This window comes from Pinus tabuliformis, chromosome 8 (genome assembly GCF_031772625.1).
Source record: "Pinus tabuliformis cultivar Carrire ecotype Pingquan chromosome 8, CPIR1, whole genome shotgun sequence".
Lineage (NCBI taxonomy): Eukaryota > Viridiplantae > Streptophyta > Pinopsida > Pinales > Pinaceae > Pinus > Pinus tabuliformis.
In genome coordinates, this window is record NC_142294.1 from 757,462,060 (window position 1) to 757,534,148 (window position 72,089).

The 72,089-nt window shown below is 37.2% G+C and overlaps 1 protein-coding gene across 1 annotated transcript; it reads right to left on the reverse strand.

Moving 5' to 3' along the window:
- Positions 1-16,085: 16,085 nt before the first annotated feature.
- On the reverse strand, positions 16,086-52,287 carry CBSX3 (Cystathionine beta-synthase (CBS) family protein). Its single transcript, XM_089372800.1, has 6 exons — positions 52,113-52,287; positions 32,674-32,936; positions 32,424-32,505; positions 16,730-16,803; positions 16,579-16,639; positions 16,086-16,481 (listed from the first exon to the last, which is right to left on the reverse strand). The coding sequence occupies exons 2-6, from the start codon at positions 32,929-32,931 to the stop codon at positions 16,339-16,341; spliced, it is 618 nt and encodes a 205-aa protein (XP_089228926.1). The 5' UTR covers positions 32,932-32,936; positions 52,113-52,287; the 3' UTR covers positions 16,086-16,338.
- Positions 52,288-72,089: the final 19,802 nt, after the last annotated feature.

Here is a 72,089-nt window from a genome sequence, read left to right on the forward strand (position 1 = left end):
CTCATGGTTATTTTCTATTGCTCTTTCATGTTTATTGGTTGATATTTTCTTCAATGTAACTGCTTAAAGATATTGAGTGAATTCTATATGGAATTAATGTTAATTGATCATTGGAAGTAGTTATCTTGAAGTAGCTAGCTCTAGCTTTCTTTCCCTAGAAAAAATCAACAATAAGAAGCAAGTGACATCTAAACAGACCACGCACTTATTCTTTCAGCTTCCATTATTGCCCACTTCCATTATTTCATAGTATGATTCTTGATTTTAGGGAGAATTTTGGTCGAGTTTGTGGAGATTGATGGACACCAAGTTGAAGAGAAGTATTACTTTTCATCCACAGACTGACGAACAAGAAAAGGTAGTCAACAGGACCGTGGTACATTTTCTCCAAGGATACTGCATTAGTCATCCTAAGCTTTGGAATGAACAACTACACTATGTGCAACATGCCTACAATTGAGCCTTACATTCTTCTACATAGAGCTCTCCATTCGAAACATGTTTTGGGTACCTATCAAAGTCTCCATTGGATTTGATTTTTGGGAAAGATGTTGATTCTAATGAGCGTAGATATTAATGTTGGAGAATGCAGTAAGGCAACTATTGATTCAAATTCTCCTTAACCTTAATAATTGCTTGTGGAATTTATCTTTTTTTTATTTCCTTATTTGATATTTTCATCAAACAATTATAAAGAGAAAAAACAATAAAGACAATGGACACAAGTATTAGGCTCCAAGCCAGGGAGAAACCCCTCTAAGGGGAAAACCCAGAAAGAATCTCTTCTCGTCTTATAGAATCTACTTCAAATGAGATAATTAGGACCCAACAACCTAGACCAAGTCCTCCTCCAAGCACCAAGTCAACCCTCCAAGAATCGATTTCAATTAGGTCAAAGATCAACCAAGACAACAAGAATCAATCATGCTTCAACTTTGGCCCCTAGCCTCGACCTGTGACTTCAGCTCTACAGTTACTGCAGAAACCCTAGCTTCGCACGTGTGAGAGAAAATAGCCCAAAAACATATTTTCTTTTTTCTCTTGGCTTCCTCTTGCTTCCTTGACCTTGGCTCTAATTTTCTTGATGTTTCCAGCTTCAGATCGAACTTCTTCTTGAGAGATCGAATTGGTGACTAAGTGAGGTCAAATCTGCTTCTATGTATAGGCTTTTCTTGAGAACGAATTCCTTTCTTTAGCCTAACTTGTCATTTCTAGGGTTGACTTGTGCTTAAAGGCTCATAAGGCTTTATAGACTCAAAATAAATATCTTTTACATTTTACAACTTGCCCAATAGAGTCTTATACAATTGACAAGGACTCTCTTCACTCAAGAACAATGTCATTTTGACATAACAAACCCTAGAAGCATGAAGAACATGCTTAACCTAGATGACCATCAAAATGGAGCATGAACCCCATGCTTAAAATAATATTTTTCTTTCTTTTTTTTCTTGTAACATAAAATATACATAATGACTCGAGTACAATGACAATTATGAAGATTGAAACTAGTTACATTTTCCAACAATGAAAACAAAGCACGAAAATACATTCAAAAGATCCAAATGGTGCATAAGACAGTACAGGAATAGTTGGAGAAGAGCCAAGCCCAATATAAGGCTAGGAATGATAAACATCGAATGAATCATCACTTCCAAGCTGGTCATTGAATTTGACTGCATATCAACAATGATAACTTAAAAGGGGATGGTAAAAAACACAAGCCAATCCATTATGGCCCATTTACTATTTTGGAGAAGATTGACACTAATGCTTTCTGCTTAGATTTACGACCTTACATGCAGATGTATTCAGTTGTAAATGTGGATAACTTGAAACTATATGAGCCACTAATGATCATAGATCAGGATGAGAGTATTCAAGTTCCCTTTGTCGATGATTTTTCTCCTGAGTATTCGAATGAGTTGCAAGATGTAATTATGGATAGGAAGTCTAAGACTTCACATCAAGGAAATGTGGAGTATCTTTCAGTGGGCCTTAAGGGAATGCATCCAAGCAAAGCACGTGGATAAAGATAGGGAAAGTGAGTGAGTAATACCCTCACATGTTTGTTGAGTAATTCAACTTTTGGTAGTCCAAAAGCTTCCCGTAGGGGAAGATTGATCTAGAAGGAACTAAATGCCTCAAAATTCAATAGTGTCAAATTGAGATGCAAAGGTCGTTATGATAGAGAGCTTTCTAATGCAACTCAAAAAAGCTCAAACGAATTTCATATGAGAAATTTCTTGCATTCTTAAGTTTTTCAAAAATAGGGACACGTGGCAATCCCACGGGATGACATGTGGTAAGTCATACGAAGGACTTGTGGCATTGTATATATGCTAACATGGTAGACCGTACGATGACATGATGATGATGTGGCCTCCAAGATGGAAGACAATTGGAAAACATGTGGCAAGTCTAGAGGAGCCACGTGGCATAGGAGTTGACTAGACAGCGAACATGGCGCTAACATGGCAGCTGACTATGTTTTTGACCAAGCTGTTGACTATGCACAATTGGCCCTGTTGACCACTACGTGTCAATGACCCATAGCAGTACACCCCCTTTTTCGCAAAAGGGATAGCGCCAGATCAATGTGTTCGTGCCGTACAACTATCATCATCAGCGTGACTTCCAAGATGTTATGTAAACCCTTTCTTCATGTGTATAATGTAAATAATCTCAGCAGATCCATGTCATGTATGTAACGACCTAGGTAAAACTACTTTTCTAGTGACGATCTCCATTCCGAGAGGTTTTTTGTCTCACTGATCCATTCTCGGATGGTCGGCAAAGTTTTCCTCCAGTTTTACCCCAAAGCTGGAATGGAATTTTTCGCTAGGATCTTAGGCGAATCCTAGTGTTCTAGATCGAGTCTACATAAAAGTAATTTGGGAATAATCCTAACTATTTGGTTAGGTTATTTTATTACAAATTGTTTGGTCCACTGGATTATGTTTGTGTCGCGGAAATGGGTAGTCTGTGAGGGTCTATTACAAATGGTTTCCCCCCTTATGATGTAAAAAATATGAAAATCATGATGTAAAGTGTCTTGAGGGATGGAAAAATAATTTATTCCCTCATACGTTAATTACTTAAATTTTTTGGCCAAAAATTAATTGAAATCCTAAGCCAGAAATTTAATTAATTCTAGTTCCTATGTAAATTTAAATTCTCCAAAGGCAAAATTCGTCGGTCCTTAATTAAATTTTAAGAGGTCTAGGGACTAAGGTAAATTAATTATTTTGATAAATTTTAAACCTTTGATCCCTGGGGTTAAGTCAAAGTCAAAGTCAATTTTTTTTGGAAATTAACTCAAAAAATAAATTTTTGAGTTAATTAAAATGCATTTAAATGAAAATTTCAAATTTCCCCAAATATTTAAATATTTTGATATATGAGATTAAAAAAAAATTAATCTTCATCAACGGTCGAGATTGCTTTGACGAGGATCACACGAATTAGTCGTTGGAGGATTTATCTTTAAATGGGAAGTCATTTGTCAGTCGATCTATCCGACCTTTGCGTCGTGTGCTTAGTAAGAAGCTCTTGTGTAATCTTTTTCTGGATAATAAAGAAAGAGTTTGGGGTTAAGTTTTGTTGGTTTTACTCTTCATGAGAATACTGTAAGATGTGTTGTTTTCATGCATATTTTTTTCTAAAGCCATTGATGATAGCTTCTAAAGAGTGATTTGAGTACAAGTATCTTTCTCAGCTGCTGAGGTTTGAATAATAATCTAAATTTTGAACGTAATAGCAGGTATCTCTATTTGTCTGAGTTTTATTATTATTTTCTCGCTCTATTTTTAATGGTGGATAGAGTTTTGCAGGGAAATATTGATTTTAGATCCTCGGGCATTAGGAGAAGTTTTCAGTTGGACCAGTCAACTCCTGATCTGTGTTTTCTGAGAAGATCGGTAAAATTAATCCTCGGCATATCATAAGATTTTTTGTTGGTGATGCACAAAGGGTTTCGAGTTAACTCCTCCTTAAAATTTAAAAATTTAATTTTTGTGTGGGAAATTGATAGATCTAGATGTTGAGAGCCTTAGATTATCAGATCTAGGAGCGAAGTTGGACTCATACTCCTCAGATCTGATAGATCTATCGTTCTTGTGCATAGGTCTCTAAATTTTGTAATTATTCTTCTAACGTGGGTTTTTCTGGGTTTTAGTCATTGTATATATCGTTTTGGTGTTTTCTTGTTGTCATGCAGCTACAGATCTAAGGAAGAAATTTGTGTAGAGTCCAGATCTAGGCCTTGGAGAGTAAGATCGGGATCTCTGGGGTTTATCAAAATAATTTTCCAGGGATATTATTCATATTTTTTGCAGTCCAAAATTTTAAAAGTTTTAAATCTGGAAATTTTCATAAGGGTTTCACAGATAAAACTGAGGCAGAAGCATATCATTTTAAAATAAGATTTTCTGGGAAATTTTATTGGGTTTTTGGCTACCATTTTTCTCCTGTCTGCTGCCATATTGAGCTTCCATTTTCTGTTGCGTTCTTCTCCTCCAGAAAATTTTGATTTTTTTTGTTATCTGCGTTTTGGGGTTTCTAGAAAATTTAAATTCCTTCTACGGCCCTAATATTATTTTCTGATGTCCCCCTTCTTCCTCATTACCTTTCTCTTTTGCCTGCGTTTTGTTTTCTTCCCAACACTGTCCATCTGCGCTTTCTTTTCCGCCTCCCTTCTCATCTACTCGTTGTTGCGATCGATCTGCAAATTTTCCTACCCTCGACATTCATCACCCTCTGTGGCCCTCTTTTCCTCCTTTCTACCTGCAAAAAAACCCTGTGCATTGATCCTTCTCCCATTAGCCCAGCGTTCCAACCTGCAAACAAACTTGCGTTTTTATCTTTGCGTGTTGCCTGTCTCCATCCCTCCGTCGAACCTACGTCCGTCTCCTGCATCATTCCTTCCTTCAACCCACATCCTCCTTCCCTCCTTGCGTTCGTGATATCCTCCCCACAAGCGCTCACTGTCTTCATGAGTCCCTCCTCCCCGCCATCAAGCCTACCTACACAACGAAAAACAAAGCACCCGACTCATTTTTTAATTTGTATATGCTTTAGGTTAGTGTGTTTTTCATTTCACTTTTTAATTTGTATATGTGTTAGGGTTAGTGTATTTTTCATTTTCATTTAAAATTCGAATTTTTGTCTTGATTGATATTTTTTGATTTGTTTTAATTTATTTTTTTTCACATTTTATTTTTTTATTTTTACTTATGATTTTTTTATTTTGATTTTGATTTCCTTTCATTTTTTTTATTTTTTATTTTTTATTTTGATTTCCTTTTATTTTTTATTTTTTATTATTTATTATTTATTTTTTATTTTTTATTTTTTATTTTGCTTTAAAAAATAATAATAATAATAATTTCATTTACATGACTTTAAAATTCCTAAAAGAATTAAATCAAAAAGTGATTTGCGCTTTCACATTAAAATTTTTATGTGGCCTATGGCCCATTAAAATTTCAATTTATTAACCCTTTTTTATTTGTTTTACTTTGGTCACATTAAAAATTTAATCTCTTCATTTTACCACATTAAATTATTTGCCTAAGGGATAATTAAAATTCAAATTTAAAGTTCATTGTGTCATTGGTGTTAAATGTAAAATTTTAATTTTTGTGGTATTGATTTCTCTATTGGCAAGTGCGATTAATGTTTTAAAAATTATATTGCTTATTGGAAAAAGATAATTAATTCTAGATCTGGGTTATTGAAGAAAATCATTTTTAATCTAGAATCATTGCTTAGCAGTTAATTTTCATAATTCTTCATGGGATTTAATTGCTAGAATATATTGCAGTTTTGGGCGTTTACATTTAATCATCATGATCGTCAATTTCGCCATATTTATAAATTGCTTGGGATAACTTGTTTCTGTTTAGTCTATGGTTAATTGAATATAAAGGCATTGGTCTATAGTTATTGTTATCTTGTGGTTGTGTCTTATTTTAATCTATCCATCTCAGTTGACCAAGATTTGTTCTACATTCATCAAGTTATCCATCTTTAAGTCCCCTAAAGCTTGTGTTTCACGAGCTATCCTCATTTATTCACCCCAGAGACTACCCCCCTTGACTTGTCTAGGAGAGAGTCTAAACGGAGTGAGTAAGGATTAGAGTGTCATTCCTTACTCTGAGCGTTGTCTCGGTGCCTAGACACTTTGTGTGACAACATGTTTTGGCGCCGTTGTCGAAGATAGAGTTTCTCTGTCCTTGGTCCTCATGAAATTTTTTATATCATTTAATCTTTCCCGCCATTCATTAGCCCGTCAAGCAGCATGACATATTTTTGGCGCCATTGTTGGGGATATTTTATTCTCGGCATTTCATTGACATTTCCTCATCATTCTTCTCATTTATCATCTCTCATTTGAGCCAACAAAGCCAACACTTCTTGGCATTGCCACCAAAGGCTTATTTATTGAACCTTGGCTTTACGGCATTTCATCTCATTTTTCTTGCGTCATTTCGTCTCTTCATCCTAACTCTTGTAATTTCTCTCATCTAATCCTTTCATTTTCACTTTCTGCACCTGGACATTCCAGTTGGTTCTCTGTTTGGGTGGTGACTCCACTTATTCATTCATTTAATCCTAGACAAGGAGCCCTCCCTGTATATCCATCTGCCTTCATCCACTAACTTTTCAATTTCACCTTTGGACACTTTGTGAGAGATTCATGCTCAAGTGGAGACTCCACTTCTTCCATTTCTTACAAAAATTTCTACTAGAAGCTTGCTTCTTACAGATATTTTGATTTTCTTGAGCAGAGAACTCTCTCTGATATCCATTTGGCCCATCTTTTTCCCGTTAAACAAGTCACCATGGATTATGACTTGTTTGCTCCTTGTGATTTTACTAATATTCAGGGAGCTCTGCATGGTTATCCTTCTTTTTTTGGTGACGCCATCGATGAATTTCCTCCTTTTCAAGGTAACAATGCTTTTACTACCGAAACTCACCTTCAGAATGCCAGCCTCTGTATAAGCAAGTGTCTCCCATATTCTAAATATGAAGATGTGAAGATGAAGATTTTCATTCTTACCTTATTTAGAAATGCTTTAGATTGGTTTGTTAATTTCTCTAATAGCACCTTTGATTCTTTGCAATCAATCATTAATGTCTTTGAATATAGATATGGAGATAAAGACAAATTCAAAGTGAAAGCTAAAGTAAAGGAAACTATAGAAATTGAAAATGATTTCAAGGAGTTAATTCAAATGGTTAAAGACATACAGTTAAATCAGGCTCAAGTAAGCAAAAATGAAGAAGTTAATCACGCCCAACTTATTAAAAATATGGAACTTAATCAAGCAAGATTAGCAGCTGATCATGCTAAGGAAATTAATTCTATGCAAAGCAAGTTATTATCCCTAGAGGAAAAGATGACGATCATGGAATTCAATCATTCAAATCAAGTGACTGCGATAAAAGCAAGTTATCAAGACGAAATAAGTTTGGTTCAGAACAGATTGTCAACTATGGATGAAGAAATGACCATCATGAGATTCTATTATAATAATCAGTGAGCTACCATGAAAGCAAATCATAAGAAAGAGATAAACTATATGCAAAACTGCTTCATGGGCATGAAAGCAAAGAATGATAAAATTATAAAGGACATGGAAGCTGGTCAGATATGTCTTCAAAATAGATTATTGGCCATAGAGGAAAAGCAGGTACCATGTGTCATAAATACAGAGGGAATAGATATCATCGAAAAAAGATTAAAAATAATGGAAGTTAATCATTCTAATCACATGTCCATTATTCAGAATCTAATAAAGACTATGCAAGCTAATCATGTCACTTTGCAAGAAATATTCGTGAACACTGAAGTTAATAGTAAGACATGTCAAATAAATGAGTTCATTACATAAGAGGTTGGAAGAGAGGAAATCACAGGTCCCGTCTTGTTGTGAATATCCCGAGAAAGAGGCTAACTCCATTAATGAATATTTAACTAAGAATGACATGATCAAAGAAAAACTTAAAAAAGGTCAAGTTATAACTCATGACGCCTGTGAGACTGATCCATCATTCGTGACAGAGCATATGCAGAATGAAGAAAGACATGTCACACATATCTTACATACTTCATTAGAGAGTTTTCAAGTAGAATGTTCCACATCTTATCAATGATATAGCCTACCGCAAAGAAAAAGCGCAAGAGAAAGAGAATGAAAAAGCGGTTTGATGCATCTGATGGCCGCGAGCAGCTTGATTTTTCGATAGGAAAAAGTCCTACCGTGTGCAGGATTGGACATGGTACATCCGAAAAACAACCGACAGATTTGCCTGAACGTAGGAAAATTCTTAGTATACACTATATTGAACGCATCTGATGCCATGGGGCATCTTTTTGTATTGTATTTCTAAACTTATACCCTGTTATTTCAATATTTCATTTTGTAATTAGATTTGTGTTTTTCATGTTATTAGGATAGTTAATAAGTGAAGAGCTTATATCTTTCCTGTGCGCGATGTTATATGATGATTTTTCGATGGACGCTACTTATGTTATATTTTGTGTTGCATGGATGCAGATTTTGGATTCTCACATTCCTCCGGTGTAGCAATGTGTCCCCAAGTAGAGCCAAATGTTGAACACTACGTGTCAATAACACATAGCAATACACCCCCTTTTTCGCAAAAGGGATAGAGCCAGATCGATGTGTTCGTGCCATACAACTATCATCATCAACGTGACTTCCAAGATGTTATGTAAACCCTTTCTTCATGTGTGTAATGTAAATAATCTCAGCATATTTGTGTCATGTATGTAACGACCTATGTCAACCTACTTTTCTAGTGACAATCTCCATTCTTGAAGGTTTTTTGTCTCACCGATCCATTCTCAGATGGTCAGCAAAGTTTTCCTCCAGTCTTACCCCAAAGCTGTAATGGTTTTGTCACTAGGATCTTAAGCGAATCCTAGTGTTCTAGATCGAGTCTACGTAAAATTAATTTGGGAATAATCCTAACTTTTTGGTTAGGTTATTTTATTATAAATTGTTTGGTCTGTTGGATTATATTTGTGTCGCAGAAATGGGTAGTTTGTGAGGGTCTATTACAAATGCGTTTTCCCCCTTATGATGCAAAGTGCCTTGAAGATTGGAAAAATAATTTATCACCTCATATGTTAATTAATTAAATTTTCTTGCCAAAAATTAATTAAAATCCTAAGCCATAAATTTAATTAATTCTAGATCTTAGGTAAATTTAAATTCTCCAAAGGCAAAATTCGTCAGTTCTTAAAAATTAAATTTTAAGAGGTCCAGGGACTAAGGTAAATTAATTATTTTAATAAATTTTAAACCTTTGATCCCTAAGGTTAAGTCAAAGTCAATTTTTGAGGAAATTAACTCAAAATTTTAATTTTTGAGTTAATTAAAATGCATTTAAATGAAAATTTAGAATTTCCCCAAATATTTAAATATTTCGACGGATGAAATTAAAAGAAATTTTAATCTTCATCAACGATTGAGATTGTTTTGACAAGGATCACACGAACTAGCCGTTGGAGGATTTATCTTTAAATGGGAAGTCATTTGTCAGTTGATCTATCCGACCTTCGAGTCATGTGCTTAGCAAAAAGCTCTTATGTAATCTTTTTTCTGGATAATAAAGAAAGACTTTGGGGTTAAGCTTTGCTGGTGTTACTCTTCATGGGAATACTGTAAGATGTGTTGTTTTCATGCATATTTTTTTCTAAATCCATTGATGATAGCTTCTACAGAGTAATTTGAATACAGGTATCTTGCTCAGTTGTTGGGTTTTGAATAATAATCTAAATTTTGAACGTAATAGCAGGCATCTCTATTTGTTTGAGTTTTATTATTATTTTCTCGCTCTATTTTTAATGGCTAGATCGTGTTTTGTAGGGAAATGTTGATTTTAGATCCTCGGGCATTACGGAAAGTTTTCTGTTGGACCAGCCAACTCCCAGTCCGTGTTCTCTGAGGAGCCCAGTAAAATTAATCTTGGGTTTATCATAAGATTTTTTATTGGTGATGCACGAAGAGTTTCAAGTTAGCACCTCCCTAAAATTAAAAATTTTAATTTTTGTGTGAGAAATTAATAGATCTAGCTGTTGAGAGCCGTAGATTATCGGATCTGGAAGCGGAGTTGGACTCATACTCAGATCTGATAAATCTACTTTTCTTGTGCATAGGTCTGTAAATTTTGTAATTATTTTTCTAGCATGGGTTATTCTAGGGTTTAGTTTTTATCATTGTATATATCGTTTAGGTGTTTTCTTGTTGTCGCGCAGCTACAGATCTGAAGAAGAAATGTGTGTAGAGTCCAGATCTAGGCCCTAAAGGGTAAGATCTGAATCTTTGGGATTTATCAACATAATTTTCGAGAGATATTATTCAGATTTTTTGCAATCCAAAGTTTTAAAAGTTTTAAATCTGAAAATTTTCATAAAGGTTTCATGGATAAATCTGAGGCAAAAAATATCATTTTAAAATAAGATTTTCTGAGAAATTTTCTTGGATTTTTGGCTACCATTTTTCTGTTCTCTGTTACCATATTAAGCTTCCATTTACTACTGCGTTTTTCAAATTTCGATTTTTTTTTGTTATCTGCATTTTGGGGTTTCTAAAAAATTCAAATTCCTTCTATGGCCCTAATCTTCTTTTCTGATGTCCCCCTTTTTCCTCATTACTTTGCTTGTTTGCCTGCATTTTGTTTTCTACCCAACAGTGTCCATCATCGTTTCTTTTTTTTCTTTTTTCTTTTTTTTTCTTTTTTTTTTTTTTCGCTTCCCTTCTCATTTGCTCGCTTTCGCCATCAATCTGCAGATTTTCCTACCCTCAACATTCATCACCCTCTCCGCGACCCTTTTTTCCTCCTTTCTGCCCGCAAAAAACCCCTGCACGCGGATCCTTCTCCCCTCAACCCATCTTGCCAACCTACAAACAAAACTGTGTTTTTATCTCTGCATTTTGTCGGTCTCTATCCCTCCGTCGAACATGTGTCCCTCTCCTGCACCATTCCTTCCCTCAACCCGCGGCCTCCTTCCCTCCTTGCGTTCGCGATATCCTCCTCACAAGCCCTCATTGTCTTCGTGAGTCCCTCCTCTTCGCTATCGAGCCTACCTGCACAGCAAAAAACAAAGCATTTGACTCATTTTTTAATTTGTATATGCATTAGGTTAGTGCATTTTTCATTTCATTTTTTAATTTGTATATGTGTTAGGGTTAGTGTATTTTTCATTTCATTTTTTAATTTGTATATGTGTTAGGGTTAGTATATTATATGTGTTAGGGTTAGTGTATTTTTTACTCCTCGATTTGTTTTAATTTGATTTTTTATTTTTATTTTTATTTTGCTTTGATTTCAAATTTTCTTTTTTTTTATTTTTACTTAGGGTTTTTTTATTTTGATTTTGATTTCCTTTTGTTTCTTTTATTTTTTATTTTGCTTTTAAAAAATTAAAAAACATTAAAAATCTAAAAAAACAAATCATTTATGTGACTTTAAAATTTCTAAAAGAATTGCATCAAAATAGGATTTGCGCTTTCACATTAAAATTTTTAATTGCCCTGTGACTCATTAAAATTTCAATTTATTAACCCTTTTTTATTTGTTTTACTTTGGTCACATTAAAAATTTAATCTCTTCATTTTACCACATTAAATTATTTGCCTAAGAGATAATTAAAATTCAAATTTAAAGTATCTTGGTGTCATTGGTGTTAAATGTAAAATTTTAATTTTTGTGGCATTGATTTCTCTATTGGAAAATGCGATTAATGTTTTAAAAATTATATTGCCTATTGGAAAAAGATAATTAATTCTAGATCTGAGTTATTGAAGAAAATCATTTTTAATCTAGAATCATTGTTTAGCAATTAATTTTCATAATTCTTCATGGGATTTAATTGCTAGAATATATTACAGTTTGGGCGTTTACATTTAATCATCATGATCATCAATTTCGCCATATTTATAAATTTCTTGGGATAACTCATTTATGTTTAGTCTATGGTTAATTGAATATAAATGCACTAGTCTATAATTATTGTTATTTTGTGGTTGTGTCTTATTTTAATCTATCCATCTCAGTTGACCAAGATTTGTTCTACATTCGTCAAATTGTCCATCTATAAGTCTCCTAGAATGTGTGTTTCACAGGGTATCCTCATTCATTCACCCCAAGGGCTACCCCCCTTGACTTCTCTAGGAGAGAGTCTAAACGGAGTAAGGATTAGAATGACAACCCTTACTTTGAGAGTTGTCGTAGTGCCTAAACACTTTGTGTGACAACAGGCCCAATGAGAAGCCGCCACATTGCAGCCACCGAAAGGCCAAGAAAGTTCAAGCATCAGCTACAAAAAGGTCGACAGACAGAATCAAACACGTGACCTCATGAAATCTCCATTACACTGATTTGTCGTTAAACCAACGATTGTCCATTGGAAAGGGATTGGCACATTCCATTTTAAAAGTTTTGTCTTAACAGTGTGCCAAATATAGGAGGGTCGTCAGTTTGACCCCGCAATCTCCTCGCACACAACGCCAAACAGACAGGACGCATACCAACGCGCCAATGGGTCAGGACATGTAATTAGCCTGACCACAACTGTTGATAAAGTTTGTGTCATGTATAATGGAACAATGTAATGATTATGGGTTAGACCGCCGATCGAGCATGCCCCAACATTTTATGACCAAGCCCGTCTTCTAACGCGACACAACATTGTTTGGGGTGTAGAGGGTCAAACACTTGTCTTTTAAGACCTAATTCAAACAATATGTATAATAGCAATCAATATGTTTCCCCTATTGGAGATTAGAAAGTGGTAAGAGGGTTTTGTTAGAGGTTCATAAGGTCATTGTACAACTATCACAACATTGTTTTGTGAATAGAAAGGTCAAACCCTTGGCTTATATTTGCAAGTTTATCAATGTATATGTGGTAAATACACTCATTCAGTGCCCTTTTGGAGATCAAAGAAAGGAGAGTGTTTTATAGGGTTCTTAAAGGCTATTGGGCTACTGCAAAGCAAAGAGTAAATGTGTCATTTTGCATCATAATTGAATAAGCCACTCCACTGGAAGCGAAACCGAAGACATAACCTACACTAGGTGAACTTAGCTATCAATCGCATTGTGTTCTTATTTCTTTGCAGTGATTTTTTTGTTTATAATCATTTCAAAAAAAACATCAAGTTTGGTATTTCACATTCTGTTTAATGAAGACAAATTATTAGCTCATAAACAAAAGATCCAAATCAACAACAAAATCCAGTGGAAACTTTGCAATCCCCTCGATCCTAAATAAGTCTGCTAGATTTGGAGTGGGATCTAAAGTTCTACTCTCCATATGAAATTCAATAAGATTGAAACCACTCTCAAACATCACGAGTCAATTAACGATAATGTTAAAAACTTAAGTGGAAAATCAAATTACCATTAATTACATAACATTGGTAAAGCACTAGAGTTGAATATTACACTTCCCCATCATAAATTATTATTTTCTTAAAAATAATGTATATTCAAACACACATACCACACAAACATGTTGTACCGCCATGCACATATCATATAGCCGTCTAGAAACCATACCATATAGCCGTCTAGACACCAAAAGCAATGTACAAATATTTAAACACAAAGTTTAATGCCTAAAACACATTTCGTAAACACTTCAAGGTTTTTTTTTTTTTTTTTTAAAACACAACACATACAAAGGGGTAGCCGTTATCTCATCAATATGGCTTCCACGATGTTGAAAAAACAATGACAAAATATGCAAATAGACTTGTATTTATTTTCTTGTCTTGCATTTTGTGTTCACAAATCCCCAATGAAATGCTATAGAAGTTTATGTTCCTAGCCTTGTAAGTATCAAACCAAAAATAAATCATTTGTATAATGAATAAAAAAAGCCAAAGGAGTAATGCTAGGAAAAAATGCATCTTTTTATATGTATGGATTAAAAAATTTCATACTAGTAATTCTAGACAAAAATAAAACAATAAAATATTAGGGGGAAAATAGCAATTATAGACAAAAATAATAGTAATAATAATAAGAACATATGGAAAATCTATGCTTCAACATTTTCTCTTTTTACACTTAAAAGTATTCTCCAATTCAATATGGTAGAGATGTTGTAATGTTGTGCAAACATTTTGATTCAATTAAATTACTAGCCGTTTTTGGATTCCAAGGTTTGACAACCCATTGTTTTTCCCATAGTATTCTTTTCTAACGTACCATATTTGAAGGCATAAAATTCCAATGTTTTTCTTTTTAAGATAATGATTTGGTAGAAAAAATAACATTTAAATATTAAATAATTTATTTTTAATATAGAAATATCAAACCAATCTAGATCCATTTTAACTCAAACCCTATCACGTGCCACGAAGGTGCAAACATTGAGATCAAGATTTGTAGTTAAAAAAGAGATTTGCACTTTAAAAATTTTGATCCCTCTCTATGCATGGCAAATCTAGAGTTAAAATGGCTCTAAGCTAGTGTATTAAATAGTTAAAAATATTAGTGCAACTATGTAAATTAAATAGTTGATAAGTATTCATCCATAATAAACATCAAAACACTTACTCCATTATACATCTCACATTAAGAAATTTAAAAAGAACCAACTAAAAAAGAAAGTTAACTAAATTATAATTTCATTATTATTATTGTTATTATAAAAAATTAATATATGATTTAAATATATACATTTTTAAAAAGATATAACAACCGCACTTTACCATGGAGATTTCTAACTGGTAAGCATCTTAACTATGAAGATTCTTAACTTTTAAACATTTTAACCAAGGGCATTCAATTCCACTTTCCCATGAAAATTCTTTACTTGTAAGCATCAATTCATGATAAGCATCAAAACATTTACCCCATTATACATCTCAGATTACCCATATTTAAAATAAAATAATAATAAAATTACCCATATTTATCAAAAAAAACAAACAAACAAACAGTGAACTAAATTATAGCTTTATTATTGTTATTAAAAAATTTAATATATGAGTTAAATATATACATTTAAAAAGCATGTAACAATATTCATAACTATAGAGATTCATCCTTACTATATTATGGAAATTTTTAATTTGTATATATTTTTCTTATAATATCATGGACCAATGGCTTATCACCACCACCTGTCGAATATGATATTTTCTTAATTAATAAATTTGAGATAAATTAAAATTAATTAAAAGAATGTAACTAACTTGGAGATAAATCTTAACCCTTAATCTATGAATACAACTATGAATATTCCAACATATTCCATAGAAATTAAATCTCTACCATCCATCCATCCATCCATCTAATATTTATTTGATAATTAAAATAAAATTGTGCAAGACCTATTCTGAAATAAACACACATAAATATGCCTAAAAGTAAGATTGTGCACCATTGCAAACAAATTGTAATAGTTAACCAGATTCAACAAATCCCTAGCATGGTATTTTGTTGTTCACTCACTGTTAAATTCCTTAAATTTTTTAATTAAGGACAAAGAATGTTAAAGAAAATATTGTTATGTACTTTGAACCTAGATGACTAAAATCTTTTTAGGTTCACTACAGCGTGGAGAGCCTCAGTGATGTAAGAGCGACGGACAGAGAGGACTGTGCCTGGTTTGAGTGTACAGTGGACTGAGAATTAAATCTCAGTATAGAGGAAACTGTCAGTGAGGTGCCCATTCTCAATGAATAGTGTCAGAGAAAAAAAATCCAAATCCAAGCCAGTGCAGTCAAAATAAGCAAATGAAACATTTTAGAGTAAGCCACCTGCTTATATGTTTGTCAAATGTTGGTTTTCTACTGGTGATATGGGCATGGAAATTTCCTGCAAAACTTTCTTAACCCTTTAAAAAACTGGATTGCATGCTTTACTGAACCAAAACTATTTTCTATGCATGGTAGGTGGTAAAGAAAACTAAATATCTAGCATGTAAAACAATTATATTTTTCAACAAGCTTAAGTTTTCAGAGTTGTAATGGTAGGGAAAACATATTGCAAGACTTGTTTCAACATCAAAAACACTTATATTACTACCACTTTCCATCAATATACAGACATTTATAATATATATACTTCTGCAAGTTTTAAAAAACTAGTTCAAGAGTTCTCACTTTATTGGCTTGTCTGCATTTGATGTGAAAAGATGTGATTAATAATTAGTTAAACACGCCAAACAACCGGAACTCACCAACTATACAACAAAAGCACCCCTGTTTTCACACTGCAAGGCTAAGCAGAAGACTCCGCCCAGTCACAGGTTGCAGCTGTCCTTCAAAGTTTTCATCATCATCTAATATCCACCCTGGATGAATGCATTCAAGCGCTTCAGTTCCTCTCGATGCTCATCCACCACTGCTCGAACGACATCTCCTATTGATACCATTCCTAGCATGGTTTTGCCCTCGACAACAGGGATATGCCTGATACGATTGTCTGGTTAAAGTGAAAAGACAACACCACCCTCACCATTAGAGACATGAAAAGCAAGATTTTATTCACTTATGAAGCATTCAGCAATATGTCAATATACCTGTCATAAGTTGCATTGCCTTCAATACCTTTGTATCAGAAGTTACTGTTATAAGCTTATTCTGCATTGTTAGAGACAAAAAAAAATGTCATTTTATCAAGTGGAACAATATTTCCATACCGAACAAAACACAACATAAAGAAGCACATACTTCCTCAGTCATGATATCCCCAACTTTAGTTGTTTTCGAAGATCTTCCCTGTACAATTATCTTTCTGAGATAATCTGCATACAATTTACCCAACAGGAAAACAATCTTAGAACCGAGAATCCCATAGACATATTGGTTCGTCAATCAAATTTATTGTTCTAAGACTTTCACTTGTTACTGAAGAACACACGAATAGAAAAGCAGACCAGCCAGAAGCATATCTAATAATGTTCAATTCATAGCAAAGAAATTTTTAGATTTGTGTGCTTGTGATTTCATATACTTCCTACCCAATATCTACAAGATTCAGGTTCACTTGTTCAAGTTATCTCTTAGTTGCTGCAATGAAATAATTTTTCCCTGATAGACTCTTTGGTTTCTCTATTTTCCAGGCCTGTTGTACTACATCATTCTGCCTTAATATGCACCATGCTAACATGAAGTACTCTGCATGGTCTCAGGTAATAACAACATAACATTAGCATGGTCTCAGGTAATAACAACATAACATTATTTCAGAAGGTTCAAATATTAGCACTCCGCCAATTTTACACTCTCATATGTAATCTAATGAACTATAGAATGTACAGCATGTATAGTTTGAACAAACAGTTTTCCTTTCTTATGTGCGACTATTTGCATACAGTATTGTTGTCTAACTGTGCACAATATTACACAGTACAGGTAAGGTTCAATGGAAAGACTATCGATCATATTATGCTTAGTGATGAAAGACGTCCTGACAAAACAATATTCTAATCTCTTCCAGAAATTAAAAGTCGCGGTGGTGTAGTGGAGATCGAATGTGGTACATTAGTTTTAATTATGGCTATTTATAATTTAGGCATCTGATTTTCTCAATGAGAGCTCAAGACCGAGGGCCCATTATGAGTATGCGCAATTTTCTACAAAGGAAAAAATTAAATAAACAGGGTTATCTATAAACGGGTGATGACCTAGATGTAGAAATGACTAATGCTTAATTGAATCTAATTACTTCCACACATGAAATGAGTTACGGGGGTTTTACAATTTGACAAGTGGCACTTCTGCCCTAATCCAAGAGTTGTACCCATATACATGAAAGAAATAATTCTTGAGCATCATTCATCGTCATCCCATAAAATCATCACATGTCAGTTCAATACAAACATGCTGTCGTAGAACTGGCCGCTAGGAAGTCTGTGAAGAGTAGAGAAAGTGTCTTAAGAAAGCCAATAAAAAAGTTATGCCTGAACACTTGTGGAGACCAAGTAAGCATAACTACCACTGTGACAGTTGACTAATCTGGGAACAGGTGTGAATGAAATCTCGAGGCAATTCACTCTATGGGAGTAGGTAATCATGCCTCCTGAGAGTGAAACTCTTATTGAAGTGACTTACATCAATTCTCAAGAGAAGAGGAGATTGACATTGGACTCTGATCTAGAACCATGTTTGGAAGGTCTTTCACTGCTTGAAACTACGTATGACAGGGTAATATAATAAATCGTAACTGTGGTAGACTGGTAGTAGTGTTTCCCTGTTAATTTCCTTTAGTTGTCAACTCTCTCTTGACATAGCAGAAGGTTCAAGGGATTGAGTACTGAATAAGTTGCCACTGCAGTTGCCCTATTTTCCTGTGAACAGACAATCCGTGGAAAACCTTGTTGTTGGCCTAGTCTTTTTGTCAAATCAAAAACCCAGCTAGAGCATAGTATTCACAGAAGGAATACCCAAGGTTGAGAAGTGAATTGCCAACCAACAATTGGTTTCATTGGTCAGATGAAAGGATATGTATTTCTGGATCCTTTTTATTGTTGTCTTTTGGTTAATGAATGTGTTCCCGCCTCTCTGCAATTTTTAAGCATATCTGTTTTGTGCTTGAATATTGCCAGGTTTGATGGTGTCCATAATTACCTATAGGAGTCAAAGAAACTCTAAATACACCATGCAAGTCTTGTAACCGAGTATATTCCAATCATCTCCCACCATTAGCCCAAAGGACCCAAGAAGAAGAGTAGCAGCACTTCTAGCATGGTCTGCTTTGAAGAGAGCCCTGTGACTGAAGAGGAAGTGCTCTGAAGAAAAAGGACATTATAAAGTTGCAGAAAGAATACAATCTGCACATAGTGGCCCAAATCATGTTCAACGAAGAGAAACAGATTTGCCCTGCCAAGTGAATGTGCAACACACTGGAATCCCTATTTAGAGGTAAGTTGGGCATGCTGAACATTTTGCCTCCCATTTGGTTTCCAGCACCATTGTTTATTTTCTAGAGCTAGATTTCCCTCAACCTTCTGATTTGTTATGTGCTCATGCCAACCCAATGGTAGACCCACATTTTACGGAACTCAAGCACTGACTTCCTTTTTAAAAATTCAGAGTAGAGAGGAGGTGAGGAGATTTTAAAATCAAAGAAACTATTCCAAGACACCAAATATGCCATATTTGACTCTTTATTATTCACACACACATGTCCCATGGAGGCTCCAAAACACATCACACAGAAGAAGAAGGGTCCAAGAAAGCACACACATTCATCCAGCAAGCAATCAACCATTATGTTGGTAGGAGGGCCATCACATATTTGGACACCCCTATTGCCACAAGGATCATGGTATGTTAGGATTTGCATGCTACTGCAGTCTAGACCAAAGCTCATTGAACATGCAAGACCAAATGATTCAAAGTTCAATGAATTCAAACAAACGTTCAATGATAATGCAAAACTCTTGTCATGCCCAACTACGTAAGTAATATAACCACCTTTGTTGCTATTTTAGCGTTTTTTCTATCACTTGTGGAGCCATTTGGTCCGTTTATACTTTTCTCATTTGATTTCACACCTCCATCTGTTAGTTTATCTGTTGGTTTCATACACTTCACATTCTCCATCAGCCTCCTCCCCAAGTTCTCTCAAGGCTTCAACAACTAGTATATACAACAACATACTTGAAGAGAAGATCCACTAATTTATCCTCGGTGGTTACGGTCATAAGTTAGTTCTCCATCACACTATTCTGCTCACCAATCCTTCTAGCCTTGAATTTTGATTTTACCCCTTCATTTAATTTCTACAGCTTGTCTATCTCAAAATTTTATAAGTATCATCTTTCCCAATCTACCTTCTTATTGTGAGAATTTCCAAGCCTAGAATAGCAGAAACATAAAATCAATTTCATCCTTCAAAATCAGCTTCTCATTCCTTCAAAAAACTCGCAAAAAAATCTCCACAAGCTGCTGACAAAAAAACAGCACTGCACAGTTACTGAAAATCACCTGAATGAAACAACCTGCTGAGGGAGTACGGCTGTTGTACAGCCTAGTTGTACAGACTGTACAGATCCATATGACTGTATGGACTTCTGTATGACTGCATGAAACTATACAGATCCCTGTACAGAACTCCACGCTGCCTGGAAATCTCTTTTCTAGCTGCCTGCTCTCTCTCTCTCACAACCTCCTCAACTGTGTGAAAACCTCTATCTTGACCTATCTTTATACTTTTAGCTGAGACCAAACCCCAAATCTAATTTTGAATTTACTCTTAATCTAAGTCATGCATGCTTGACATTCATTTCTTTAAGCTTAATAAAGAATATATGACTTCAGTTTTTATTAAAGTGAATTAAAAACAGAATTACTTTTCCAAAACATCTCAAACTATTTCTCGCACATTCACACAAAACCTGCGTAGAAGTTCCTGTCTGATCTATAACTATCAAGACTCTCTCTTAATGATGAAAGAATTCTGCACCAATCCAAGCCTATCTCTGAATACCACAAACTTCCCTTTTGCCAAGGGCTTGGTCAAAACCAATGTTGCACGACCTGTACTCATATAAGACTCATCTTGCTATTGACTCAGCGACTCGTATAAGAATCGGGAATGACCCATATAAGGCTCATGTAAGACTCGGCAAAACAAAACTCAATATAAGACTCCATTTCCCTCCACCTGATCTCAGATAAAAGAATAATAAATAAATAAAACAAAATTTGTTGCCAAGGAAAGGTATTATATGGGTTCATACGAGTTTGATATGAATCGTATGTGGGTCAACGCAAGTCTTATGCAAGTCTTATGTGGGTAAGGGTCTTATGCGCGAGTTCTATGCAAGTGACCTATTTCAGCATATGACTCGTCAAGACCTGCAAGTCTTGTAGGGTCTTATAAGGGTCGTGCTTCACTAGTCAAAACATCAGCTACCTATTGTTGTTAAAATTGGCAACCAGGGCAAAACTTCATGTGGGTCATCTTATTCATGGCTAATAATATTTTTATTAAATTCCTCTCGTCCAGAGGTGTAGGATTGATATAAAGATCATCCAATTCCGATAAGTATTCATGGAGATATGAATTTATTTTGATTATGGAATTATTATCAAGCCGACCTACAAGTCATGTAGGCTCAGAAGCCCAACAGTCGCATCTATTCACCCACCAACGTTGTGTATAAATATAAGAGGACTTTTCCTCATTTAGACTCACTCATCTCATCACATCTCTCTCTCTCTACTGCGCAGATATGAGTCTCTTCTCTACTGCGCTGAAATGGGTCTCTCTCTCTCACACATGTGAAGCCGGAAGCTGTTGAATTTGAAGCTGCAACTGCAGAAGCAAAGATTGACTTGCGTGGTCTAGAAGATCTCCTCTTTGGAACTGCGCTGTAGGTTCATCTGAACCTCCTCTGAAAGCCGCAACTTTTGGTGGTGGAATGAAGTCAATCCGACGAACGGTTTGCAAGATATCGACTGCCCTAGTTTGAAGCCGGAAACTGCTGAAACTGAAGCTGCAACTGCAGAAGCAAAGATTGACTTGCGTGGCCTAGAAGATCTCCTCATCTGAACTGCGTTGTAGGTTCATCTGAACCTCCTCTGGAAGCCGAAACTTTTGGTGGTGGAATGAAGTCAATCCGACTGTCGGTTTGTGAGATATGGTCTGCCCTAGTTTGATAATGAAGCCGCTAATGCTGATGCTATTGATCTAGGGTTTGCTACTGCTGATATGAATCAGATTCATTGTACTATTTCTCTCTGCTGAATTATTGAAGATAAAAGAAGATTTGATCAAAGGGTTAGGTTTGTCCCTGGCTAGCCGCCACATCTTGTGTCTCTTGTCTTGGCTTGTTTTCTGTCGATCGTTTAATGTTCTATCTGCACTTTACTTTATGTACATGTGATTGCTAATCGGTGGAATATAATCAGAAAAAGAAGTAAACTGTTATAAGCATAGAACATACCATAACTTAACATGGTATCAGAGCTGAGGTGAAGACAAAGCCCAAGCAAGAGCAAGAGCAATCATTGAAGAGAAGATTCGCAAGGCTATCCTAAAAGAACTATGGGGTCCTCAACACTCTTTCCTGCCGAAGACAAGCTCTGTGAGAAAGCTGACTATCACGGATGGAAGATGTCTATCGATCTAACCCTTGAAGATCAAGGAGTGCTGGACCATGTAAGAGGTAATATTGTTGAGCCTTCATCAAATGCATCTGTTGCTGCCTGGAACAAATGGAAAAATGGAGAAGTCAAAACAAAGAAGATCATCTGGGACTCTATCGACAAGCGCTTGGTGGACTACATCTCTGATCTAGACACCTCCAAGGAAATCTACAACAGACTGGTGAGTTTATTTAAAGTTAATGATGCAAATCAAGTTTTGTTTCGTAGAAATAAGCTGAGGGAAATCAAGAAGGGTAAAGATGAAAGTATGCAAGCATACTTCTTAAGAATCACCGAGATCAAGAACGGTCTCCTATCTATTGGGGAAACTATTACTGACAGAGAAATGGCACTCACAACTCTTGAAGGATTACCATCTGAATGGTATGTGTTCAGGACTACTCTTCTGAACTATAATGTAATTCCTGGTTTCGAGGAATTAATGGCTAGATGCATTCAAGAAGAAACAAGGGAAGAAGTGTAAGAAATGCCCATGCCTAAAGGTCCTCCTGCTGCCTTTTCTTTTCATGCAAAGAAAAGAAATAATTCCGGGACTAAATCAAAAGGAAAGGTCTGACCTAAGGCTAGAAGAAAATGACGATGTTACATTTGCGATAAAGCAAGTCACTATGCAAGGAAGTGCCCTGATAGAAAGGACTCACTCTAGGACGATGATCAAAATCCCTCTGATGGCAATCAAAGGAATGACAAATTCAACAGCAAAGGTAAGAGGAGAGCTGGGAATCAAGGAAGAGGACAAGCATTCAAGAAGGCCAGAAATTCCAGGATGTATTAAATGCACCTGACCTCAAAAAGAACCTAGTGTCCATCTCGGGAACGGAAGACAAAGGCTTCAAGGTAACCTTCAGCGATGGCAAGGTATGTATATGGAAAAATAATGTTAAAGATGCCTTTACTCTTGGGTTTAGTGTTGATTCATTATATTAGGTCGATGGAAGTCTGCTAGGTGTCATGTCTTATGACACATCTCTTCAGTCCGAACTTTGGCATTAGAGGTTTTCCCCCCTTCATTATAAAGCTATACTTGGTGTAAGACAAATGGTGATAGGGATGCCCGAATTCTGAATAGAGAATGAAGGTGTATGTCCAGGATGCGCTGAAGGAAAGCTCAAAAGGGGACCATTCCCCTCAAGCCAAAGCAAGAACTCTGATATATTACAATTGGTTCACTCAAGCATACCTGAGGTTGGCATTAAGAGGGAGACTACTACACCACATACTCCTCAGCAGAATGGTGTGGTGGGAAGGAAGAACTGCACGATGATGGAAGTTGTCTGGGCCATGCTACATGATCAAAGACTTCTGATGTTTCTATGGGCTGAAACTACAATCACCGTCGTATATGTACAAAATTGATGCCCTCATCAAGCATTGGGTTCCAAGACTCCTAAAGAAAAGTTCACCGCAAGGTGAACAATCTTTCGACTTTGAGGAACTCTCAAGAAGCCAACACCAGGGAACCGAAAGAAAAGGATGATGAATCAATGCCTGATGTAGAAGAACCCATGGATTTGATAGATTCTCATCCACATGAGCCTTCCTCTTCTAGGAAGAGGCCTTCATGGCTTAGGGGGATACTTGATGATGCTAAAGGACATGCTGCACCCTGAGGAACCTTCCGTCAAAGTAAGAAACTTAACAAGTATCAGGGATACCTGACCATTATGAGCACGATCATACAAAATGAGCCTTCATCATTCTCAGATGTCGTCAAGCATTAACTATGGAAGGGTGCTATGACCATAGAATATGAGTCTATTATGGAGAATGATGTCTGGGAAGTAGTTCCCAGACCCTGGACAAGACAATTGTTACTTCAAAATGGCTTTACAAGATAAAGCATGCAGCAGATGGAAGTACGGAAAAGTATAAGGCTCGTTTTGTTGCTCGTGGTTTCTCCTAGAAGGAAGGTATAGACTATGATGAGATATTTGCACCTGTTGCCAGATATACGACCATCCGCTCGATCATAGCCCTTGTGGCTTCACAAGAATGGAACCTACATCAGATGGATGTCAAGACCGCGTTCTTGCATGGTTCTATCAAGGAAGAGGTCTATGTGGAGCAACTTGAAGGAGTTGAGATTTATGATTGAAAATCTCATGTATGCAGGTTGAAGAAGGCTCTCTATGGGCTGAAGCAAGCACCCCGAGCATGGTATGAGAGGATCGATAGCTACTTGATGAAGCTGGGATTCACTAGGAGTGAAGTCGATCCTAACCTTTACTTTAAGGTTGAATGTGACAAGCCTCTCATACTGGTGTTTTATGTGGATGACCTCTTTCTAACAGGTGCAGACCCTCTCATTCACAAATGTAAGAGGGAGCTGGCTTCTGAATTTGAAATGAAGGACCAAGGACTTGAAGTATGGCAGAAGCCAAGGAAAATTTTCCTATCTCAAGGGAAATATGTGGTAAAGATATCGGAAAGATTTGGTATGATGGACTGCAAGCCTGTGACTACCTCGAGGATCTTAACTTTTAGAAGTTATATGGTAGTGATGTCGGACCAGATTTGGGAAATGCCTCTGAGTTTCATAAACTCGTTCACATTGATGTTCTTGGTGAACCTCCGTCCGAACATATTTTTTTGCAGTTAGCATTGTGAGCTCATATTTGGTTGAGCCTCACTGGATTGATGCCAGGAATCTTCTGAGATGTCTTCAGGACACAATCTCTCATGGATTAAGATACACTGCCGGAGATGTGAGACTACTTGGATATACTAATGTTGATTGGGCAGGCAGTGTGGTGGACCGTAAGAGCACTTCCGGGTGCTGTTTCACCTTGGGATCTGCTTCGATATCCTGGATGAGCAGGAAGCAAAAGTCGGTGGCTTTGAGCACCGCCAAAGCAGGATATATTGTTGCTAGCATAACCTCGTGTGAGGTAGTCTGGTTGCGAAAGCTCTTCAGTGAGCTGTTTGGATTTACATTGGATACCACTGTGATTCTCTATAACAACCAGAGGTGGGATTCGATTATTGAGGAATCCCGTATTCGTCGATTGCTCCAGCAGATAGACATCATCTGGGATATGGTAAGTTGATGAGCAAGGAGGCTCCATCGCATTAAGATGATGTACAGGTTGATACACCTTGTCAAAGCCCCGAGGAAAGATCTAATCTGTGATTTTCCCAAACGACTTGGAGTCGGTAAGAAACCCTTGTACAAGGGTCCTGCATGTTGCATACATTGAGCTCTGGGAGCTCTGAGGGCTTGCGGTTATTACTGGAGCAACATACACAGGGTGACTCACCCTCCCCTGGTGGTGCACACTGGAACAAGATGATTCGCTCTCTTGTGGGACAAGATGATTCGCTCTCTTGTGGAACAGGATGATTCGCTCTCCTGTGTAGCAGGATGATTAGTTCTCCTGTGAGGCCTGGATTGATGTGTTCTCCATGGCGATTGTAGCAGGATTGATGTGTTCTCCTGTGAGGCCTGGATTGATGTGTTCTCCATGGCGATTGTAGCAGGATTGATGTGTTCTCCTGTGAGGCCTGGATTGATGTGTTCTCCATGGCAATTGTAGCAGGATTGATCTGTTCTCTTGTGAGGACGGGATTGATTAGTTCTCCTGTCGAGGCATCCTACCCATGCAGTCTGGGACTCATGGGAAGTACCTCTCATCTGATCAATGAGCAGGGAAATGAAGTTAGGGACCATAGTAGTACCGATGGACGCATCGTTGTAACTACCGTGCTCCCTACGCTAGGATGACCTCCATTGATCTGGGATCAATGATACTGGTCTGGGACCAGTGGTAGGAGTTGTACCATACTATGACGCTGACTTCGGGTCGGTTGAGACTGGTCTGGGATCAGTGGTACATACTCTGAGACTGACTTTGAGTCGGTGGAGGATGATATTGGTCTGGGACCACTGGAGTTGTACTCACTATGAAGCTGACTTTGGGTTGGTTGAGACTGGTCTGGGACCAGTGGTACATACTCTAAGACTGACTTTGAGTCAGTATGATACATCCTCGATCATTTCTTCTTCTTCATAATTCGGACAAAAGCATAGCAGAACAGAACAATGCAAGAGCAGAGCAGAACAGAGCAAAACAGTACAGATCAGTGCAGGCAAAACAAGACAAAGCAGAACAGGCAGAATAGAGCAGAGCAGGGCAAGGGTCAGGTTGTACAAGGCAGTGCATTTGATGGATGAATAGTAACGACCGATAGACAGATTGCAGATGAAGTTCTCCATGGTTGAGAGGGAGTGTTAAAATTGGCAACCAGGGCAAAACTTCATGTGGGTCATCTTATTCATGGCTAATAATATTTTTATTAGATTCCTCTCGTCGAGAGGTGTAGGATTGATATAAAATCATCCAATTCCGATAAGTATTCATGGAGATATGAATTTATTTTGATTATGGAATTATTATCAAGCCGACCTACAACTCATGTAGGCTCAGAAGCCCAACAGTCGCATCTATTCACCCACCAACGTTGTGTATAAATATAATAGGACTTTTCCTCATTTAGACTCACTCATCTCATCACATCTCTCTCTCTCTACTGCGCAGATATGAGTCTCTTCTCTAATGCGCTGAAATGGGTCTCTCTCTCTCACACATGTGAAGCCGGAAGCTGTTGAATTTGAAGCTGCAACTGCAGAAGCAAAGGTTGACTTGTGTGGTCTAGAAGATCTCCTCTTTGGAATTGCGTTGTAGGTTCATCTGAGCCTCCTCTGAAAGCCGCAACTTTTGGTGGTGGAATGAAGTCAATCCGACGAACGGTTTGCAAGATATCGACTACCCTAGTTTGAAGCCGGAAACTGCTGAAACTGAAGCTGCAACTGCAGAAGCAAAGATTGACTTGCGTGGCCTAGAAGATCTCCTCATCTAAACTGTGTTGTAGGTTCATCTGAACCTCCTCTGGAAGCCGAAACTTTTGGTGGTGGAATGAAGTCAATCCGACTGTCGGTTTGTGAGATATGGTTTGCCCTAGTTTGATAATGAAGCCGCTAATGCTGATGCTATTGATCTAGGGTTTGCTACTGCTGATATGAATCAGATTCATTGTACTATTTCTCTCTGCTGAATTATTGAAGATAAAAGAAGATTTGATCAAAGGGTTTCCCCACACATTGTGGGGTTTGTCCCTGGCTAGCCGCCACATCTTGTGTCTCTTGTCTTGGCTTGTTTTCTGTCGATCGTTTAATGTTCTATCTGCACTTTACTTTATGTACATGTGATTGCTAATCGGTGGAATATAATAAGAAAAAGAAGTAAACTGTTATAAGCATAGAACATACCATAACTTAACAATTGTTCTATGGGAATATATTGGAGTTTCACTGCTTGTGCCTGAACCTTGTCTCATGAGAGATGATCTCTGCTTTCTATTGAGCTAAGTGCCACAAAAATATGCTTCCTACTTAAACCAGGATATCATCATTGATCGCAAGCTAAAGCAGCACTCTGAGGTGCTCTTCCTATCTATTGCATTGCCTGCCCAATCTAAATCCAAATAACCATAAAACTTCACTTCACCTTCTCCAAGATATCTCAGACCATACTCCATTATCCCCCTTAAATACCCAAGCACATGTTTTGTTACATATCTTTTGTTGCTACCCAATGCTCCTACCTTGGCTCCACTGTGAATTGACACAAGGTGTTCACTGCAAAATAAACATGGGACTTCCTCCCACTTATTTCAAAGCCTCGAGGTTTCTTTATGTACACTTCTTCCCCAATGATCCCATTAAGGAAAGTTGTCTTCACATCCATCTTATGTATCCTCCATTCCATAAACGAAATCAAGGACACAACTACTCTAGTGTACCTAGTGACTGCAACAAATATCATTCATATTCCACTCCCTTCTCTTCGTGAAAACCTTCCTTCCACAAACATCACATCAAACTTCTCAATGTTGCCATCTACAACATGCTTGATCTTGTAAAGCCACTCAAAACTCACAATTGACTCCCCTCCAATCTTGGAACTATATCCCAAACACCATTCTTTATGATGGAACTATACTCCTCCACCATAGCATGTTGTCATACTTGCTAGTCTATTGCCTCCTAAAAGTTGGAAAGCTCATAATCTAGAATGTTGCTCATTATGCCATGTAGTCCGAAAACTTCTTAACTGATTTGCTCTCTAAATGTGCTCCTAGAAGCCTCAACATGCTCCTAAGCATTCCTCAATGTTTGAGTGAACCATCGGGGTCTCCCAACAAAAGTGGAAGGGGTCACTCTCTCCCCCTCTTCACCTAAAGGATGTTGTAATGCTCTAGCAATCATTGGTGATTGAGGCTCAACCTTTGGAGCTTCATACCCCTCATCCTCTGTCACTAGATCTAGAATCTCCTTAGAGCCATGCTCATTGCTTGGAAAGTAGCCTTGGCATGCTTGTCAAGCATGCACCCTCTGCGTACAACATGCTACTGAATACCAAAATTTGGAAGACTTGTGACATCTCCCTTAGAATAGGCAATGCCTTGTGACGTAGGTGCCCCATCCTCTTATGCCACAACTCGCACAAACTATCATTATACACCAGCGCTCAAACAAGTTCACCATACAACCTGTACAAATTACTTTCTCTAACCCTTATTACTTGAGCTATATATAGGCTAGATTCCTTCAAAATGAGGAATTGTTGGTTCTTGAACTCAACTTCAAAGCCTTTATCCTCCATGATTGAAACTAAAAGCAAATTCCTCCTAAGACCTAATACAAATAGAACATCTTCAAAACCAAGATTTACTTGACTTGAGCACAAAGGGAACAGTACAAACTCCTGCTGCTAGGTTCTTGGCATCATCAGTAAACTCAACCTGTACTCCTAGGTCTTGCTTCTTTAGACTAGAAAACAACTATAGAGCTAATGTCATATAGTGAGATGCCCCATTGTCTAGATAACATGCCTTCTTCAAAATCAAGATGGTAGAAAGCTAAGCTACCAACAAGAAATCCTTTTCGAAGTTGGAAACGGACTCATTTATTTGAGCTTCTGCAGACGATGTTACTTGCTCTTGTTGCTACTTCCCTTCACACTTCTTATTCTCTAAATATTGTGATACATGATGACCATTCTTACGACAAAGGAAGCACTTGATTTTACTCCTGGCTGCGACGCTGACAACTCATTCTCTCTTACCCTTGCTAGGTAAGAGAGAGCTACATTCTCTACTCTCTACCCTTATTTGACTAACCAAATAGAGCTACGTTCTCATCACCACTCTTCTTATTGGCCTTTGAGTCCATTTGAGTCTCCTCTTGGGTATAATCAATCCAAAGCCTCCCAAAGTCAAGAAGGTTTTCTTGAGCACATATACTTATGACAAATGATTCCCTTGAATTTGGGAAACCATTCAGTGCCATGTTCACTCGCTCCTCATCTTCAATCTTTCTCCAATTACTACAAGTTGATCACGAATCTATGTGATCTTCATAAGGTAACTAGTGACTATGTCTGATCCAATCACCATTATGGATTTGAGTTTGTTCCACATCATCTTGTTGCTTATGTCCTAACTCCGGTAGAGACTAACCAAGGCGTGTAACATCTCCTTCACTATCTTCTTCTCAAATACATGAGAGATTAAATGATCCTTTATGGCATCCAAGATCATTTTTTTGGTCTTCACTTCCTTCTTGTCGTGGGCTTACTAATTGTTGTGGATCTATAGGCAAAGTCAAAACATTCTTGACAATATCCCATAGATCATTATCTTCTAGTCATAGTGTAACTCCTACCTTCCCTGATAAGAAATTCGAGATACCATCCAATTTGTCCTCAGATCTAAGGCTAACTAATACCATCTCTAAGATCCACTACATAAACTCATAAATCTAAAAATAGAGTTTTGAAACCCTCTCACCACTAGTCCCTTTCGACAATGGATTTACCATTGAAAATCCTTGAGAAACACAATAAGAGAAGTTAGCTTTGATACCATGTGAGAATTATCAAGTCCTTATGTACTCCATTAAACAAGTAATTGTTAGAGTTTAAAAAATGAAAAAACAAATTTCAAAACGTAGCATCAATCACATAATAGTTGGAATTTAAATAGCAGAAGCATAAAATCAATTTCACACATACACAAGTAAATTACTCTTTCAAAATCAGATTTTCAGTCCTCCACAAAACTAAAAAGGAAACCTCCTCGAGTTGCCCATAAAAAAACAACACTGCACGAATACCAAAAATCACCATCAACTAAGCAGAACAACTTGCTGAGAGAGTACAACTCCTGTACAGTATGGTTGTACAGATTGTATGGCTAACTATAGGTCTTGTTTGTATGCATTGTACAACCATCCATATGGTCTATCCATATCTGTACAAAAGCTGCCTACTCTCCCTCTCTCTCTCTCACACACACGTGATCAACCTACTCAACTACTCAAGTGTGTGAAAATATCTATCTTGACTTATCTTTACAGTTTTCTTTCAGACCAAAACTCTAATCTATCTTTGAGTTTATTCCTAGCCTAAGTCATGCATGCATGAGATACACTTTTTTTAGACTTGACTAAATATAAAACTTTCAATTTTTTACTAAAGTGATTTACAAAATAGAATTAGTTTTCAAAAATATCTTGAACTACTTCTTGCACATTCACATTGAAACGGTGTGGAAGTTCCTATCCAAGCTGTAATTCTCAGAATCTCAACACATTTATATTCAACATCTTGTCTATGTAATTCTCAACACATTTATATTCAACATCTTGCCTATCTTAGGATTCTGCAGGTATCATCTTTCTATTTTTATCTTCTCATATGCCCACCAACATACACATCTAGCATGTGCTTCAAAAGTCAAAATATTTGAATCAAAATTAAATAGCTTGAAGAGGGCTTTGGTTGAGACTATTATGGAGTTCCTAAAATCAAAACTTAAAGTTTCCACTGTATTGATGCAAATACGTGAATACACATGAAAATACATACACAAAACAAGTACCCCCAATGGTAGCACCGTAGCAGAAGCATTTCATGATTTCAGAAATATAAACACAATAGCTTGGGTTTCCATTCATGTTAACATGTAATAGGTCAACAACAAATATAAAGTGAGTGTCTAAATTACTTTTGACATCATTCATATTCACTTAAAAGCTAAGAATATTGGAACATGAAACAACAAAGATTTTCTATGTAGAAAAATCACACAAAATGACTAATAGTTCAAGTCTTGGTGATTTTGTCACTTGCTCAGAAATCCGTACTGTTGTATGATACTGTACAACCCTGTCTCTTCCTCTATTTGTGTGCAAAAATTATCCCTGTTGCTGTCCAAACAGTCAGCAATTCCAGCCTGCTCTTTGCCTTGGAAACCATGCCTCAAATTGCCCTTCTTGTTGTTGTACGGTCACTGTACCATCAATTACTGCTGAGTCTTTTGCTTGGTCTTTTGTGCCCTTCTCTCTCATTTGGTTTGCACTCAATCTTTGCTGCAATAAACCCTTCCTCTCAGCTCTGTTTTCTCACATTCAATGCTCATGAATGCCCTCTCTTTCTCACATGTGAATCTCTCACACTCATTAATGCCCTCTCTCTAATTCTCTTTATGTACTTTTCTCATTAATGATTTAACCTAACTAACTTAACTTCTTTTGATCTTATGGCTGAGATTCATTATCTAGAGGTCATGATTTAATCTCTTATTAAATACACTTTAAGTGATTAATTTCACTTTAAGTCATTAAATACAAAAACATAGTCACTTGTACTTTATAATATAAAGTACATTTTTTTCCTAGAGAAACTTTTTAATGTCCCTTCATGTTAGGCATCATCACATGAAGAAGACCTCCCGAGCTACAAAAACTCAACACTCTAGTGCTAGAAGCAAGTATCACATGAGGAGGAATTGGCCATTCGTGTATATACAATTATGGCCAGATATTGGGAGGTTCAAAAATAAAAAATGCATAGCCAAAATGCTTAAACTAAACCAAGAGAATCTCAAATTTCAATACCCTTCACACTCCAGTGACACAACACATTCCCATTATCAGGGAGGGGAACAGGTGATCACTTGAGAGAGAAAACTGAGGAATTTATGCTGCTCTTTCACTGCCAGTAAGTCTTCATACGCCATTTTTTATGATCTAGAACCACGTGAAAACATCTGTTGCGTATTCCTTCAAGCTGAGGTATATTGTCTGTTTTACACTACAAAAATTTGATGGAAAAAAAAACGAATCCAATGAGAAGGCACAGATATGTGATTCTACTGAATAGAACTTAAGAATCAGAAATCCCACCTCTTTCTGTGATAATTCCTGCAATTGATTTCCCCTCCGCTGGCTTTACAACCAACAGTGCTCCTACATTGTGCTGAGTCATCTGCAAATTTTGCATTTTGTCACTAAGCTTGGAATGGCATCCATAAAGTACGTTGTGCGTACCCAAGAAGTGATGCAAAATTGGATTTCTGTATTAAAGGAGGCTTGAAATTAAGTTCAATACATAAGCTATTATGTAAATATAACAAGATTCAACAGTAATACTCACAGACTTCACTGCATCATACACTGTGTCCTCTGTATTGCACCACAGCCAAGATCCATCAGCACTCTTGCCCTTTCCTTTCAAAATGTCTGCAATTGTTGTGCTCTCAAAACCATGTTCTTCCAAACGAGCAGGAGAAACAGACTCATAACGAGCTATAATATTAGATCTGAAAGATGGTTCAGCAACACGAACATGTTGCAGAATTGATTTCTTAAAGCTACCTCCATGAAACTGAATTGCTCGAAGTGCACCTTGCATTTTAACTGTCATCAAAAAGAACAGAACCCTAGTCAATGACCATTGAAATAATGTCACTTAATAAAGTTGTAAACAGTTAACATAATAAAAAATCCCAACTTCTTCAGCTCATAGATGATAAAGGAAGAAACTATAACTTATAAGTGCAATAAAGAAAGGACATTAGGCAGTATTCTCAAAAAGAATTGTGTCGATGAACAGCATCTTTAGGCCCATTAAATTGACCCAGGCTCAACAGTTATATCTAGTGATTATATGATTAATTTCCTTTCCTGAATCCTTTCTAAGCGTAATTTACTCAATGTTTCAGTCGTAATATTCTTGTTTTTTGCCATGGTTATCATAATGCAACATCCCAGAAAATTAAAATTAACCAAAACCACAATAGATGCAAAGTTATCTAAAATGTGCAGGCATTTGTGAAACTCAGGATTTATTATTTTATGAATTTGCCTTGCATTAAATGGATGTATTTGGATGGAGTTGATCTTTTGTCATCAACATCATCTTGAAGATGTTATAGAGAGCATTTTTAACTTTAATCAATTAATTCTGTTATATTTTCAACGATTTGATTTTCAATTTTGCAACCTTCATATCATATTCAGATCCATATATAACAGAATTTAGAAATTAGGAAAAGAGATACCATATGAAGGCTCTCTCTTAGAATACGCATGGTTTTAACTCCAAATTTCAAAGCAAAAGAAAGAGATCTAAAATCCTCTTGTAAAGACATCTTAAGTACAATTTCCCCTCTCTGGCCTGTGGCCTGTGGCCTGTTTGTTGAGCCTTATTAGGAAAATCTCTCTAGGACAATCCTACTATTGTTATATCTCAATATGAATCTCCATATAAGATGAAAGATAACAAATTTACAAGAGTATATAATTAACCTGTAATATTGTTTTTTTAGATTCTCTGTTGGTTAATAGTTACAATGTCAATGATTTGAACTTTTTGTGACTTCAATCAATCTTGGACCCACATTATCAATCATTGTAAAAGAGCCCAAAATATTTTTCTTATATTTATAATATTTTCCCAACTACTTGTAATCGGTGATAATCTGAAAGAAACATGAATGCCAATGTGAAAGAAGCACTTGAAAAAGTCAGTTCATAACTTTGTTGTAATGAATGTGACATCCCCATTCTATAAAAGAAGGATTTTATTATAGAACACTCATTAGGCAAGCTATACACAAAATTATCATATATATAGTTTAGTTGTTTTGTGGTAGAGGCTTAAGATCTATCACAATACAATGCAATAATGCAATATAATGCAATAAGTCCATAAAATAAACAAAATGGTTAGATTGCTAAAGGATTACCTACCAGTTGTCCATATATGAACTTGGGATAACGACTTACCCTAAGAGGAAGCTGTTGACAAGTCAACCCTAATAATTTGATTTTGTGACTTCTTAAGACTCGACGCTCAAACATAACCCTGCACTTATTAGGTGCCCATATTCTCTGTGGATGTACAGGTCTGCAGAACCCATACTATGAAAGTGAATTGTCCAGACTGCCCTTCTTATAATATCATGTCAACCTCTCTTGGAAAGTTCAAAAAATTAAAGTGCATTACTTAAGCTATTTATGCCTTGAGGAGAGCACAATTCTTCCCTAAATAAGAAATGGCTCACTGGCAGTTTGGGTTTCAATAAGACAGTCAATAATGAGTTTGCCAAAAAAGTTAACCCCTCCAGCTCGTTTTGAAAAGCTATACCTCAATAGACTGCATGCCTATATCATGCAATTCCCCTTTTAGTAAGGAAATCTACCACTATCTCTACATTGAGCAACAACATGAGCCTTCCTTCATCCCAGAGAGAGATATAGATCAACAGATCTCCTCTCACAAGACACTTGGCAAGTTCTTTCCCCTCTCATATGCCAGTTACCATGTTCTCGTAAACTAACAAAACTTGGGCACTTCATGATGACATGATGGAGGGACTCACCTCCATGCCCACTACCAAGCAAAACCTTGTTTCTATTTTCAAGGTCCACCAAACATTGCCTTATTGTGCTCCTCACTAAGAAAAATGTTATGAAACCAGCTCACAAAAATATAGAAAAGAAAGATCAACGCCTTAGAATTCAGCCTCTGCGAGGGGGCGACCTCCATTACATTACACAAACAAACAATTCTTGGATTATACAAATGACAAAACCTCCTTTCTATATATAGGAGTCTAAGGGGTCACAATATAGCCAAAGCTGACCTAACAATAATAATATAAGGGCACAAAATAACAATAGTGGCCTTCTATGGGGCACAATAATAACAATATGGGGACACTAACAATAAGGGACACAATGACAATAGTAATGGGGGAATCACTAGTATTATAGGGACCTAACAAAAAACCTTCCATTATTGCATTAAGTAGCCAACAAAATACCTAGAAAAAAATTGCCTTGTATCCTTGGACTTTCTTTATGAAATCTAGAGTGTCTATAGGCTTGTATAGGTTATAGACGATCAGATAACTAAAATAATTTTATAAATGTTCAACAAAAGTAGGTCAAAATTGTCAATTGGGTTTAGCTTGGGGGTAGGGAGAAATGTTGTTAATCCTCCCCATCTAGATTCAATTCCCACATGTGACATGTTGAGTTCATAATGAGTATTTTTTGTAATAGCTTTAAGGCTTGTTGTCTGGGAAGTCCCTTGAGGATCAAAACGATATTCCTCATATGGAATACAAAGATATTTCTCATGGAAGAAAAAGTAGGTCATTATTACTATCGAGTACAATAGTGCCAATAGAATGTGGGACTACAAAAACAACTCCAACATAAAAAGAGATGAAAAATATACAGCACTAATCTAAACCAAATGCCTAACGACTACCCTAAGCAAAAAGTGTGAATCTACAAGAAAAATGTACAAGGAGAGTATATCCAATATCCCAACTACAATAAAGTGAACAAATCGAGGTTTGCTAGATCTAGCTCCCCTAACATTTAAGGTTGAATGGAGGAAACCTTGTAATATAGAGTTGTATAGAGGAGGACTTGGAAGAAAAGTTGGAGTGCACAATGTGTTGTTGTTTGGAAGAGGTCGCCCACTGTTGAGGGCTAGAACAACCCATTTAACTACAAATGTGAGATCAGGAGCAACATTATTATTGAGGTCTCTAGAATGTAGGGATGGTTCCTCGCTTCCTAACTAATCTAGGGTTAGAAGCAAGGCAACTATTGCTCTATCACTTGGCCCCCTTTAGATGGCAACATTATAAAAAAGGAAGTAAATGTCTAGGTGGAGATCATTCTAGGGCTGGCTAGTTGGGATACCAACAAAAACTAAAGAGGCTTCGTAACACCCTAAATAGAATGGAAACACCCCCAAGTCTCATAATAAGAGGGGCTATGGAATATAAAATGCTTCTCTCTCCCAACCCCTTAAAAATGGCATAACTCACAATCTTATCTGACGTCGATGCTTGGCCTCTACTTGAAACCTATGTGAACCCACTCCAAACTAGCTCAAGCAAAAGCAAAGATCATGCATCCGGTGACAACGCGTATAAAGATGTTGAGCACTGACTTTGTCGCTCAACCCCATAAGTGCCCTACATGGAGGGCCATCTTCGAATGCAACCCACCCAATGGGTTTCTCCAAGTAACCTATAATAACTACGTATAAATATCTTCCCAAGTAATCAAGTTCAAATCCTACCTATTAGGTAAGAGGTGGCCAAGTGATTCAATGGAATATCTAAGCAAAGGAAGATGGCCCATCAAAAGCCCCCACAAAATCCAAAAGATCTTAGACCATTGCAAGCCAGCAATGTGCATGTCCAGGGAACCTAGCTAGAGCAATGGACTTGGAAGAGAAATAGGTGAGGTGAGGATACCAACCTTGCTCTACAATTGTATTAGCCAAACTTCACACACAATGGAGTTAAACCATATTGAAAACAATCTCAAGAAGAAGGCAGCAAACACCACACTTTGCAAGAATAATGAGCTTAGAGTCTCTCTCTTGCATTTGATCATGTGTTGAAGGAGAAGGATCTCAACCCTCTTAATAGTAGCCCAATCCAACTCTAGAAAACAAGGCCTGCAAACCTCTAACCCATAAAGAACTATGGACCAGTGAATCAAGTCTATGAGGGGCAACTTCATTGATATGTCCTAGAAATGGTGTCAGAATTAGAATCTTTAGAACCAAGTTAAGGACCCGTTGCCCTTATTGAACCAAGTCTAAAGAGCATGCCTTAAACTAAAATGTGGCCCTAAAATCTGTGCCCCCAAGTAGTATAGGCAGTGGTGATCTCAATCTCTTCCACTCTAATGAAGAAATGATAGCTTGTGAGAACCATTTTAGACTTGTTGAAGATCATGATCTTGGCATTGCCTAGGTTGGTTGTTGATTGCATGGATGCCCGTTGGGATGAGTCCAAGAAGATCATATTGTAAGCATTCAAACACTTTACAATTCAACTCAAAGTGATGAGCAAAGAAGCAATGTTTGTGAACAAGTTCATCAAACTATTAACTACACCAATTTAGAGTAGCTTGAGATGTTTGACATCCACACTCATGAAGATGCATGTTGAAAAGCTAAGAATAGTAGGCAAGGCCTAATAACATTGTTGGCATTAATACCAAACATAAAAACAACATTGTTGCAAAATATGGCACAATTAAGAATCCACAATGAGGTTGTCGAGTAGAAGACTAACTATGAGTCACTAAAGAAAGGACACAACACGCCAAAAAAGAACAGCATACCCCCATATAGATATTGCATATGTAAATGACATGATAAAAACAATTGATGGAGACTAAATCCAATGTAACACCAAAAGTTGATTAGGAAAGAGTAGGAAAGAAAGAGATAACAATAGTTAACAATGCAACAAAAGGATTTCCTCAATGACAATCCTTTGAACAAATCACCTAGAGCATAAAAACCTTGTCTCCAATAAAATCCATAAAAAGGAGCTTGTGATTGCAATTTGTTTATTTGTTTACTGTGGTAGTCAATCAAATCTCATCTCAAATGTCATGGTGAAGAAGCATATCATACCTATAGTGCCACACAAACTAGTTTAAGATAGTAATATTTTAACTCAAAAGACAATTCACAACAACAAATTGTCTAGACAAGACATAGTTATAATATTGTATATGCCCAAAGCCTTTAATAGGACAAACCATTTATTTCTCTTTATTGTTATCAAGAAATTTTAATCTTATAAAAACTAGGTCACTTGGATCAAGGCCTGCATAAACTCTAAAGACAATCAATTACAACATATTGCCTAAAAGACAAGACATTTTATCAAATTGTATATGGTCGATGCTTTTAATAGGGAAAACCATTCCTTCCTCTTTATTGTTGTCAAGGAATTTGGATTGTCTAAAAACTAATTTCTTGGATCAAGGCATTTGTAGGGAATCCTTAGATGGCTCCTCTCATAAACAACAAGCTTGCACAGTTCCAATCAAAAGAGGTATAGGATATGGTTGCCCCCTATCTCCATATCTCTATATTCTTATGGGAGAAGCCTAGACAACATTAGGGTACAAGAACATCTTTCAATCATTGAAATTGTAAGAGGCATTATTCTTGATTTGTAAATGGTATACTCTATTATTGGAAGGAGCCTCAACCATCATTGCCAAGAGATTCAAGGAAATCCCTGATACATTCCTTATTTCCTCAATAGGGAACAATAACAACAAAATGGGTAAAGTTTATGAAAAATCACTTTATTCAATATATTTAGAATCTTAGAATTTTCAACAAAAAGGAACTCGAAGTCTATCCTCTACCATGGAATCCCCCTTTAATGGGCCAAACTAAACTTAGATAGTTAGACCACCATATTGGAAAAAGGAAAATAGATGGTTGGGGAATTTGATCACTAAATCTACAAGCAAAGAAAGTATTGATAAAAGTTGTTCTTCGTATCTTTATTTCTTATGTTACTTGAGAAACCCTATATATGTGTGTGTAATTTCTGAGGCTACTGCAAAAGTGTTTATGCCATATTTGGGAGTGCTTAATGAGATTTAGACTACATAGTGTATGATTAGCCCTTGGATGGTTTGTGGTGGATTTTCACATTGGAGGTGGCATAGTCAATGGTTGCATGACCTCAGTTAGACGCTTACATGACATTCTCACTTGGAGCATTAAGATCATCTATGCAGCTTCGTTACATTCTACATGTTGGCAACATGGAGGAGGTCGCTTGCTCGGAGTACACCCTATATTGGAGGAGGACCATTTAGCGTTCTAGAGGAAAGTGTTGATCCCTAGACAACATTTGATAGCTTGGATACTTGTATGAAGAGATGGAGTTGACTTGGGGATGTTTGAGTTGCAACAAATGTTCATGAAAGGAAAGTGGACCCAGTGGAGCAAATGGCTTAAGAGAGACATTGGAGTTCTTGGAGACTTGGAGGAGGAGCATCAGACACCTCTCATGGAGCACCCTTGCATTGGAGCCTTGATTATGTATGACATCACCTTGGAGCTTAACATGTGTGGTCTTGGAGTGAAGCACTCCACATGTGTGAGCCTACTTGTGGCTTTGTATGTCGCTTGTAAGGGTTCAACCCCACATATGTATTGTTAGCCTCCCTTACCTCTCATATATATAAAGAAAGGAGAGAGACCTTTCATTCTCATCATTGTACTCATTTATTTGTACTTGTTTTCTTGGAGTAAGGCGATAGGCTTCTTGAGAAAACCATAGGAGTTATTATGTAAGAGGGAGAGCATCTTTGTTGGAGGATCCTTGTGAGATACTAGGGAGTTCTCATGTGAAGAAGACCTTGGAGATAGCAATCTCATTGTATTATCACTTACACATCTTGTGTTAGAGATGTGAGAAGAAAAGCACCTCTCTCTCTCTTTCTACTTTCTCTCGTCTTGAAGGCACTAGGGTTTCACAGAGCTTATGGAACATCTTGAATACTAGGGTTAGGGTTTCATCCCTTGAAGACACTAGAGCTATGGTTTTATGATTAAACCCTAGATTGTATTTGAGAAGGACTAGATAGGAGAAGACAACTTGCCTAGGAGGACTTGCTAGTGCAAAGCTTGCTTGTTAGAGTTCCCTCGCTAAGGCTTTCTAGTGCTAAAGGATTGCACTAACCTTGGAATGAGGTTGTGGTATGTATATGGACTTCATCTTTATACATATATGTGTTTTTCAGCTGTCCAATAATCATCTCATTGCAGATTTGATTTTCAGCTATCATTGTCTTCATGATATGGTAATTTCATGCACATGTATGTCATGTTGATTTGACATAAGTTAACGCTGAAGTTGTTAAGTGATTTATCATTTAAGATTAATCTTGACGAAGATAGGGCAGCTTTACTGCTGTAATTCCAGTTGTAGTGAAGTGAATTTCAGATCTGGTTTATGCAAAATACGATAGCCATAGAGGGCTGAAACTTGTTGGCATATATTTGGTATCTTTTCTCTTGGATTGCCTTCTTGACTGGGGTTGTTAAGAGGTGAAATATTGTCTGCTGATGCTGATGTTTTATTTATATTTCATAACACACTTAAGACTGAAAAATGATAGGGTTAAAGACCTCTAGGAAAGAGGTCAAATTTTTAAGTTGCATTAATTGCCTTACTCCAAAAAAATTCTACTATTTTTAATTGTATAATGGGATAAAGGTTTAACTCAATACCTCCACAAGAGGGCCCTGGATTCAGACAAACACCAACGGTAGCAAGAATAATTGATATTTGGAGCAAATCTCAAGCATGAAAGCAGTAAGCTAGTCGTACGCCCTAATCACAAACCACTTGTAATGGAATGAAATCTCTATCAAACTATGTGACAATAAATTCCAAAGGAAAAACCCATTGAAAGACAAACTAAGGCAAACCTCATATAATGTCTTGCAACTAGTCCATATTTCTATCTAAGGCCCAACTCACCCACATAATTGGATCAAATGGAAATCATTCTCAGACTTCCCAAACTGCCCAAAGCTTCCCTCCACAAATTCAAGCTATCTATATATCATGGAAGAAAAATGGTGTAAATCACATTTTCTGGGTTTCAACGATGAGTAATAATTGATGTTGCTTATGTGCCTTATGTGCCGTAACTAAAACCATTTGAGATCTAGTTGTATCATTAGCTTTGACTAGATATTGGAGATTCACTCAAAATATTGGCTTCCACACTTGTTTTAAAGACAATAAATCATGGACTATCATGTAACCTATTCATACATCACATTCCAGCATCCATATGCATGATACAACATGCTTGTGTGGCACATGTGGGACGAACGCAAATTATTTATAAAAGAAACAATAATTTATGATAGGGGCAGCCTAATATTCAACCCTAGGGCCCTACTAATGCTATCTAATTAACAGTAATGTTATGAATATGCTATGTAATTAATGGTAACGTTAAATTATTAAAGTAAAAAGATGAAAATGAAAGGTAATACTTAAATTTTTAGCATTACCATTAATTGAATCAAGATGCTTGAGTGGTTCCAACCTCATTGGATTTCATATGGAGAAAGTAGAATTTTAGTTCCCACTCCAAATACAGCAGACTTAACAGTCTTTAGGATTTCGATATTGGGGCGATTGCAACATTTCCATTGGATTCTGTCATGTACAAGAGTACGGAACTAGCATTTAATCAAGAGCACCAAGCCTTTATGTACCTTAATGTTAATGGCATTGATTCTTGAACTCTTCTATCATGACCCTAGTAAAAGTGTACCCATCACTCAAACAAAATTTAGATTTGACATGTTAAGCTTTTTCTATCTTATTTTAATGCTTAGAGGGAGTTATTGATGATGAGGATCCCAATATAAACAATGATTTCGATGATATGTAGGTATTTGTTGTAGTATGGTTTTCTTGGGCCTTGGGCCTTTGCACTTGCTCATTTATTTATGAATCTGTATCTGGATTATAAATTATAAATTAAGTTGCATGGTATGAGGAAACAAAAATGTGTATCTGGAATGGGAACATGCTGAAAATGTGACCCCCAAAAATCAGGAAACGGAGAAAGATGATATATATCTATATCTATGCACAATTTGAAAAAAAAAAAATCATTTAAAAGGTCCAAAGAGAACTTGACCTCAGGCTGATCAATTCAATGCAGATGTAGGAAATCATGGCAACCCTTTCTATTCGTAGCAAGAGAGAGAATTAGCCCTATAACTCCTAGTATTTGAATTTTAGGTAAATGTGACTGAAATAAAGTCAATGCTACCAGTGAACCTAGAGTATTCAAACCAACTGGAGATCAGCCAAAAACAAGACCACATTGAATTCCAAACCCATCATGAACAACTTATTTATATTCTTAATAATGTGATCAATTACCATTATAAATAAATAAGACTTATTACTCCAAACTATTAATAGCACCTGTATTTGTTTTGCTATTACACTCATCCAATAGATCCTAAAGTCTCCCAAAAAGTTTGAGAAAATATATGTTCATAAATTCCTATTTTGTAGTGACAGTGAGATTTATTGTTTGTTATTACATGTTAAACAAACACCAAAATAATAGGCAGCAGATAAGATAAACGTGAGTTGCATTTACTATACAAATGATATATTTTTATAATACATTCTAATGACCCTTGGTTTCCATATTCCAAGTGGTCTCTTGGACTCCATTGACTATTCAGATTCCACACCAACCCTTAGCGGATTAGGTTTCCAACATTCCCCCCTTAATCCGAAGGGGTATATACGAGTCCAAGAAGAGAGCTATACTACAAAATACAACAATGCATGACAACAATATGTTGAATGTGCTCTCTCAAATGAAGGTATAAGGTGAGAGAACTCGAGGTCTCAATCAGCGGTGGTTTAAGGATGACCACCAACACTGTAACACTTAGTGTAGTTCCTAGAACTCTTCCAAATTTGGCAAGAAGCTGAAGTCTTCTGCTAGAGGAAGTGCTCCCAATTTTTGTGAAAAGGGAGAGCTTTAGGCCTCAACTTGGAATGCTTAGTGCAATTCCCATAACAGTTCCAAATCTAGCAAGAAGTTGATAGTCTTCTGCTAGAGGAAGTGTCCCTAATGCTTTGAAAAGGGAGACCATCAACCTGGAAAAGGGAGGTCTCAACCTGCGGAAAAAGGGAGAACCTCAACCTAAAAAGGGAGGTCTCAACCTGCGGTGGTTTAAGGAAGGCCACCAACCAAAGGCATGCTCAGGGGCTTCTCTGTCTCTGGCTACAACTCTGAATCTGGGTATGGCTATCTCTGGTTGTAGGCTCAAGAAGCAAGTTCAGGTTGTGGCTCAGGCTCACTTGATGCATCTTTGAAACTTGTAGATGACCATCAATTCCCCCCTGTCAAATACAAGGTGAGAAGATGAAGAGATCTCAACTACAAGACTTTTCAATATTCAAGAACAAATTTTGTGGTATGATTTAAATATCTTCTTGGTCGTTGATTCTTGGTTGTTGAAACCCATTGCCAAGAAGTGATCCATCCAAGGTGAATCTTTGTTCTTGCAGGAGGCTTGTTTTTGAAGCATTTGTTTGAAGAATGAGTGTGTTGACCACAATGCTTGCATGGGTGAAGATCAAAACAATGATCTTTCACATGGCCAACTCGATCACAATGTTGGCATTTCACAATTTGTTGTGAATGTGGAGGAGAAGTAGAAACGGGTGAAGAACTGTCCTAAAGAAATCCAACACTCTGAAATTTGATGGGCTTTGAGTAGCCCGGAGTATGAAAGGATGCCTCCTCATCATATCCAAGACCTGTTTTGTGCTTGTTGCTAACAAGTTCTTCCAAAGGTCTGGTGATTTGGCTTGGGAAGTGCAGGTTGAACTTCCACACATGCATGCAAATATGCTCCTGAAATGGGCACATGATGGGATTCAACCTCAATGTTACTAATTTGACCACTTTTTGTCCATTGATGGGAGTCTGTCTTGAACTCAAACAAAGGATTTTTTTGAACAAAAACCAATTCAAAATGATGCTTGCATTGTTGTAACTCATCTCGTTGTAGCTGTGATTCGAGCTACAAAAACTCTATTTTCTCTTCTGCATTTTATAGACATGTTTGAATATTAAAAAGAGTGTCCTTGTTGATTTTAACCATGCTTTCAGTAGTAGACATGATTAAAGTTCTCAATAACTCTAACAATTCTGGCCATTTTCTCAAAGCACAGAAAATACTTGCAATCAACTTTGAAAATAGTGTCTTCTTCAATCGAAAATGCACCCGTAAGCTTACAAAAATTCAAAAATTTCCCAATGTCAAATAGAAGATATCTTTTATAGGCCTATAGGACTCTTGTTATGACCATAAGTGGTAAGCACATCAAGTTACGGAGCAATACCTCCCAATACAATCTCAATTTGTTGGATCTAAGATTCAGCAGTAAAGTCTAATATGTATTTCTCATTCGGAACACTTGTAACAACTACAAGTATGGGAATTCCAAGAATGTGGTTAATGAGCTCACACCAAATCAAACTCTTTACAAGTTTTTATTCATTCAACAATAATAGGGTTCCAAAATTTGTTCAACGCAACCCTTAAAAACAGAGATTTATACCATACATACCAAGCGCACAAATTTTAGGAGCCATGGAATATAATACACGGTCTTTCGAGTTGCTAGGATCAACGCTTAACCTTTACCAGCACATACATAAGTGATTACAGCATGCAACGCTCATGGCATTCAACACAATTCGATGTTCAACAAATCTCTGGCGCACATATCAAGAGCAACGACCAGCAACCAGAGAAACCAACATATAATCTCACTGTCACGGCCAACGCACCAGGAGTTTAATGCATTTTTTAAAGACAATAATCGACTTCATTCAAAAAGGACAGTCGAAGTCTTCAACATCAAGCACCGACTAAAACCGTTCCGTTACATTACTCAAATAGAAAGAGATACATTAGGCCTAACAATTTGCTTGTACTCTGAGTGCATGGGCGACCAAGAGGCATGAGGATGCCTTCAAATTAATAACCACAACTGCAGAAGTTGGCTCAAAGGATCTAGCTTGGATCATCAAATATCTTCAAACAGTATTATTAAGTTCCTCTCACAGTTTACTTCAAGCGTCAACTTAGAGCTTCTTCGACCGAATTTGGTGTCTCTAGTTTTTGATGAGATCTGATTTAAGCTCATCGTTACTCGCACCCCCTTCAAATTTCTTATGTTTAATTCGACCCATGCATCCTATGTTACCTCAGGTGCTTAATCAAAGGACTAGCGCATAGATTTTGATGACTCTTCATTCCAATGCATGCTCTAGCTTCAACACACAAAATGCACGGCTCTCCATTCTAATGCACGTTCATGGCCATATGACCCAACATATACCAACACTCCAATGCACATGTAACACCAGTGTTTGACCAATGCAACAACCAACACAAACACACAGCGATAAAACTCTTCAACTGTGCAGTTAATAAATCTCTGAAGCCATGATCAAACCTCATCCACAAATAAAAAACAAAATATGTATGTTTGTGAGGATTTGTTTCAGATGATAAAGTGGTACGTCAAATATTGGTAAAACAGTGCCGAATTTTGAATCTTGGAGGAAGTAATGGCGGATTTCTAAAATTATGATGAATCAATGAACGCTACCTTGCATTTCCACTACATTGCGACTTGGACAAGTTTCTTAGTAAGCAAACAAGCGAATATCTAACAAAGGTCAAATTAGGAGTGTTACATAGTAATAGAAAACGCGACAGATGAAAATATTGAGCGAGGAAAATATCAAGAGTTACGACATAGTAGTGTAGAGAAATTGTCAAGTAGGCGCAAAAACAATATATGACAGGTTCTTGTGCATTTGGTAGACTAGATGGATGGTGCGTTTGGCAGCCAAAATAGGAAACGCTCAAGCAGAAATAGCAAATCTGACAAGTTGAGCAAATGATGGAACTCAAATTGGAGCAGGGAAGGAAATTGCCCGCTCTGATACCATGTTAAACACACACCAAAATAATAGGTAACAAATCAGATAAACATGAGTTGCACTTACTATAGAAATTATATACATTTATAATACATTCTAATGACCCTTGGTTTCCATATTCCAAGTAGTCTCTTGGACTCAATTTACTGTTCACATTCCACACCAACCCTTAGCGGATTAGGTGTCCAACATTACAAAATGGACATCTAGATTAACTTTCTAGCAAAATCTTTATTTAAGACTCACAAATAAAAGACTTGGGTCCACTTCACTGCCAAAGGAAAAACAAACTTAAAGAATTGAACTATTAAAGGGTTAGATCATAAAAGCGCCATAAGGAGATTAGAATCCGCAAAACTCAGCAGCGAAGATCCTTCAAAATGAAGGTTTTTCTTTTCCTTTGGTAGACCTAACATTGCTGGCAAGTTTGCCATGCTGGCAGATAGTCGGACTCAGGACCAAGTTAACTCGTCTAGCAACAGGGCCAAACCAAGTTCAACTAGGGGTTCTCAAAAGAAAGACTTGCCACTGTTGTCAATTATCCTTTAAGACGCTTGTGTTGACTCCAGATTGACTAGTTTTCATCTACATGAGGTCAAATTCCTTTGCGATATTCAAGGAAGGGAAGTTGTTGGTGCTCCATATGCAACAGATGCATCTTTGTTTTCCATTAACTAAAGTAAAGTTTCAGCACACCATCTAAGGTTGACTTGTGGTAAGAAAAGGGTAACATAATGTTAAAATTGGCAACTAGGGCCAAACTCCATGTGGGTCATCTTATTTATGGCAGCTGATATTTTTCTTGGATCCCTCTCATCGAGAGGTATAGGATTGATCTAAAGATCATCCGATTCCGATAAGTATTCATGGAGATATGAATTTATTTGTGTTATGGGACAATTCGTCAAGGTCGGCCAGCAACCAAATAACCCCCACATGTGCTCAATGTTTTAGTATAAAAGGAGATGACTTGAGAGTCATTTCACACACACTTCACTCTTGATTTCTCTCCACTCGCTTTGGGTTTTAGTGGAAAAGAAATCTAGGAGAGGAAGCCCTAGACGCAGGAAGAAAGGAGGTTGCCTTAGCCGCAGCAAGGAAGACAGGCCAGCAAGGGTTTGAAGGGACGTTAGAGGTCAGCTTCAGGTGACCAAGCGCTGGAAGGAGGGTTTATCCACGCTGTTAGGAGAAGCCTTCTATAAGCTGTCTAAGGAAAACTTAATACGCTATTTAGAGGAGATCTCTACAAGCCCTAGCTGCAGTCCAACAAGTTCCACGAGCTGGTGTTCCAACATGCCCTAAACGCAGTCAAGGAGGAGGTCAATACAAGCCCTAACCACAAATAGAAAGGGTCAAGGAACAGCGTGGAAGGTCTGCTACAGGAGGCCGAGTTTGGTGACTGTCTTAAGGCTGAAATCTAGAGCCGAGAGGGCACGCTGCTAGGCAGAGTAGAGGGAAGCTAAACGCTGGAATTTGAGTGACTGTTTGGGCACATTGAGGAGACCGAAAGCTACAGCAAGCTAGGCCTCAGGCCATAGCAAGCTGTTGGAGTTATTCCAGGGCTGCGTTGAGGTGGACAGACCCTTAAGAGGATAACGTGGCATGGGAGGAGCCTCTTCAAGGTTGGCCACAGCACTAGAGGGCTAATCTTGCTATGTGTTGGGTTAAGGGCAGTGGCACATGCCCTAACCAGAAGTGCAAGCACAGCAATGCTAACAGTGGGACAGCAGCAAATGCAATCATGGTGGAGCATGGTAAATAGGACAGCAAGGACATGGTGCTTGGTGGGAGCATGGTAAATAGGACAACAAGGACATGGTGCTTGGTGGAGCATGGTAAATGGGACAGCAAGGACATGGTGCTTGGTGGAGCATGGTACATGGGATAGCAAGCAATCATGGTGCAGCAATGAGATGTGACAGCATTGTGATAAGGTGCAGCATGATGTGGAATGTTGTTGCATAATAATGGGCATCGTAACGAAGTGAAGTGTAGCATGTTGTGTGCAGCACTTGCAAAGAGCAGTACAGTGATATTAAATGCTACAATGAGATGCAGCATGATGGGCACAGTGAGGTACAGGATGAGGCAGCACTGGTGAGTGCAGCAAGATGATAAGGTACAACAAGATGTTGCGGTACCGAAAGGTGCAGCAAGTATGATGTGTGCAACATGGTAATGAGGTCCAGCATAGTGATGATGGGTGCAGCATGGTGCAGCACAGTGAGGTGCAGCACTATGATGGGTGATGGAGTCACCTTGGAGAATCAGTTGAAGCAGCATGTCTTCAACTGAGTTCAATTACCTCATGTATCATCTTCTTAGAGATGATCTATGCTCTTATTTAGATAAGTCAAAGTGTTGACTTCTGTTGTAAATGTACTATCTCTTTCTCTCTATTGAACTATTGAAGAACATATAAGAAGAATTGATCAAGGGTTTCCCCACATTGGGGTTTATCCCTGGCTAGCGCCACATCTTGTGTCCTCTTGTCTTGGCTTGTCTTCTGCGATTTATGTTTATGTTCTATCTGCAATTTACTATTATGCTGATGTGATTGCTAATCTAGAAAAGATATTGAGCTAACTGTGAAAATTGAAATAAATTGCTCTAAGCATAGAACATACCTAAAATTAACACATAACCAACTGCCAGAATACAACATTAAGGCCACAATCACAGATGCCAAATGTGACATATGAAGCATTTCAATCTTACCATCAAAAATATTGAAACCCCTTAAACAAGGGAATGTTCTAATGCCCCTAGGTCATAAACTTGCATTTAATTTTCGATATTGTGCAATGGTACTTGAGACCATACACGTGGGAAGAAACTATAACAGTTTTGCAACTCTTTCAATGCCCTCAAATTAGCAGTCAGGAAAGAGGTGCCTTTGCTGCACACTGATGCGACTCGCTGGCCATACAACTCTTAATGGCTTAATATTGCAACATTCCAAGCTCCAACAATCCTTTTAATTTTATTATTTTTCTTGTTAAACCCTCTGAGTGAATTAGAATTATTACTTGCATGCTCATTCTCATTGTTATTGATGTTGTCTTGCTTTACATTTGTCAATTTCCACAATCAGATTGCTTTATTATTGGAAACTAATTAAGTACGCATAATAGTCCCAAAGGACTCTGTCCCAAGATGGAAACCTGTCCTGATTAAGCCTCTCCATTCCTTGATTACAATAACTGTCTTTTGACAATAGATTATGCTGTCTTTTTCCTCCCTACATAAACTACAATTGATCTAAACTCTGAAGGTACAGTCGTAACTAGAGGACCCTCTATAGGTTTTGTAGGATTGCAAAGTAGCTTTATTCATGAGATTATTTACTAACAAACCTATGATGATGATGGTGTTTGACTGTCGACATGATGTATAGGATTTAGCAATCATCTTATAGGCTTTAATGTGCTAAATGTGAATTGTTTCATTTTTAACCATTTTTTCAATGAATAATTTAAAAATAATATATATATACACACACGTACAGGTATTTATATGTGTGTGAGGGTGTGTAATGTTTTCTCATTTTCTGAAATCGAGCCATTTCTATAATCCAAACCACTTTAAAAAACCTATACTTATTTTCTAGGAGCTATGCTTGCACTACCACATTATATTCATACTGATTGTAGTCTTCAGTCCCATTGAACTACTTTTGTGTCATTCATCAAACATTAATAAAATTATATTATTTTACCCTATCTTGATCCGAGTGGCATAATATCAAAATAATTAGTATATGTGGCACGTATTATATTTCCTTTTGCTTAATTTTATGTATTTTACAACCAATGAATGATGCACAACTTGAAAAAAAACATTTAAAAGCTCCAAACAGATTTTGGCCTCAAGCTGTGATCAACAATTCAATGCAGATGAGGAAATCATGGCAACCTTTTCTATTCGGAGCAAGAGAGAATTGGCCCTATAACTCCTCGTATTTAAATTTTAGTCTACATGTGAATAAAATGAAGTCAACACTGAACCTCGAGTATTCAAATCAATTGTAGATCAGCCAAAAACAAGACCAACATTGGATTCCAAACCCATCACGAATAACCTAATTCTAGTTTTGATCATGTGATCAATTACCACTATAAATATAAATAAGAATTGTTACTCCAAACTATTAAATTAACTTTTTTGGTTTTAAATGATGCATTTTATTCAAGAAAACTGGGTATATCATTAAGGCCTTGACCTTGGAATGAGATCACTAAAGTTCATACCACCTGTATTTATTTTGGTATTACACTCATCTCATAGATCCTAAAAAGTCTCGTAAGGAGGTTGATAAAATATCTGTTCATAAATTCCATTTCATATGCTTTTTATTTCAACTCAATCATCTCATAGTGACAGTGAGACTTACTGTTTGGTATTACAAAATGGACATCTAATTTAACTTTCTATAAAAAAATTATTAAAGACTCGCAAATAAAAGACTTATGTAAAGGGTAGATCATAAAAAGCCCCAGAAGGAGATTAGAATCCGCAAAATTCAGCAGCAACAATCCTTTGAAGGCTTTTCTTTTTCTTGGATGGACCTGACATTGGTGGCAAATAGTCGGACTCAGGAACAAGTTAACTCAGCTAGCAGCAGGGCCAAACCCAAGTTCAAGAAACTTGTGTTGACTCCAGGCTGACTAGCTTTCGTCTACATGACGTCAAATTCCTTTGCAGTATTCAAGGCAGGGAAGCCACTGGTACTCAATGTGCAACAGCTGGATCTTTTCTTTCCATTAACTAAAGCTTCAGCACACCATCTAATGTTAACTTGTTGTGAGAAAAGGTTAACATAACCAGCTGCCGGAATCCAGTATTAAGGACACAATCACAGATAAGCAAATGTGACATCTAAAGCATTTCAATCTGACCATCAATGATATTGAAACACTTTAAACAAGGAAATGTTCTAACAAGCCGTTAACTTAATAATGGTTTCAGCATATCGACTCCGATAGGTACTAAGAAAGCAATTTAATAGACTCCGCCTTTTCATATAATGGGGATCTCACACTGCTGCATAGGATTGCGCCATCTCGTGCAGCAGGTTACTTAAAGAGCCGTTTCGCACAAACTTACGTCTCGATTAAAACTAGATTAAAATTTAAAATAACCTAAGCAAAATTATTATTATTATATATATATAATTCTGCTGGTTGTTATTTAAGTTCTTTTAATATATATTTATTTATTTATTGTGCATTAAATAATTCAAATAAACTAAATAAATTTTGTTTAGATTATTTTAATGTAATAATATATATTAAAAAAATATGTAGTTTACTTAAATAATTTAATGCAAACTATATATATATATATATATTGTGGAAAACTGTAGCATAAACAACACATGATGTTAACAGAAATTAGAAGGTTAATAGCCATTCCAGAGTACATATAATTAAAGGCATACATCACAGAAAAATCGGCACGACACCGTGCAAAGCACTTCGAGGTCGATTATAGTGCCTGTGCGAGGCGGCCGTAAGTTGATTGATTCGGATCAGATTAAGTTACAGCAAAATCTTTAAGATGTTTAAAATGATCAGTAAAAATACAGACAATGTTCAACTAGTTCCTATTTTCTAATTCCTATGTCTTCAAAATCAATAAAAAAATCTGATAAAAACACATATGGTAAATTTCTAATTCTTGTATCTGAACTAACAGGAAGGTTCAAACACTGGCAAAATAAAGAAATAAGAGGAAAAAGATAAATGATCCCTTAAATCTAGCCTTTACACAGATTTTCCCCAAAATCCAAAGCTTTATGGGAATCAATGACATAATACAAAAAATGTAAACCGAATAAATTTCTATTGCCTGTATCTTCACTTACCGGAAGGTGCAAACACTGGCAAAATAAAGAAACAAGAGGGAAAACGATAAAAGATCCTTTAAATGATAAAGAAACAACACATATTTTTCTCAAAATTTTGGCCTTTACAGGACATAATGTAAAATGTAAACCGAATACATTTATATTTCCTGTTTCTTAATTTAATAGACGGCGCATGAAAAATAAGTACAGAACAGCAAAAACGATAAATCTTGGCATTAAAGATCAAAAACCAGACTTCCGGGTTTTGTCAAAAGACGGAAACAAAACCGAACAGAGCACATCCAGTACTCGAAACTTTTAAAATTTGCAAGTTTTACAAATAAAATGTCATGGCGCACCTTAAAATCACGATCGAAGAGCGTCAAATCTATGTTCTTCCAGACGGGTGAGAGACTCGTCCACTGCTGAGATCGCTTCGGTGATTAAATCCACCGGGGTTTCATAGAAAAGAGAATGTAAAGCCTTACGTTACATAGCAAAGGCCCCAGTGAAGCAGCGCTCTTGCCACCTTACCTTACCCTAGGATTGCATTTTGACCCGGGACTGGAGTTTAACACGATATTGGTTTAACAGCACCGGCAGTGCCTGTATGGATAAAGTTCCATTCAGGCCGTCGATTCTGGGTAGACTGGGGAGTTGTTGCCACGTATGAAAGCCGCATCAGCCCATCGTTAAAAACTGTCGTTTTCAGAAATTAATAGTTAAATAGTTGTCACTATGAATAATTTAATGATTAAAAAGATCGCCCTCTGCTCAAGTTTGTATCATATTCAGAGGGTACTGGAAGGTGAATAATTTAATGATTAAAATGATCGCCTTCTGCTCAAGTTTGTATCATATTCAGAAGGTTGGGATAAGGGATTCGAGTTTTTTGGGTGGGTTTTTTTTCTAATTTTTTTTAATTTTGCAAGAATTTATTGAAATTACAAATTTGATTGGTAATTTTTACACAATCTAAATACTTTAGGGATTTTAAGAGTGTTAAATTTATATATAATTAAAAAACCAATTTACATAACACAAATTAAAATTTCACTTTAAAATTTTTGACCAATTCCCAAAATATTCAAAAATCACATTAAAAACAACTCTTAAAAATTTATCCAAAAACGTTAGTTATTTTATAATTTTCTTTTGTATATATTTATTAATCAGTTTTGCTAGTGATTCAAAAAGTTCTTTGGAATTCTAAAATTTTATTGTTTGAGACTTTATAAGCTAATAAAGGATTTTAAAATATTGTACATAAATAAATCAATTTATACGTTGAAAAATATAATTTAAATAATAAAATATTATAATTTTTCAATGATTATATAATTTAATAAAATATTAAATTTATATAAATTCAACCTCCAACTCTTTAAAATAATTTAAAATTTTTAATTACCTTTTATTTAAATTTGTAATTATTTTTTTTGGTTGGGATTTCGAAAGGTTGGGATAAGGGTTTCACATGAACTAAAGATTCTTTAATTAAAAAATGATATTTGACTTTTACTTAAATTACAATAAAAGTTATTGTCATCTTTTTGGTATAAGATTAATTTTTTTTTAATATCATAGTAAATTACAATAAAAGTTACTGTCATATTTTTGGTATAAGATTAAATTGTAATAAAGGCGATTGTCAATTTTATTGTAGTGAAAGAAAGGGTTATTGTAAATTTTCATTATAATGAATATGATTAAATTTCCAAGTTAAATGAAAATTATTTATTGTTAATATTGATTTTGGTTTCTAGAGAATGATTTTGGTGAGATTATGTGTAATTAATTATTATTTTTATTATATGTCCTCATGGTATAAGGTAATCGATTTTTTTAGATTATTTTGTATTTTTTTTAATTGATTTGGTATTATTTTATTTTATTTTATTTTTAATTGGTAGTGTTTATATAGTTAAACCTTATAGATTAAATTTTATTATTTTTTATTAATATTTAAAATCATTTATCTGTAATATGATTGGTTGAAATTTTATTTTGTAATGATTGTTATTGGGGTCTTTACACAACACAATGTTATGTGATAACTGTTTCATATTTGCAATATTTATGTCATGATTTTTAAATGTTTTTAGATTTTTTGTTTACACAATGTCATGTGGATAACCTATGTCATGATTTTTAGATGTTTTTAGATTTTTTGTTGTTAAGTTTCATAAGAAACCTCCAAAATTAAAATCCTTGAAAATAGCTCATGCTCCACATATTTACCGTGAATTATTACCCACCATAATTGAAGCAAGCATTTGCATAAAAAATGGATAGAAACAATATGTAAATAAATACACTTACCAAGATCTACTCACCAAAATTTATGCAAATTAGTAGGCAATTAATTTTTCAGTTGCATATATCAATTTGCAATTTTTATGAAATCTTATTAACCGTTAATTAATTAAAATATAACTTAATTATATTTATAACAGCCCACGGGAAGTAGAATGGACGGTGATCGGGTGGTGATCGGGTGTACTGTTAAGGCACTCCTTGATATGAAGGTCACTGGTTCCAAACTTCATGGACAAAAATTCATCCATGTTAAGGGTTGGTGTCGCCTAGGCCTCATGCAAGCCCTAGGATTTCTCAAAAAAAGGTTAAGCATGCAGTCATCTCAAGATTCACACAACTTAGCAAACAAAAAAAATACATTTATAATAAATTTTATTAATTAACAAGTTCAAAATTAAAAATATTCTTAGTTAAGGAGTTTAAAATTTTATTAGTCCAAGTAAATAACTTTATTCTTAAACCAATACAATTACAATGGGATAAACTCATTAATCACTGAGTGAAAATTGATTCAAACCATAATTTTTTATTTAATATATATATCAAAAATAGTTAGACACTTTAAAAAATTAATATATATTCATTTAATTATTATATAATTATTTTAAAAATAAAAACCACTTATTTATATTACCTAGGTTGATAAAATTTATCGACTGAGCGAGCGAGAATGGGCAGCAGGTTTATTGTTCTGTCAAGCCTGGAGAATGGAGGGGAATAGGGATCCTTCGTGGCCCTCGTTCCTCCTCCCCAATATTCCTTGATGTCGAAGTACCCAATCGAATCCCTCGCAAATACATCAACGCAGCCAGAGCTCCGACGAGGCCTTATCAAGACATTGGGCAAGCAAGGATCCGTAAGCAACGTCTCCACCACAGGTGTCACGCCCCTACACCTGCGGTAGTCTTCCAACCGCTTGTAGCAAGGTGCGGCACCATTGAACGCATTCTTTTCACCAATACTAACATTCGTGGACTACGCCTACTTCCACATTAACATACTTAGCTTGTGTTTCGCAACTAAGTAAAAGCAATTATCCTTTATACTTAATGAAGCCCATACTCATTCATTAACATCATGCAATTAACCAAGAACAACAATTGCAACAAGTATAAAGGGGAGGGGCAACTCCTCGTAATGTGAGTATGCCCGACAATATATTATATCAGTTTTTCAATAATACAATCATCAAGTATACTTGGCAAAACTCCAAGTCTATACTTAGAATATTTTACAATCAAGGCATAGAACAGCCTTTTACAATCATGTGCACCCTTGCACAAAGAGAAGTGCTCACCCGAGCCACTTATACCTCCTTACCAAGTCCTGCACAAATCACCCGAACCTCGGCACGCTTGCCTACACTCCAACCGGCATAAGAAACTCCAATCTGCACTCAAGATAACCTACGCATGAGGTATGCGCAGTCCTCTCTCTCTTGCGCAGTTTTACCCCTCTCTTATGCGCACAAGTGAAGAGATTCGATGATCGAATGATGAGCAAATGAGTCTCAACTCCATTCATTTATATGAAACCTTGCGCAGGTTTCAAGGGGTGTGCAGCCCCTTGGCCGACCCCCTAAAGCTACCACGCATGCCCACAAGTCACTCCATAAGTCGGCCTTGCAAGCATCGTTCACCATCGCATATAAGTATACGCTCAACACTTAGTCGTTTTAAGTGTTCTCCTTATTGTCGCATTTTTATGTCACATAGTGTCGGAAGTTTGTCGCATTTCCTCCGCACTCTGTCGCACCCGTCGCACATCGTGGTTGAACGCACCCGCGCACCCGCCCGCGCTCTTGCCCGCGCCCGTGCACGATCGCCCGCCGTCGCCCTGCTGCACGAAGGCCTTACATCCTCCTCCACCTGAAATCGTTGTCGTCCTCGACAACATATCATCCCGGTAGCCATCCACCAAGATCATCACTCATCCGTGATGTGAACTCCTCTTCGCAAGGCAAACATCCTTGCAACATATGTAGAGACTCTTCTCCACTATGTCCCGGCTCAATGACCACTGCCACCAAGCTCACCATACCAAGGCATGCACCTCTACGGTATGCTCTCCATAAGATGTCATCTCGATCCATGATTGCTGACCTCTTGTCTCCATCATGTGTCCCCTCCTCCATGTAGTCTCCCTGTCAGATGCCAACACATATGTGTCACCATGTCTCGACTAATGCCAACATATCTCTGCATATTGGTACCCCTCATGACTCGAACTAGTCGGGTGATTAGTCCAACCATACGCCCAAACCATAAGAATGCACATCCTTATGCTATCACAAGTCTTTCCCTGACTTCTGCTACATCTCAGACTCATCAAGAATCTATCAATCATCCCATGCTCAGGTCCATGGAAACTCCATCCCATCTGCAACATGCTCCATATAACCAACCTGATGTCCATGACTCTAGTTGTCCATGATGTCCAATCCATGTAGACTCCATCTCAACCTCTGGCCATCTGCATCCAAGTCTGCAATCTGTCATAAAGAAGCCTCCTCCAAGGCCCCTTGTAAAGTTGATGTGGTTCCTCCCTACCAAGGCCTCCACACCAACCTTCCTCCAAGGTTATCTATAGAGAAAGGAAGGCCAAGAAGTTTCCTCCCTGACTTTCATCCACCCATGTGTCAGATTGATGTTGTGTCCTCAAGTATCTATGCACAGCTTCAATCTCCTCACATGTACATCCAAGCTCACCTAGCTTGTTCTTTGTCAACTGAAAGTCATATATACCCATAGCATATCTACAAAAGTCCACTATCCCAGCAGGATCTCTACCTCCATAATCCTCATCAACCACTGCCTCTGAAGTAGCACTCGGGCTCCCTTCACTTGTAGCTCCATTGTGAAGATCATTAGTAGAAGATGCTCCCAACAAGTGTCTCCATGTTCGTGAGGTTTTCTTCTCACTTCCCTCATTCTTCTTTCCAGCTCTTGCAACGAAGTCAACAAGCTTCCTTTCCTTCGTTGTTTGAGTCACACTCCCAAGTCCTCTTTGCTCCACATCCTCATGCTTCACATTCGGATCTTTGGGATACAAAGTCATAGAAGCCATCCTTGGTCTATACCCCAAGCAACTTCTTCTATTCATCGGTACCATCATGGTTTTCCCTTCAGCTGTGATCAAGAGAATGTCCCGGTCCACCATTGGTATGGCTTGTGCAAGCTCCATAAAGTCTAGCCCCAACACCATAGAATGATCATCCATGTCCACAACTCTCAAGTCCAACTTTCCAAACCACGATCCTACTTTCACCTGAGTGTCCTTCAACACACCATCAACAGCTCTAATGGTAGAGTTGACTGCTTTGAAAGCACTCCATTCCCTCTCCATCTTTGCTTTCTTCCCAAAAGACTTTGTTGCCTTCCTGCTCACGAAGCTATGAGTAGCCCCCGTATCCACCAAAGCTGCAAATCTCTTGCCCTTCACGGTCACCTGCACAAAACTTAGCTTCAAGGAACCATCTCCCTTTGTTGGCTTTGTCTTGCGCCTCACATCAGCAACCTTCTTCAAGAATTCGGCCTCAGAAGTGTCAATTGGCTCATGCTCCACCTTGACATTCCTCCTAAGGTACTTCACCTCCTTGCTTGGCTCTTCTAAGCAACTCGATCCTGGTCCGGCTTGACTCCCTTCAAGCTTACCCTCCATCGCATCTTGCTCAAGTGCACCAACCAAGTGTCCACTGACCAAGTTCATAGAACTAAACTTCCGAATGTCCTCTGGATGATCTCGGTAGTGAGTTCCCAACCTGTCAATGTAGTCAAGCTCTTCCTGCTCAATCACAACAACCTTCTTACCAAGAAGCTTCTTCTTTATCTCTTCCTCAATTTGCTTGATTTCGGCTTCCACCCTGGCACTTTCCTTCCTCAACCGAGCTCTTTCATCAAAGAGCTCTTGAAGACCAAGACCACTTTGTTGGATCTCCTCATCAAGTTCATTGAGCTCAACATCTGTCGTACTTCTGCATTGGCTCTTGAGTTCTTCAAGTTCCTTCTTTAGTTCCGAACATCTCTCTCGAATCTTCATGTTCTCGGCCTTCATCGAAACCCATTCTGAACTCCATCGACTCATATGTTCCAATACTTCGTACCGGAGAGCTTTAACTGCACTATGGCTAGATTCACCTTTTCGTAGGTTCATCTACCATCACTACCTTTTCAGCCTTCTCCATGTTCACCGAGTCACCTGCAACGTGAACCAACCCTTGTTCCACTTCGTGTGAAACGTTTTCCTTCACCTGCAAGTACCTGTCATGAGCAACCCTGCTTAATAGCTTCACCGAACCGAAGCTCTGATATCAACTGTCAAGTTGTGTATCAGCTTCAAACCTTCAAGAGCAAACCTTGCTCTGATACCAACTGTCACGCCCCCTACACCTGCGGTAGTCTTCCAACCACTTGTAGCAAGGTGCGGCACCATCGAACACGTTCTTTTCACCAATACTAACATTCGTCGACTACGCCTACTTCCACATTAACATACTTAGCTTGTGTTTCGCAACTAAGTAAAAGAAATTATCCTTTATACTTAATGAAGCCCATACTCATTCATTAACATCATGCAATTAACCAAGAACAACAATTGCAACAAGTATAAAGGGGAGGGGCAACTCCCCGTAATGTGAGTCTGCCCGACAATATATTATATCAATTTTTCAATAATACAATCATCAAGTATACTTGGCAAAACTCCAAGTCTATACTTAGAATATTTTACAATCAAGGCATAGAACAACCTTTTACAATCATGTGCACCCTTGCACAAAGAGAAGTGCTCACCCGAGCCACTTAGACCTCCTTACCAAGTCCTGTACAAATCACCCGAACCTCGGCACGCTTGCCTACACTCCAACTGGTATAAGAAACTCCAATCTACACTCAAGATAACCTACGCATGGGGTATGCGCAGTCCTCTCTCTCTTGCGCAGTTTTACCCCTCTCTTATGCGCACAAGTGAAGAGATTCGACGATCGAATGATGAACAAATGAGTCTCAACTCCATTCATTTATATGAAACCTTGCGCAGGTTTCAAGGGGTGTGCAGCCCCTTGGCCGACCCCCTAAAGCTACCACGCATGCCCACAAGTCACTTCATAAGTCGGCCTTGCAAGCATCGTCCACCATCGCATATAAGTATACGCTCAACACTTAGCCGTTTTAAGTGTTCTCCTTATTGTCGCATTTTTATGTCGCATAGTGTCGGAAGTTTGTCGCATTTCCTCCGCACTCCGTCGCACATCGTGGTTGAACGCACCCGCGCGCCCGCCCGCGCTCTTGCCCGCGCCCGTGCACGATCGCCCGCTGTCGCCCTACTACACGAAGGCCTTACAACAGGTGTCGCCAAGTGGTTAAAGGGTATCGAGGATGCCACAGTCGAAGGGATCGGGAAGGTGACAGTGAGGATTTTACCAGGTATTACTGAAACCAATTTCCAGCCACTCGATCTCAGCATATTATTTTTGTTGGCCCTCATGCAATCAGATCTGAGGTTCGAGATCTAATGCCCTTCATGCACCCTCGCCAGCCACTCGATCTCAATATTAGTTTTGTCAGCCCTCATGCAATCGGATCTGAGGTTCGAGATCGAATGCCCTTCATGCACCCTCGCCATAAGTCCAAACTCGACATAGCTGCCCTAGCACGGCTATTGCATGGTACCGGGCCAACCCTCCTCAATAGGGGAAGGCGTAATACCATCAGATCTGATAATGATCTAATCAGACAGGCCCACAGCGAACAGTATGACCCATACCAAATCCAGATCTGGGAGCACACCCAGAACTTCAACCCTGCTCCTAATGTCCAGATCTTAGTAGAGGCAGCGCTGCAGAAGGAAAAGTTGGGCGCGGACAGGGCAAGATCTAGCAGCCCACACGGCAACATTTCAGAGGTAAGGGTTAACTCGTTTTTTATATACCCTTTCCTCACACCCGATTATGGTCAAGCCGCCTTTGCATGGCCAATGCACAGGCCTGAATCGAGCTTTTTAGCCACGGAAGACAGCCAGAGGATCAAATCTTCCAAAGAACCAACAGATCGGGAACTTAAAAGAATAAGCAGCATTCAAAATGTCCAGATTTGGGGGCACACTTATGAAATCTTATTAACCGTTAATTAATTAAAATATAACTTAATTATATTTATAATAGCCCACAGGATGTAGAAAGGAAGGTGATCGGGTGGACTGTTAAGGCACTCCTTGATATGAAGGTCACTGGTTCTAAACTTCATGGGCAAAAATTCATCCATGTTAAGGGTTGGTGTGGCCTAGGCCTAGTGCAAGCCCTAGGATTTCTCAAAGAAAGGTTAAGCATGCAGTCATCTCAAGATTCACACAACTTAGCAAACAAAAAAAATACATTTATAATAAATTTTATTAATTAACAAGTTCAAAATTAATAAATATTCTTAGTTAACGAGTTTAAAATTTTATTAGTCCAAGTAAATAACTTTATTCTTAAACCAATACAATTACAATGGGATAAACTCATTAATCAGTAAGTGAAAATTGATTCAAACCATAATTTTTTATTTAATATATATATTAAAAATAGTTAGACACTTAAAAAAATTAATATATATTCATTTAATTATTATATAATTATTTTAAAAATAAAAACCACTTATTTATATTACCTAGGTTGATAGAATTTATCGACTTAGCGAGCAAGAATGGGCAGCAGGTTTATTGCTCTATCAAGCCTGGAGAATGGAGGGGAACAGGGATCCTTCGTGGCCCTCGTTCCTCCTCCCCATTATTCCTTGATGCCGAAGTACCCAATCGAATCCCTCGCAGATACATCAACGCAGCCAGAGCTCCGACGAGGCCTTCTCAAGACGTTGGGCAAGCAAGGATCCGTAAGCAACGTCTCCACCACAAGTGTCGCCAAGTGGTTAAAGGGTATCGAGGATGCCACAGTCGAAGGGACCGGGAAGGCGACAGTGAGGGTTTTACCAGGTATTACTGAAACCAATGTCCAGCCACTCAATCTCGGTATATTAGTTTTGTTGGCCCTCATGTAATCAGATCTGAGGTTCGAGATCGAATGCCCTTCATGCACCCTCTCTAGCCACTCGATCTCAGTATTAGTTTTGCTGGCCCTCATGCAATCGAATCTGAGGTTCGAGATCGAATGCCCTTCATGCACCCTCGCCATAAGTCCGAACTCGACATAGTTGTCGTAGCACAACTATTTCATGGTACCAGGCCAACCCTCCTTAATAAGGGAAGGTGCAATACCAATAGATCTGATAATGATCTAATCAGACAGGGCCACAACGAACAGTATGACCCATACCAAATCCAGATCTGGGAGCACACCTAGGACTACAACCCTGCTCCTAATGTCCAGATCTTAGTAGAGGCAGTGCTGCAAAAGGAAAAGCTGGGCGCGGACAGGGCAAGATCTAGCAGCCCACACGATGACATTTCAGAGGTAAGGGTTAACTCGTTTTTTATATACCCTTTCCTCACACCCGATTATGGTCAAGCCGCCTTTGCATGGCCAATGCACAGGCCTGGATCGAGCTTTTTAGCCACGAAAGACAGCCAGAGGATCAGATCTTCCAATGAACCAACAGATCAGGAACTTAAAAGAATAAGCAGCATTCAAAATGTCCAGATCTGGGGGCACACCCCAGCCCCTATTTCTTGGGCCATCATTGCAGAGGAACGACAATTAACAAAACAGATGAGCGATGATCCAGGATTAGGGATCTGGACATTTCGGGAAACCGATCAGGGGCAAACTCAGGCGGACACAAACCCCAGAGAGGCGGATCTCACCCATCTCTTCCTTAAAGCACCAGAAGGCAGGCATCAATGCATAAGATTATGGAAGGGCAGTAGCATTCAGACTCTACGGAACAAAATACAAAATCTACTTGGCATACCAGAACAGGGGCAAAACCTGATCTACAAGGGCCGCAGCTTGCAGGTCAACTACACCCTTCAGGATTACAACATAACTATGGACTCGACCATCATCATCAACCTCCGTCTCCGAGGTGGATGTTCTGGAACCAGTTCGAAAAACCCTAAGAACTCAAGCTCCTTCAAAGATGTTGTCAAAGGCAAAGGAAAAGTGCAAGCCAATCCTGCAATAGCCCCTGTACTTCTCGGGCCCTACATAGTTGAACAAACAACCATGAATCCTGCTCTCACCATTGAAATGCCTGAGGTAAGTGCTCTGTACTCAGATCTATACTCCCACTCAGTCATCTGTAGATTCAATGGGTATTGGCCCAGATCTGGCGAGCTGCACCACTGGATACACACTAACTGGACACCAAACTGTGAAATCTACTTATGTCCCAAAGGATTCTTTAAAGTAAGATTTAGCACAAAACAGGAAAAGGAATTAGTCCTTAACACGGGGCCATGGTTCTAGGGCATCGCAGGGCTCTTCATCACACCATGGTTTCCAGACTTCGATGCCAATACAATGGTGGTGTCAAAGATGCCAGTCTGGGTCAGGTTGCACAACCTTCCATTACACTTCTGGCACCACAAGGTTTTAATTGCTATAGGGAATACCTTGGGGAAATTCCTAAAGATTGATGAAGGCAGACTCACAAAAGGCATATTTACATTCGCCAGGATATGTGTCGAAGTAGATCTCAGCCAGGGACTACCAGAAAGTATAATTATGAATTTTAACAACACCCAATGGACACAATCCTTGGATTACGAAAACATAGCTTTACGGTGCCGAGGATGCCTACAAACAGGCCACCTTCTTAGTGCTTGTCCACAGGCAATCCCCAATTGGAACAAGCAGCAACAAAGGAGGCCTAAAGGATGGCAGCATACAGAACCATTGGATGAAGAAGAAGATACAATAGACACTACAGAACACAAAGCAGGAAAGGATGAACAAAAAGCCCAGCACAACATGCAAGAGCAAGAGGAAGCCCCCAGTAATCCACTCCAGCAACAAGACCCCAGGACAAACAGCAAGGAAATATCTAGCAATAAGAGAACCCATGGATCAGAAGGATTTGAATCAGACAAGGAATCTCCCATAACTATAACAGAAAATCAGCTCTCCATTGTAACTACTACCCTAGACGCTGGGGGCTGGCGTAAGTTGGAGAAAAAGAAAGGGAGAAAAGAATAGTTTTTTAATATTCTTCATTTTTATTCTTTTTGGTTTCTGTGAAAACGGGATCAATATCTTTGCATATGCTTTGAGTATCTACAAAATGTAATTTTGTCTTATGAATAAAATTACGACTTTTTCCATGGGAAAAAAATTACCTAGGTATTTATTGTTTATTATAAAATTTGGTTTAAGCGCGTGAAAATAAAATGAATTTTAACAAATAAATTAAATTATAGTTTAAAAAATATATAATTTTACTTAATATCAACAAGAAATTAGTAAAAACTATTAATACTAAATTAAAATTGCTATCAATTCAAACACCAAATAACTAAGTAAATAAAGCAACTCCATTTTTAATATTTATATTTTTACACGGAATATATTCAAATTATTTTTCTCAAATATATCTAGCACTAACAACTACCCTTTAAAATGTATCTATCTATACACATAAAATGTAAAACCTTCTAGACAACCTTCGCAACAAAAACATTATCACTACAATAAGATATTATTATTATCTTTGGGTAGGCTTGGATCACAATGTATAATTAGTATTAACAAAATACCTCAATTTGCCAATCAATAAAACCTAAATTAATTGGATTCTAAACCTTACACTAACTTGAATTCAATATTTTTACCTCTAATTTAGTTATATTTAAACTAAGTGGCAAGCACTGTAGCACTCGTTTAGTTAATTTTAAGATTAAAAAACTTACGAGTGGACTTTGATCCATTTATGTTATTTGAGTGCAACTACACATTTAATTACTACTTCAAGGTGTCTTCATGGTTTTAAGAAAGCCTTCACATTTGAACTATGCCCAATAATACAAAATTCTTTGCACTTTACGGATAAGTCCAACTCCTTTCATGAATTAAGTTTAACTTAAATAATTGAAATAAATGATTGTTATCCTCTACCAAATTCAATTCTTATAAATAATAGGTTAAAATCATAATAAATATATTATTATAATATCTTTAAGCTTTACATAATGATTTTAAAATTTAAACCATCTACAAACCATCTACATCAAAATTTTCAACTCTGTCATTTATTATTTTCACACTTTGCACAATATTATGATTACTTTTGAATTTCCTTTCTTGCATGTCATATGATATTTTCTTCCTCTTATGCCCTCCACACATTTAATCGTAAAAAATTCCCCTTTTCAAATTCATTTTCAAAAGATTAAAGTTTTTTTTATCATGTTATTCCTTCCTTGTTAGTTTCAAAAGTTCAAAATATTTATTTGGTTATTCTTTCCTAGTTAGTCTGTCTATGTAGGGCTTAAATTTGAAAGTGGTCGAAATAAAGCTCATGTAAATGTAATAATAGATACTTAGTGCCTTGTATGAGAAATAAAGGTAAGCTTGCATCAAAGTAACTAAAAAGTATTTAATGGAAATCTCTGTTTTTAAATTATATTTGAAATTAACAATATTAAAAATAATAAATTTTATTATTAAAAATGGGAATTAATATTGATTATGTGTGCAAAGTATAAAGAATTAATATTTTAATAAAAAAATTAGACTTCATTTCTTTTACTATGAAGTAGTAGTTGTTACTAAAAGAGTTCACTTCTTACCTTTTGAAATTGTTGACTTTGTTAACAAAGCTTTATATTATTGTCCATTATGTTGATGCATTTTTTACATTGATTTTGGAAAAGAAAAAAATAATTATATATATTTAAATTTACATTATTAAAATTTGTAATGAAAATATATAAGAAATATATATATATATATATGTGTGTTTTATGATTATTAAATATAAAAATATACGATTAGTTTAAAATGTCCTTTAGTAAATTGTGTAGTTTGTTTCAAAGCCTTACTATAATATAATGTATTATCTAACTAATAACATAATGTGCTTTGAGAGAAGAATGTTTTAGTATAATACCCATATGCTTTTATTAGTCGCAAACAAAGCTTTGAAGTTTGAACCAAAGCGCCAACCTCTTTACTATAACAAATTATTTACCTTATTGTTACAAAACATCAATGTCATTGTTCACCTCAAATGCCCAACATGATCTTTCAATGTCTTATTGGTTGAAGTACCTAGTATAATCTTTCAATGCCTTAATGGTTAGAGTAATCACTCTCGACGACCTTTCAAAACCTTAGCAACAACAAAAATTAAGGTTTTTATTCATTATCTATCTTAATTTTTCTCCCTTTTTTATAAAATGATTCACCAACTAAAAATTAAAGTTTGTGTGTACTTCTATAAAAATCAAGCTAATTTATAAGAAATTATCATTGTATTTTTTCTTAAAACATATAAATTTTTACAAGTTTTAAAAAATTTATTCAAATTTATGAAATTTAGGTTTGAGTGAGTCTAATGATTAAGAACATGTGTTTTCTTTGAAGATGCCACACGTTTAAATCCCAAATCATAATCATTATGAAAAAAGGGGATTCCTTGTTTCAAAAAGAAGGAAGTCTCATACACCAATGTGATATTTAACTTGGTAATAACCTTAAAATTAGATTATTATTAGTATTTTATTAAAATTATAAAAATAAATTAAACTTTTAACTTTAAAAATAGTAAGACTATTTTTAAATTTTCTTTGTTTATTTATAACAAGAAATTTCTTTGAAGGGCAGAAATAGCATAGTGATAAATTTTTAATAAGATTCCAAGCAATACAATAATGTCATTGTCTTTATAGCTAAGGAAGCATCTTATTTTCTTGGATTTGGGTGCTCCCACCTTCCTAGCCACTTGCTCGAGCTCGTCGTGAATCTGCCCTCCACTTGGCAACATCTCTCCATGCCTTATTTACCCATGCACTCACCCTCATTTATTTCCAGTCCTTCATTGCGTCCTAGCACGCTTAGGTTCAATGTGCTCCTAGCCACCACCCTGTATGCATTTATGTTACACACCATGCTAAATGCACCCTTAACTTCTGCTACCCCTATGCCTCCTGCAAATTTCACTGCCCTCCAACTCACACCCATGATTCAAGAACGTGGTTAAGCTCGTCATGGTGGTTGTGGACGGGTGTGAGGTTGTCTACGTATAACCCCTACAATGGAAGAAGAAATGGCCCTTTTTGATAATGTCATCCCTGCCCACATTCGGCGATAAGTGACAGATTTGGAAGTTGAGGAAGTCTGATAGGGGGGATGCCTTCTAGGCACTCCTCAATATCCTCGCCTGCCACCTCTTAACTCAGTAACAAGAACGCTCCAATGTTGCCAGGCAGATTATCGAAGCCAATGCCCACACCAACCATATTTACTCCTCCCTTTGTCACCTCTCCCGCGATCTCGACATAGCTTTCCCTCTAGAACTTCCCTCCTCATCCTCTCTTGGTCATTTTGCTTATGTTTTGGTCTTTCTTAGCTCCTCTTCGCCATCCACCATTTACCATAGCGTTGGGTGTAATTATCCGGCCTGTGGGCCGTTAGACACCTCATTCCATTGCATGGGCGTCCAGGTGATTGGTTACAGGTCCTCTCTCCCTTGCCCCAGTCCATATGGTTGTTTGATCAAAGAAGAATAGCCTAAAGCAAGCCGTTTCACCCCTAGAAATGTTGATGCAGCTAGTCTAACCAATGTTGAAAGTGCACAACAACAGCCTGTTCATGCTCCCTCCAGCTTAGACAACACCAACTCAGCTTAACCGGGTCCATTTATGTTTGGTATAATTTTTCGTCAGTTTTTCTCATAGTATGTTGTTAAAATAGTGGTGACAGCAAGCTCTCTATTAATAGATTTGCCCAGCTCTCTTGCTTTTGGTTTTTCGCCTCTTTTATTGTAACAATGACACTATACTTTCACTTTTCAAGCAGATTATCTGGTTTCCCCTTCTTGGGGTAAATGTTCTCCCTTTTGCATCCTTTTGTGGTGCATATGGGTCATGGCTCTCTATGCTTCTTTGCTTGTACTCTATGTATTCCATTTTTGTTAATATAATGTAAATTGTTTGCCAACCCAAAAAAAAGTAAGCATCTTATTTGTTTATTGTTTTATTTTTAAAGATCATAAAATATTTATTTTTTTAAATTATTTTTATGAAATAATAATAATAATAAGTTATAATTTAATTAAATATCAAGTTAGTGTATGATATTTCTTTATTTATAAGATTAAAGATCTATTTCACTTAATGATTTGATTATTAAAATTTAATAAATGTATATGTACAATTATAGTGGGCCTAATGTTTAAAAACATGTGTTCAAAACTAAAAAGAAATACAATTTATTGGTACTAAAGCTTATTATAACAAGACTAAAAAAATAAATTTTGATTTTTGCTAGATCACAAATTCTTACTATACTCACTTACAAACTATTAATATAATTATGCACAATTTTATTAAAAGAAAAAAATTATTAAGTATATATTTTCTACCCCTCTAAATTTACATATATAATTTTTAATAAAAAAATACATATCTTTCATTATTAAACCTACTCATCTATTATCATCATCTCTTTAAATAATATTTGATTTAATTATTAATTAATATTTTTTAATTTAAATAATTTATTTATATTTAAAAAATAAATAACTAAAATTAAAAATATTAATATAAGTATCATATTGTTAATTTTTAAAATAATTAATTTATAATTCTTAAATTTAAACCATTTATATTATGTAGGTCTTGGGAAAAAAAATGGAGAAAACAGGGCCGAGTGTGTTTATAGGATCCATGGCGTGCACATTGGTCTTCAGAAGTTTAGACAAAAGCCTAGGTGGCGAGCGGAACAAGCGAAAACGCTCAGCCGACAATGAAATCGCCATGGAGATCGAGCAGCCGTCGACCAAGCGATCGGTCGTTGCAGTCGTAGGCCAAGACAAGCCCATCTATGGCAAACCCTCCTACGACTGTGTCATCGCTGGCAAAATCTCAGGCCGCAAATGGAAGCAGGCAAAGGCCACCCGCGCTTCGTCTCTCAAGGGATTGACAGGGTATGCAGAGCCCGGAACCCTCATGGCTCTGATGGGTCCTTCGGGATCTGGGAAATCCACGCTTCTGGATGCACTTGCAGGTAGCTTAGCTACTAACGCATTTCATTCGGGATCGATAAAGTTGAATGGGCGTAAGCAAAAGCTTTCTTTTGGCACTGTGAAGTATAGAGATCCCTCAGATTTCATCTCTGGCGTAAGCAAGCAGCGGATCTGCTTCTCGAACTCGCCAGATATGCATGTAGAGGAGAAATCCCCTCCCTATCATCGCCATGACAGATTTGCGCTCGGACACACAAGAGGCCCTGGGACAGTGTCTAGGCACTTCTTTAACTCCTTTCAGATCCAAATTTCTCAACCTTTAGGTAGAACCATCTTGCAATGGGTCAGTTCTTCAGATTTGGTGCTGGATCTCAAACTGGTTCTAAAACGACGGATTGGGATCCCTTCAGGCCTTCAGAGACTTCTCTTTCAAGGTAAACAACTTGAAGACCTTCTTCCCCTCTCTTCTTACAACATTACCAGAAACAGTTCTTTAGTGTTAACCCTTTGTTTGAGAGGAGGTGCAGCGGGACAGTCATCCTCTGCTCCTCCTTTCTCTTACAAATATGCAGTACACTCTGAGAACCCCAAACCCCCATAAGCCCTCAAACCTAAGCCTTTTGTGGTTGACAAGATAGAGGAAGTTCCCTCTGTTGAAATCACCCATGAAGGTCCTGCAATGCAACTTCAAGATTTTGCAAAAAGAGCCATTATATGTAGATTTAACAGACTGTGGCCACGATCTCAATGTCTCTATGCATGGATCCATGCAAACTGGACTCATCATTGTAAGATCAGTTTATGTTCAAAAGGATACTTCATTGTTCTATTTGATGACAGTGAGCATTATGAAAAGGCTTTAGAAGAAGGCCCTTGGTTCATGGGAACTGCAGGGCTCTTCTTAACTCCTTGGTTCCCATATTTTGACCCAGCAACTGCAGTCATTACCAGGACCCCTGTATGGATCAGGCTTCCAAACTTACCTGCCCACTTATGGCATGGTGCAGTCTATAAAGCTATAGGAAACACCTTGGGCAGTTTCATTATGGGAGATTACTGGCGGGAAAATAAAGGTCTCTACACATATGCCAGAATATGTGCGGAGTTAGATTTGAGCAGAGGACTTCCAGACCAAATCAATCTCAAGATAAACGACTTTGTCTGGACCCAGACACTGGATTACGAAAATACTGCATTCTATTGCCGCCATTGCCACCAATCAGGGCATCTGCAGAACACCTGCGCATCTCTCCTCGCAAAAAAGAATAAGGATAACATCTCCAAGCCCAAGTCCAAATGATGGGCTCCATGCTCTCCACCTCAAGTTGTGGATTTTGAATCCTCTAGCTCTGAAGATGAAGGTAGCGATGCAGAATCGGATCAAGCCCCTCATTCCGTGGTCCCTCCCACCGATGGTCCAGCGAATTCCTTCGATACAGCCACTTCCCAGAAACGCGTCCATATGACCTCCTCCTCTGACTCAGAAAAGGAGGGCCCCCCTATGGAGAACCCCAATCTTCAAGTTGTTATTGCTCATTCACCCCAGGATGGTTGGGTCGAAGTCAAAAAAAGGAAAGGGAAAAAGCTTCGTGTTGAGGCTTCTGCCCATTCTGGGTAGAAGTCAGTCTTTTTGCTTCCAGCCATATGTTGTAGCTTCTTGCTTGTTTCACTCCTTCTCCGAAACCGAGGTTGATAGTCCTATCATTTCCGGTTGCCGGTTTTCTGTCTCTCTTGATTGTATCATCTTGTACCATATTTTTTATTAATAGAATTAGTCCAATCCAGATAAAAAAAATTTAAATAAATAAATAAATTAAACCATTTATTTATTTTTCAAAATAAAAAATAATAGTGATATGAGTATCATTCATTTAATAAATATAAGCATTTTTGAAATACTTATATCACTATAAATATATTTTAAATACATTTAATTATAATTGTTTTAATCCGTCTTTATAAAAGTAGTAACTTATTACTTGCTCATCTCTTCTTGATATCCCGAATGTTGTGGTCCTCCTACTTTATCCATATATGCTCTAAAGTTTAAAGTTGTCAAAAAAAAACAATTTAGAGAAAGTATTAAACCGTAGGTAAATGACCTAATAACAGATAATCAATTCCTTGTATGACAAACAAAGGTAAATTATCACATCAATCAAAAGTACATGATGGAAAATGTATGGATATTTCCGTGATTTGAATCATTGGTTAATCCTTCACTCTTAAAAATATTGATAATACTAACTCTAAATAGAAAAGAAAATTACTTATTATGATCCCATTTTTTTGTGTTATAAATAATAATATTTTTTTAAAGAAATGGATAGCATTTTTATTATATGAATTGGAAAGGGTGAAGTGCTCTACAAAATTCAGGAGTATGTTCTCTATAATATTTATTATTTTACATTGAAATAGGACTTTTTTGCTACCAATTTTATTTACATTAAGGCTTTGTCTATATCTATAGCTATATACTCTCCAAAAAACTCCATAGTATTCTATACTTCGACAAAACATATAATAACATTAAAACGAAAACTTTCAGCTGCTACTGGGGTCGATTTTTTTTCCCGAAGGTTCATCCATTATCGTTGCCAATTCTTCGGCGTTATCCTCTCTAGTATCCAGAACCCGCTCAGCAACAACAACTGCATCGATGGGGACCGAAGCTTCTCCAAACCCAAACACTTCCTTTAGAACCCCAACAATAACAATTTCCATTGTTATTTCGATATTTTCCACCTTTTTTTGCACGCTCAACACATCATTGCACATGCCTTCCATTGTCTTCTACAACAACTCCATATCTTTGACCAGTGCAGACAATTGTGCGTAGAGAACTGTCATGTTTTCATTTAATTCATTTACAATTTCCTTAACGACTTGCTTACACGAGCTATCAACCAAGCTCTCGATGCCTCCCCCACTGCCATGACCATACCCTGTGCCTCCTGACCCTAAACCTTCACCACTGTCATTACTCGCAGACGCCATCTTCGCAGCAATCCAACATTGTATAATCACTATCCTTTGATTAATCGACCGCAACCAACTGTAATATATAATAGCCTATTGAACCCTGACATTCTTGTTGGTGTTATCCTTCATAAATGTTATGCGATTCAAAGTCATGTCAATGCAGCTTCCTTCCATTTCCTCCACGGCCAGAAATAACCAGCAACACTTAACGATGGTACCAGCCTTCATTACAGATGTAACTATATTGCAACTCTCGGTGAGTAACCATGACCTCGACGCCCACCTATCCTCACACATGAACCTCATACTAATGCTGCCACACATGTGCCTTAACTCTTTACCTACCATCCCAGCTTCCAAAGGGCTGCAAGGGACCATCGGGGAACTAACCATCTTAACTATCAAATTAATACTCTGAAGACTCGTACCCCAACAATACAACATCGACCTTGAGCTAAGGGATATGACATTTTTTAACTTCTTGATTGATATTTAAACTACCTTATTCCAATGCCACCCCAACATTGCCCTGACCATCCGCCAAATCGTTGTTGGCCCTCAACACATGGTATAATTCCACCTTTTCAATTTTTTTTAATAAATATATATTCCTGACCGTGATTGAGGAGGTTTCATCTTCGAGAAGGATCGCATTCTCAATGAGCTTCACAAATTTTTGTATAATCATCATAGAATCGTCAACTATAGTCAATATTTTGATACCATTAGCCACACTAATGTTCAAACCCTGTTAAAGAGATAAGGCTTCAGCTTGATTATTCGTAGTGATGCCAAGACCCCATGCAAAGTTTATTTCTTTTTATTCTTCGAGGTTAACAATTACCCCTCCCACTCCAGCCTCCCCGGGGTTGCCTTTCGATGCTCCATCAAATTACAGTTGGCTCTTCCCGACTT

What these genes read in the sequence shown, in the direction of transcription:
- CBSX3 (XM_089372800.1), bottom strand. Translation starts at nt 32,931, where the DNA reads ATGCAAGGTGCACTTCGAGCAATTCAGTTTCATGGAGGTAGCTTTAAG. An exon ending in TGTATGATGCAGTGAAGTCT is followed by an intron (nt 32,506 to 32,673) that starts GTGAGTATTACT and finishes CAAAATTTGCAG; the next exon opens with ATGACTCAGCACAATGTAGG. An exon ending in AGGAATTATCACAGAAAGAG is followed by an intron (nt 16,804 to 32,423) that starts GTGGGATTTCTG and finishes AATTGTATGCAG; the next exon opens with ATTATCTCAGAAAGATAATT.